Below are 72,089 nucleotides of genomic sequence, written 5' to 3'. Positions count from 1 at the left end.
TCCTTCATCCATATTATTTCCTTGCCGGCTTCAACAGCCGCCATGTACTCCGCCTCCGTGGTTGACAACGCAACCGTCTTCTGCAGCCTCGACTGCCATGAAACAGCTCCCCCTGCATACGTCATCACATACCCTGATGTGGACCGGCTGGTATCTTCATCAGCCGACATATCCGAATCGGTGAAGCCGTCGAGTTCGGGCTTACCGGAGCCGAATCGGAGGCACACGTTTGCCGTGCCCTTCAGGTATCGGAGTATCCACTTGGCCGCGTTCCAATGCTCTTTGCCGGGATTGCTCATGTACCGGCTCACCACTCCGACTGCATATCCGATGTCCGGTCGGGTACACACCATTGCGTACATCAAGCTCCCGACAGCAGAGGCATATGGTACTTTCATCATGTCCTCCTTCTCAGCCTTTGTCTTGGGGCTCTGCTTGCTGGACAGCTTGCAGTTTGCCGGGAGTGTTGACCCGACCGGTCTTGCTTCCGACATGTTGAACCGGTGAAGCACCTTTGTGACGTACTTCTCCTGTGACAGCCACAACTGCTTCTTCTTCCGGTCCCGGATGATGTGCATCCCTAGTATTTGCCTCGCCGGACCCAGGTCCTTCATTGAGAAGGTTCGGTGAAGAGCCTTCTTCAGCATCCGTATCTTGACCTGGTCTCGTCCGACGATCAACATGTCGTCCACGTACAGGAGGAGTATTAGAAAGTCTCCTCCTTCGAACTTCTTCACAAACACGCAGTGGTCGGACTGCGTTTTGAGGTACCCTTCGTCGGTCATGAAAGAGTCGAACTTCCGGTACCATTGCCGGGGAGCCTGCTTCAGTCCGTAAAGGCTCTTCTTCAACCGGCACACCAGGTGCTCCTTCCCTTTCTTCTCGAATCCTTCCGGTTGCTGCATGTAGATCTCTTCTTCGAGGTCACCGTGAAGGAATGCCGTCTTCACGTCCATCTGTTCTACCTCAAGGTCCATGCTTGCCGCTATGCTCAGCACCGTCCGGATGGAGGTCATCTTCACTACCGGGGCAAATATCTCGTCGAAGTCGACGCCCTTCTTCTGCTGAAACCCCTTCACCACGATCCTGGCTTTGTATCTCGGGGGGTTTCCGGCATCTCCCGGTTTCAGCTTGAACACCCACTTGTTTCGAAGTGCCCGCTTTCCTTTCGGCAACTCCACAAGTTCATATGTGTGGTTCTCATGCAGGGAATCCATCTCGTCCTGCATGGCACTCAACCACCTGCGGCTCTGGGTGTCATGCTTTGCTTCTTCAAAGCTCTCCGGCTCCCCCTCGTCGGTCAGCAACACGTGCTCTGGATCCGGAAATCTTCGGGGGGCCCTTCTCTCTCTTAGAGGATATCTCCGTTCCGGAGCTTCGGTAACCGGTTCTTCCGATTCTTCTTCATCCGAATCCATTTCGGGATCGGGGCCGGTTCCGGTATCATTTTCATCTTCTTCGGCCGGTTCTGTTTCTTCACCGTCTTCGGCCGGATCCTCGAGTGTTGACCGGTCCCTTGCCGGTCGGGACTGCTCCTCATAGAGTTGATCCTCACCGGTCGACTTGGAGCTCTTCATCTTCTTCTCCGACTCCCAGTCGGCGAGTGTCTTGTCCTCCATGAAGATGATATCACGACTCCTGAATATCTTCTTGTCGACCGGGTCCCATACTCGGTAGCCGAACTCGTCGTCGCCGTAACCGAGGAATATGCATGGCCGGGTCTTTGGATCTAGCTTTCCTCTCCGGTCCTTTGCCACATGCACATATGCGAGACACCCGAACACCTTCAGATGCCGGTAGGATACTTCCCTACCGGTCCACACTCTCTGCGGCGTGTCTCCGTCCAAAGGTACTGAGGGTGATCTGTTTATCACGTATGTCGACGTCGACATTGCCTCAGCCCAAAACCCCTTGGGTAATTTCGCATGCGCCAGCATACTCCGGACCCTCTCCATTATGGTCCGGTTCATCCTCTCGGCCAGCCCGTTCAGTTCCGGCGTCTTCGGCACAGTAAACTCGAGCCGGATTCCCTTCGAGCGACAGTACTCCGCGAACTGCCCCCGGTATTCCCCTCCGTTATCCGCTCGTATCGCTTTCAGCTTCTTGCCGGATTCCCTTTCCACTCTCGCGTGGAGTTCTTTGAAGACGCACAACACTTGGTCCTTTGTCTTCAACGGTGCCGTCCACAGCTTCCGGCTGTGATCATCAATGAATGTTACGAAGTACTGGGCTCCGCCATGTGACTTCGTTTCTACCTGACACACATCAGTGTGCACCAACTCCAATGGTGCGCTACGTCTCGTCGGTGGCCTTGAGTGGAAGGAGGTCTGGTTCTGCTTACCGGCCAGGCAATCGGTGCACTTCTCCAGATGCACATGCTTCACTGGAATAAGGTTGTCTTCTGCAAGCCTCTTCATCCCCTTCTCACTCATGTGGCACAGTCTTTTGTGCCACAGCTCACCGGCAGTGTCGGCTGCCACATTCAACTCTTCCGGACACAACCAGGCATTCATAAGGTACAGTGTGTTGACTTTCCGGGCCCGAGCCACTATCAGGCTCCCCTTGCTGAACTTCATTACGCCGTTCCAAATGCTACCTGTGTAGCCTTCATCGTCTAGCCTCCCGGCCGAAATCAGGTTCAATCGAACCTCCGGAACGTATCGGACATCCTTCAGCAGTATTTTGCATCCGGTCGGGGTTGTCAACCACACGTCTCCTATGCCGGCAATCCGGCACGTACCTTCATTTCCCATCCGAACACAGCCATGCTCACCGGTTGTGTAGGATGAGAAGTATCTTCTTTCCGGGGTCAAGTGGAACGATGCTCCGGAATCGACCACCCAGGTCGTCTCATCGCCGGCAATGTTTAGTTCACCTTCTTCGGTGATGAGCATGATCTCCTCCTCACTTGCCGCGAGTGCCGTCGTTCCTTTTCGGTCCTGCCCTCGCCGATCCGAACCATTCCGGTCCATGGCTCCCCGGTAAGCACCGTTCCGTTCCGAAGACTTCTTCGAATCGGTGTCGTCGGCTCCGTTGTCTTTTCGGTAATGCCGACAATTCTTTCGGAAGTGCCCCGGCTTCCCACAGTGGAAGCATGTGGGCCTTCCTCTTGACTGCGACCGGGTCCCCGACTTCTCCCGTCTTTGCGGACTCCGGTTCCATTGTCTTCCCCGATCCGATTCGGTAAGCAGCGCCTTCGAGTCGGAGGCCGGTTCTTTATCTCTCCGACGCGCTTCTTCGTTCAAAATACTTGTCTTTACCGTTTGTAGGGACAAGTTATCTTCGGTGCAGGAGGTGCTGAGAGTCACCACCAAGTTCTCCCAGCTTTCCGGCAATGTACACATCAGAATGATGGCTTGCATTGCATCCTTCAGCGGGAACTTGATCGCCGCAAGCTGGTTCACGAATCCCATGAACGTGCTTACGTGTTCCACCATACTCTCGCCGTCCCGGTACTTGAGGTTCACTATCTTCCTCATCAGGGAGGTCCGGTTCAACGCATTCTTCCTCTCATAGAGGCCCGACAGCTTCCGCCACATCTCATATGCGTTGGTGTCGTTCGCCACATGTTGTAGAACGCTCACGTCTACGTATTGCCGAATGGTTGCAACGGCTTTCCGGTTCAGAAGCCTCCATTCCGACTCAAGTACCCACTTCGGTATTTCCGACCTGTCAATCGGTTCGTACAGGTCCCGAACAATCAGAAGATCCTCCATCTTGATCTTCCAGTCGGCGTAATTCTGCGCATTCAGCACCATCATCCCTGGCTGCCCGCTGCCGCCGCCTTCCATTTTCTGCAGCAACTCGCTCTGATACCAGTTTGTTGAGAATCGGCGCTTCGATTCAACCTTCACCGCTCGGCCACAACCGAGGAAGCGCGAATCTATGCAGCAGAAAATCGGAAACACAGAGAAAGACACAAATACACAGGGATTAACGTGGAAAACCCTAGACGGGAAAAACCACGGGAGTACAAGACTCCAAACCAAAACTATGCACAGAGAAATATACAATGGCGAGCTGCAAGGCGACGACCTTGAGCTCGCTGTCCTCGCCACAGGCGGCGGAATTACACAGAGGCGTCGACCTCTTCCTCTCTCGCGCTCTATCTCTCTCACGGCTGCTCTCTCTCTCTCTCTCTCACGGCTGCTCTCTCTCTTCACTCCTCTTGAGTGGAAAAACAGAAAAATGAGTAGCAACAATAAAACTGTTTGCCCTAAGTCATATTTATACACATATGACTTTCGGGCTATTTACAACTATAGCCTCAAGGGCCCTTGGCAAACATATTCACAAATATGTCCCCGCATCCGGATCTCTCTCCGGGTACATTCGTCATCCGGCTCCGAAGCCGGGATCTTCATCATCCGGTTCCGAAACCGCAACCGGGCTTGTCGTCATTCATCTCCGACATCCGACCATCCCATCCGAAGGGACCGAAATCCCAAAATTTACTTGGATGATATCTTGATCTACTCAAAAACTCAAGAGGAGCATGAGATACATGTTCGCCAAGTTTTGCAACGGTTACGAGAGTATGGTCTCTATGCAAAATTGGAGAAGTGTAGTTTCGACCAGTGTCAAGTGGAATTTTTGGGGTACATAGTCTCTTCAAATGGCATCTCTATGGATCCATCAAAGGTTCAAACAATTTTGGATTGGCAAACACCACAGTCTATGCGAGATGTACAATGTTTTTTAGGGTTCGCAAACTTTTATCGCAAGTTCATCAAAGATTATTCAAAGATTGTATTGCCCCTCACTCAACTAACGCGCAAGAATCAACCATTTGTATGGGGTATAGATGCGAACTCTGCATTTGAGGGTTTAAAGCAAGCGTTTACATCTGCACCAATTTTAATGCATGTTGATCCAATGAAGCGCTTTATACTTGAAGCTGATGCATCTGATTTCACACTTGGAAGCGTACTATCCCAAATTGGTGAAGATGGTGAACTGCACCCTGTAGCTTTTCACTCACGGAAATTTGAAGCCGCAGAAATCAACTATGAGATTCACAACAAAGAGCTTCTTGCCATTGTGGATTCTTTTCAACAATGGCGTCATTTTTTGGAGGGTTCTTCTCAATAGATTATTGTCTTCAATGATCACAAAAATCTAACATACTTCCAAAGTGCTCAAGTCTTGAATCGTCGACAAGCTCGTTGGGCGCAGTTCTTAACTCGTTTTGATTTTGTAATTCTATATCACCCTGGGATGCAACAAGGAAAAGCATATGCTTTATCTCGACGTTCGTATATGGAACTTCAACCAGGAGAGGCCGCATTTGAAAGTCAAAAGCAAATCCTCTTAGGTCCTAATCGTCTACGAGTAATGGCAATACATACTATCAACACACCAGGAGATTCGAGGCTTCTTGATTCCATTCGGGAGTAGATTGTGACAGATGCATTCGCCCAAGAGGTTTTGAGTCATATTATCCCACTTCGTGCTTCCAGCTCTCAATCTAAAAATCCTCGTCTAGACTACACCCAGTTCAATTGGCATGATGGTTTGCTTTTTCGACAAACTCTCTTGTATGTGCCTGACGGTCCTTCTCGACTCAAAGTCATGCAACAATGTCATGACACGCCAATGGCTGGACATTTCGGCATCCACAAGACTTTTGAGTTGATTTCTCGCCGATATTGGTGGCCACGGCTTCGCCATTTTGTTACGGATTATGTTCGTAGTTGTGATACATGTTGCCGATCAAAAAAGCCTCGACATCATCCATATGGCCTATTACAGGCAATGCCTATTCCGGAGAGCCCATGGAAATCTATTTCCTTGGACTTTATTACGGATCTTCCAACTTCCAAGGGATTTGATTCTATTCTCATGGTAGTCGATCATTTTACGAAGATGGTACATTTCCTTCCATGCACGAAGACCATTACTAGTCAAGAGACAACCGATTTACTCATGCCGAAGGTGTTTCGCCATCATGGTCTTCCAGATGATATTATCAGTGATCGGGGTCCCCAATTCATCTCGAAATTTTGGCGGCACATGTTCAAACTCTTACATACTTCTTGTAAACTCTCTTCCGGCTACCATCCAGAGACTAATGGGCAAAGTGAGCGCACCAACCAAATAGTCGAACAATATCTACGTTGTTTTGTCAACTATCAACAAGATGATTGGGTGGATTTATTACATTTGGCAGAATTTTCTTACAACAACTCCGAACATTCTTCTACTGGCTATTCCCCATTTTTTGCTAACATTGGGTACCATCCTCGTTGGACGATGCTTGAACATCCCGAAATCCCGAAAAACCCGGCTGCTGAAGATCGGCTCACTCGACTCCAAGAAATTCAAGATATACTTTTGCATCATTTATGTGATGCCCAAAACACTCAAAAGAAGATTGTTGATCTTCATCGGCGTGATTCATCGACTATGTTTCAAGTAGGAGATCGTGTATGGCTCTTACAAGGTAGCATTAAAACCACTCGACCTTGCTACAAATTGGATTATCAACGTTTTGGCCCATATGTGATCTCTGGTAAGATCAATGATGTGACATTTCGTCTTGATCTCCCTCCTCATATGCGTCTTCACCCGGTTTTCCATGTTTCACTTTTGGAGCCCTACACAACAAGCTCTATTCCGGGTCATCTTACACCTCCCCCACCTCCAATCGAAGTTTCCAATGGCTCTGAATATGAGGTTGCTTCTATTCTCGACTCCAAGATCATCCGCAACAAACTATATTATTTGGTTGATTGGTTCGGTTATACACCTAATGATCGAACATGGGAGCCTGCCGAGCATCTTGCTAATGCCTCCGACATGGTTGTTGCATTTCACGACAAATATCCCTATAAACCAAGTCCGAACTCTTGTCTTCCGACTCGTGGAACTCGTCCTCGAAGTCCTCGAAAGGGGGGGATAATGTCATGAAGACAACATTTTGGTTATCAAGAATCGAACCCACGACTTCTTGGTCTATGTGTTGAACCCTTAACCATTGTAATTACATATATGTTGTGTGATTATAATAATTATGTTTCTAGTTATTACAAGATATTAGAATATTCTAGAACATTCTAGATTATTCTAGAACATCCTTTAATATTTCATGATTATATTTCTTATCATAAAATCTAAAATATTCTAGAACATTCTAGATTACTCCATAAGGACCTATAAATAACTGTCTATACATTTGTTTCAACTCATTCGGTTCAACACCAGTCTTTAGCCCTTAGCCTACTCATTGTAATCTTGTTTCATCATAATATAATCTCATTTCTATTTCAAGTCTTGTCTCTCTCACTCTCTCTCTCTCTCTCTCTCACGCACACACACACACACCCTCTCTCTTTCGCTCTCACTCTATCTTCTACCCACGAGTCTCGACAGCATGTATCTTGTCTTGTCTCTAAGCGCATTGTTCTTCAACTTTCGTTTTTTCTTTTTATGAGAGCTAAATATTCAAGTAGTCTCTGTTAGGAAACAGGTCCCTCCGGATGGGAAGTCAGAAGAACAGTACTGATGAGCAAACTCGGATGAGGAATACCCAGCTACGGCAGACCCGGTGAGAACCGGATGACGAGTACCCGGCTGCGGAGAGCCGGATAGCGTAGACCCGGTGAGAACCGGATGAGGAGTACCCGGCTACGGAGAGCCGGATGGTGCAGACCCGGTGAGAACCGGATGAGGCTACGGAGAGCCGGATGGTGCAGACCCAGTGAGAACTGGATGAGGAGTACCTGGCTACGGAGAGCCGGATGGTTCAGACCCGGTGAGGAGCGCTCTCCGGATGACGAGACATATTCGTAAATATGTTTCTGAGAGTCCATCGTGGCTATATTTGTAAATAGCCGAAAAGTCATATTAGTATAAATATGACTTAGGGCAAACTTTTGATATGTATGTTGTCATTCTTGTTGGCGCAAGATTAGAGCGCGCAACTGTGTACAGAGAGAGTGAGAGAGAGGAAGAGGTCGTTGCCTCTGATTGTAACCGCCGCTTGTGGCGAAGATAGCAAACCCGAGGTCGTGGCCTCGGTGCTTTCTTATTGTACATTCTGACATAGTGATAGTTTGCGGTCTGTGGGCTGCCGTGGTTTTTCCCGAGTTTTGGGTTTTCCACGTAAACATCCTGTGTACTCTTCTCTCCTTTGTGTCGTGCATTTCATTTCCTGTTTTTCTGTGTTTTATTCTAGGCTCGGTTGTGGCCGAGCATTGTTCAAAGGGAGCGTGTAGTTCTTGTCAGTCTCCACTTCATGGGCCCATTTTTCTACCAATAGCGTTGGTCACTGATAAATTATTTTGAAAGCTACACGCTCAAGCATGTATTTTTCTCTTGCCTTTTGAACATGTCAATCCCTCAAGTGTGTTGGTGTTAAAGTTCACATGATTTCATTTTGTTTTCTCGAGCACATATTCTTCACTTGAGATATCCTCTTCACGATGACTACATCTTCTTTACTCAAGACTTGCTTACTTATGCAGTAGTCACTTACATTGTTGATGATCATGTTGGTGCTCAAGTTAGTTGTTATGATGCTCTATGATTTCAACTTACCTTGTTGTAACCAAAAACATGTGTTCAAGTCAACACATGAAATTACTTTAACTTGTATTTACCTTTGGTTATTGGGGGTGTTTATCTGTTTTTCTCATTAAATTCGGTAGGGAACCCCATCTGGTATGTCTTTGTTAGCTTCTTGAAGATTTCTTGACAAAGAGTGAGAGTGGCAATGAGCACAACCTTGTCAATCATAAATGCATAGTGTATGGCAATAGTCACAATGTTGATTGTACCTACCCATCAACTTTTAGGTGCCCACACATGGGGTTGTTAGGTTTGTGGGTGTATCCTCATTTTCTTTTCCACTTTGGGAGTTTTTTGCAAACCAAATGAGAGCTTGTCCTTTGCACCATCCTTGAGCATTCATCTAGATCATTGGGACGCATTTCTTGTAAATGTTTCCCCATATGAGAACTATGAAGTCTATGTCTTGAGTTGGAATCCTCCCCTTTGTAGGTGTAAAGAATCGATGGTGATTCTTGTGCAGCAGAATAGATGTGTGTTATGTGCGTATATGTGTGAGAGAAGAAGAGAGGAGAGAAAAGAGAACTCAAGATAGATAAATGATAGGAAAATAGAATACTCAAGAAGAAGATGTATATTTCACAAGTAGAATGAGATTTACAAAGTGTAGCATAACAAGGAGTCACAACCGACTTAATATGAAGTATGAGGAGGGTGCTTTATATAGAGTCACCCTCTCTCTTCATTAACTTACAACAACCACTCTCTCTCTTGGGGAATGTGAAGACTCGTAGTCATGGGGAATATGTAACTCATTAGTTATGTGTCATAAAATATGATTCTATGACACATAGTTAATGTGTAGAGAGTAGTGGTGTGACTCTTGACCTTTGAGTAATCATGGATTCTCAAAAGGTGTGTTCACACGTTGCACTATGTTGAGCTTGATTCTCAACACGTCCCCTCAAGCTCAACTCGGGTTGGTTCCTTTTGATTGATGTCCGCTTCGGCTGGTATCCGGTTCAGACGATCTCCGATGTCCGCTTCGGCTCGTACCTGGTTCGGACGGTAACCGGTTCTTGCTTGTACTCCCCCTCAAGCTTGGCAAGTTAGGGATCGTCTATCCAAGGTCTGACATGAATTGCCGAAGCTTATCAGCTCCTAAGTTTTTGGTGAAGATGTCGGTCGTCTGAAGATTCATGTTGATGTGTTGAAGGTCGACATCTTCGGCCTGTACGCACTCTCAAATGAAGTGATAGTGCACTTTGATATGTTTTGTGCGTGAGTGGAACACCGGGTTCCGAGCCAGATATATATTAATCATGTAGTCGCAGTAAATGGGAGTCGGATCCTTGATGGGGACGCCCAGATCCTTCAAAATCCTCTTGAGCCATACGGCTTCACATGCAGCTACGATTGCGCCCCTGTATTCGGCCTCCGTACTCGAAAGTGCGATGGTAGGCTGCTTCTTACTACTCCAAGATATTGCTCCGCTACCGAGTGAGAAGAAAAATCCGGAGGTTGATCGTCGACCGGGTTTGTAGCTTGTCTAGTCCGCGTCTGTGTACCCTTCGAGTTGTATTGGTGTGGCCGATGCGTAGAGAACGTCATAATCCATTGTGCCGCTCACGTATCATAATACTCGCTTAGCGCAATCGAAATGGATATCTCGCGGAGTTTGCATGAATTGGCTAAGGAGTCTGACTGGATAGCTAAGGCCGGGTCGAGTGATCGTGAGATAGATGAGGCTCCCGATCAATTGATGATATTGGGCCGGCTCGCACTCGTCTGTACCGGAGTCAACATCTAGTTTGAGGTTTTGATCGAGAGGCATAGCGACCGTTTTGCACTCCGTCATCCCAAACTTGTATAATAAGTTGAGGATGTAGTGCCGTTGAGAGATCATAATGCCAGTTGGAATTTGAATTACTTCGATGCCAAGGAAGTAATGGAGCTCCTTCAAGTCCGTCATCTCAAATTTTCTGGAGAGGAGGGACTTGACATTATTGATGTCGACTAGACTTTCACCTCCAATGACCAGATCATCCACGTATAGGATGATGACAATTAAGCTTCTAGAGTCGTGTCATACGTAGAGGGAGTTGTTCGATTTCGACATTCGAAAGCCGATTTGATTAAGATATTGCGTAATCTTTGAATGCCAAGCACGCAGTGCTTGCTTGAGGCCGTGGAGAGGCTTCTTGAGTTGGCATATGGCTTTTGGATGAATGTGCGATTCGAAGTCGGATGGTTGTACCATGTACACCTCCTCGTCTAATTCGGCTTGAAGAAAGGCGTTCTTGACATCCATTTGGTGGAGGTGCCACCCTTTTGCCGTTGCAAGTGCGATCACGGTCCGCACCGTCATCATCTTTGCCACTGGGGCAAAGGTCTCTTCATAGTCGACTCCATGTGTTTGTGTGTATCCTTTCGCTACGAGTCGAGCTTAGTAGCGGTTGACGGAGCTCATGTCTCGTTCTTGCGTAATGCACGCATCTCCTCGTTCATTGCTTCGATCCATTGCGGGTCCTTCGCGGCTTCGGAAAAGGTTTCCGGCTCCCGTACTATTGCCACCTTCAACATAAATGCGTAATGGTACACGCCATGTACTCATCGTAGCTGAATCAGCTTACGGGGTTCTTTTCACGAGTGGATCGGTGGAGCTTCTTGTTTGCGGATTCTAAGGCTTTCTTCACTCCATTTGTCTGTATGTCAAGGCCTTCGAACTCACTATTGAGGGAGTGAGTCGATTCGATGCCGTCGAAATGATCGTCTTCATATTCCGGCATTTTGGCCTTCCACCATGTACTCATCGTAGCCGAATCAGCTTACGGGGTTCTTTTCACGAGTGGATCGGTGGAGCTTCTCGTTTGCGGATTCTAAGGCTTTCTTCACTCCATTTGTCTATATGTCAACGCCTTCAAACTCACTATTGAGGGAGTGAGTCGATTCGATGCCGTCGAAATGATCATCTTCATATTCCGGCATTTTGGCCTTCCCTTTGTCTAGCTTCGGACTCGGTCGAGATGTGCTTTGATTACTCAGAGGCTCTTGTGGACTACTCAGTCGGGTTGTGATTGGACTTTCTTCGAACATGCGCGTAAAGCAATCTTCATCCTCTATCTCTTGTTCGGTGGATTCCGGGTCAAGCAGAATCGGAGTCGAAGTTGTCTCTAGTGCGTACCAAGATGCGGAATCCGATGAGGTTATAGCACTTGTACCCCTTTTACTCCAGTGAGTATACGATGAGGTTATATTTCTCCGACTACAAGTTGAGCTTTTGTCGCTTTTCGTCGGGGATGTGCACATACGCAATGGAGCCGAATATCCGGACGTGTGATAGATCTGGCTTCTTTTCGAAAAACTTTTCGTGCGGCATGAGGTCATGCACGCCGGATGTCGTACACCGATTCATGAGGTATACGGTTGTGTTAGCCGCTTCTGCCCAGTACGACTTCGGCACGTGCTACTTCGAGGATGTGCCGAATCGTTCATTCGTCCACTCCGTTTTGTTGTGGCATATGTCGACACGAAAACTCTCGCTAAATTCCTTCTTTCCGTAGATACGTTGTGAACTCATCCAAGAAATATTCCTTGCCTCCATCTGATCGAAGTCACCGTACGTGTCGACTCGTAGCTTTTTCGACTCCACTCTTGAATTTTTGGAAGTGTCCGAACACTTCGCTCTTTTGCCGCATCGGGTAGATCCAAGTGTGCCTAGAGAAGTCGTCAATAAAGGTCATGTAGTATCGACATCCGCCGAATGTCGCCGTTTGAGCCGGTCCCCATCCATCGGAATGAATTACATCGAGTATGCCTTTGCTTACATTCCTCTCCTTCGGAAATGGATGCCGATGTCGCTTGCCGAATTGGCATGCCGCACATATGCCTTCAATCTCTCGCTCTTTGAAGGTCGGGAGTCCGATGAAGACTCCTTTCGATTGCTTTGCCTTGAGCTTTTGAAGGTTGATATGGCCAATCCGCTTGTGCCATAACTCTATGTCGGTGTCGGGTTTGAGGCCCTTTGCTTACATGGACGATTTCACCTCGTTTGACTCGAGGATAAACATTCAACCTTCCTTTCGACCCCGAGCAATGAGTCGTCCTTCCTTCTCGATGAAGCAACCACCTTGGTTGAATCGAACTTGCATCCCTTGCTCCACAATTTGGACAACCGAAACCACATTCTTCGTTATGGTGGGTACATGTAATACATTTTTGATGCAAGTTTGTTCACCATCTTTCCCAAATGGGACATTCCCAACATGCCGAATCGGATGAGTAGTATCGTCTCCGATCTCGACATAACCGGGTTGATCCGGCTCCTGCAAGTCTTAGAACCACTCTTTGTGGGACATCATATGGTTTGAAGCACCGGAGTCGACGAACCATACGTCTTCCAGACCGGAGGCACTAGTTGATGTAGAAGCCGGCATAGAGTTTGCTCTATGTCTCATCACGAATAGTCTGTCGTAATCGTCGTACTCGGAGTTGGTGGTGTAATTCGTGAGTTGTCGGCTTGTGGACGCCGACTCGCGCATCTTCTTGCGGCAGTCTTCTTCGCGATGGCCGATTTTTCCGCAATATCCCCATTCGATTGAGTTTTGTTGACTCGAACCGGAATGGTGGCTCCCCCTTCTTCCAAAGGTTCCTCGATGGCCTCCATCTTGTTAGCATAATTGAGAGTTGTTTTCGTAAATCGGGCCTTGTCCACCTCGTCCGCCACATCCTTGGCCGAATCGGCCTCTTCTTGCACGGTCGCGTCCTCTTCCTCCGTTCGAATGTATGTAGAGCATTTGGCCTTCCGAGGCGTTGTTCCTTGTTCGAACATAATTCTCTTCAACCAATAACATGGATTGAAGATCGAAGGAGGGTGGATTCTCCCGTGCTAGTACGGCAATCCTCATCGTGCCGAATCGTGGTGCAAGGCCGCCGAGGCATATTTCCACCATCTCATCATCCTCCATGTTTACGCTTATCAAGCTGAGCGAGTCGCAAAGCTCCTTGATCTTCAAAGTGTAGCTTGTGACGGACATATCCCTTTGTTGGATATTATTTAACTCTTGGTAGAGTTGAAGCTTCCTCACGGCCGTGTTGATAGCGAAAATCTTTCGTAGATTCTCCCACGCTTCCTTTGGCATCCCGGCTTCTCAAATGTAGCCAAGCATGTGGCCGTGTACACATGTCGCCAAGCAATACATTACTCGACTCGCCGCTTGCTCCCATGATGCGTAGTCGGCATCTTTCGGGTCGGGTCGGTTTTCTTGTGCTCCCTTGATGTAACTCCAATAGCCTTGGCCGACAAGGTATTGGTGCATCTTGTACTCCCAAGATGCAAAGTTGTTGTGATCCAACTTCTCGCTAGGGAGAGCGCTCCCCATTTGAGTATTCATTGTCGATTAAGCTTCCTTTCTTCTTTTCCTTCTCTCTTTGGGTACTATGATAGCGATGAGCCGGTTCTTCTTGAACGTCAGCGTAGAGCACAACAGACGATCACGATGAGGCGAGTGGGCTAGATCGAGCTACCAAATCGCTCTGATACCATGTAAAGAATCGATGGTGATTCTTGTGCAGCGGAATAGATGTGCGTTATGTGCGTATATGTGTGAGAGAATAAGAGAGGAGAAAAAAGAGAACTCAAGATAGATAAATGATAGGAAAATAAAATACTCAAGAAGAAGGTGTATATTTCACAAGTAGAATGAGATTTACAAAATGTAGCATAACAAAGAGTCACAACCGACTTAGTATGAAGTATGAGGAGGGTGCTTTATATAGAGATTAATGTGTAGAGAGTAGTGGTGTGACTCTTGACCTTTGAGTAATCATGGATTCTCAAAAGGTGTGTTCACACGTTGCACTATGTTCAGCTTGATTCTCAACAGTAGGATTCCATTTATTCCTAATCGAGGTTTCTCTTGTCACTTGGGTATGTGGCATATTCTATCTCATTTGAGTTGCAAAAATTAGGATTTTCTCTATTGTCATCCTTGGACTATTGTGACACCCTTCTTGATATGCCAAGTAGCTTCCATGTCCTTTCCTAGCCCCTCACTGATGAATCCATGGACATTTCCATAGTGACTTTTCTTTGTTTTGGGACTCTCTAATAGTTTGTGGGAGTTTGTAGGAGTTTGTAATCATGGGCTTCTCTATTTTTCAATTTGGGTACCCACTCAAGTCCCTTACCTTTTTGTCCCTTGGCTTTACATCCTCCAATGTAACGAGAAGTGGTGTACCCTAATATTTCCATTAGGCTCCATATTACAACTTCCTACCATTGATTCTTGTTGGATTCCACCCTGGGTTTTGAAATAAATTGTTTTGAATCTTGGGGAGGTTGTACATTTTCTCACTTGGTACAAATGCTTCTCGAAATACATGTTTCTAGAAGTACAAAAAGGAGTGTAACCCTTAAATGTACCTTGAGGCTTCCTTAAGTGGTTTATATCTCAGAAAAAAGTGTTCCTAGGTAGGATGCCTTTGCCCCCATGGATGTCGTTTAACACGTGAAAACACTAATGAATTGGGAAATCAAGGTCAACCAACCTAAAAGAGAGCAACTCCATGCTAGCTCTAATGTTGATCAAGGTGGTTTTTTGTACATCATTAAGTTGGCATAAGAGTTATGTAAGACTTGCCCATTTTATTTTATGCATCACATAGTTCGTCAAGCACATCGGATCAACCACCCTTACTATCACTTTTTTCTAGCTATATTCATGGTGCAAAGAATCAAATTGTAATCACAAAGTTTGGAACCATGGTGCACATTCCATCCATTGTTGCTACCCTATGAATCCAATTCAAGTCCAAAATAAGTGTGGTAGGAGGAAGGCCACTTTGTTTGAGAATTTGGTCATAGCTCTATATTGCAATCAAATGACAAACATTTCCAAGCTCTCAAACTATTAGAGACCCCTTTGGGGAACATGAAGATAGTTAATATGACAAATTTGGGATGACAAAGCTAAACTAGTAATATAAAAAAATGACTCACATAAACTTGAGGATATGTAAAAAAATAAAAGAAAAGAAAAAAGCAAGAATAACGCAACCAAAAACCTATAAATAGGAAGGTATTCTTAGCAATTAAGGGAAGAGGAAGAATAAGAAGGCTAGCAGAAGTGAAAGGAGTCTTAGTGGAAGAAAGAGAGAAGAAGAAAAGACTATTATCAATTAGGGTCATTAAGATTAACGTAGTTCATTGGTGGGGTTGTTCTTTTTAGAGTCCAAGAAAATTGTATTGTTTTCCTAATAATATATTGAAGTATCATTTTCTCTTCCTCTTCTATTCTTTATCATTTTTCTATCTCTCCTCATTAGCTACCACACTTTATACGGCTTAGCTAATTAGCTAAGATGTAACTAATTAGCTACTACACAATAGAGACAAGCAGCAAATTTACTTGATTGTTTTCTCCACTCATAAGGGAGAGTTGTATTGCAATTCCCCAAACAAACTGCTCTATTGCGACAGGCATATGCAAAACAAGTGATATGGTATGTGTGGTGGCATGGTCGTAAGTGTACAAGAAAAGTAGCAGTTTTGTCCTCTACGTCTAAGCCACAAGAGATGCAATGTGCTTGAATAGTCAATATATTGTTGCCTGTTTCTCCTACGTTTGGTAAGGGAGCAAGAATATTGAGGTCCAATTCTTTTCCACTCCTTACCATCCCCTCCACAAAATGTAGTTAGTTGCTTCTTAAGGCAGCTAGCTACCTGTTCTTGACGAGAGTATTGTTCCTACAATGCAACCCAGAAATTTACCGATTTATCAATCCTTAATGAGGAAGATAGAACAACAAGAAACAAGAATCATTAACATACTTGGAGGTTCTCCAAATTGTTATCAACGACAGTATTTACACCTAGAAGATCCAGGTTCATTGAAAGAACCCAAATCTCCGTCTGGAGTTGTATTTTCCATTTGGAATCCAGCGGCCCCTTAGTTTCGAGCTCATGTTGAGCAACTTGTTCTAGATAATGCCTCACTGAGAAGATTTTCATGTACAATTTATTTATAACATGTTACATACTAGCAAAATAGTAGCTACCTGAATCTTATTTCTGATTGTTGTGACTGCCAAAGTGATTTTGCTTTCCATCACAGTAGCCAATGTTGCTTTCTCTAAATCAGTCTTCGTTGCCTCCAATGTCTCACAGGCTTCATGGACAGTTTTCAACATATGGCTAATCAATGTCTCACCTGTATCGTCGGCATTGGCTTTCATTGTTTTTCGGTGTGGTGAGTCGGCAATTGCATCATCAATTGCCATGCTCCAGAATCTTGCCATCTTTTGTTGCAAGCTCCCTATCTTCCGGCATCGTTCTACTGACGTCCCACCTACATTGCAATACTCGTATGCAAAAGCTCTAACGAATGCAACGGACAACTCGTTGTCGACCTAGATCTCTTGACGTACTTTCTAGTGGAGCGTCATGTAGTCATCATACAGCTCCGGTCGCACATGCTTCAACTTCACCTTGCACTTCACTCTGTGCAATTTTTAAACTGACAACCAGTTTACATCACTAATCAATTTATCTGTTAGAACAGCAAGGTCAATACCCTCTAGTGACAGACCATATATGTTGTTAAAGTCCTCATTTGTCTTACAAAACTTTGCAAAGTTTAGCACTCTAGGATATGGAGGAATGAGCCACCTGAAATAAAAAATCAATACATGTTACCTCTGCTCTACTAGGACATGTGTATTTAGAATCATAATTGGTTGGGAAAAATAAAAAATAAAAAATTAGGTACATGCATCAAAATCCTAAATCAAGTTTCGGGGAAGTTTGCAGACACACAACCATTGAAATCAGAAATGTGAATTGGTGTAAAATTTCAACCCTAAATTTGAAATTTTCAAACGTAGTCAGAAATCCTAATCAAAAACCTTAATAAAAAACCCTAATTAGAAATCAACTACTTAAATAAATCAGAAGCCCTAATCTGAAATATGTATGAAATCAACCCTAATCAGAATTTTTGTCAATCAAAAACACATCTGCTGCTACATCACGATCTTCGAGACATCCTTGTTTGGGACTCCAACGACTTCGCCCTAATTGTTTTTTATAAAAGATGAACAGGCAAGATAGTTACAGTTATCAAAAAGGGGAAAAAAAAAATTAATGCATGTAATGTGTAACTGATACATACCTAGACGAGGATCGAAATGGTAATGTGTTGGTGCTCTGAAGGTGCAATGTCGATATCAGAGTTTTTGTGCTATTGTGTGAGCTTCGTTTGCGTTCGTGCTCAGAGTACTCCATTTGTTTCGATTTCGAACTCAAACTCAGGATTAGTAGGACTTTGCTGACATTCAAGTCGAGTTTAGATTAGGGCACTGTTCCCCAGGTTCCACTACGTTAGAAACCAAAGTTCAAATTTTTGAGTATTCTTGTAAATTACCTATTCACTATAATAAATGACATGCAATGAAGCAAAATTTTGAGTAATAAAGCAAAAAAAATTCATAAATGATCCAAGTATGATTTCCCCACGAAAAATTAGCTAAACAAATTGTTGAATAGCTACGGGCATTTTAGCAACTAATTAGCTATAATAGTGTTTCCATTCCCATGCTTTTACCCGTAGAGCTAGCCCTTTGGATTGTAGCTCCATATGAGACATGTGGATTTTTGTTTAAAGCTTGGACGTTTCCACCCTCAATGATAGATGTTTGTCAGAAGATCCCTTATCATACGTTTTGGCCTTCTCACAATAGTGGTGTATGTATTTTGCTTGACATATTTACTTCCATGTGGGAGCCTTTGTTAGAGGTTATTAGCCTTATTTAATTGTTTGTAACGTCATATTCTATCCATGAGCCTACACTTTGAAAGATAACTAGATTTTCGTATTATACTAATATTGGTTACATTCTTTTGAGCGATTAATCATACCCACATTCCATTTCCCATTCTATGATGCTTCTTTCACATGTTCTAGCCTTCATTGGTTGAGTCTAGACCCTCAATTATAGAGGCTAAAAATACCTAGCTAGTTTATGTTTGTAACCTAGTTCAAGTCTAGTCTTGTTCCGTTCCTGGGGACATATTGTTTACTTGGTTCAAGTAATATTTTGCCTATGTTAGTCATGCTCATAAAGTCGTGGTGTCGGGTGTTCTATATACTTGTCAACCATCTAGTATAACAATAATGAGGGTCCAAGGCCACTTGGTCAAACAATTATAGTAGGTTGGCCATATTGGCCCGAACATGAAAGCTAATTGTACTTGACCTCGATAAAGCAATGATACAACCTTGTCCACTATAAATGGTGTGTATGGTTCATACTATGGTGGTGACTAAGCAGACTAGCTAATGCCCCTAACTTTTAGTCTCACAACCCTCCTACAAATGTCATCAGTTCTCGAAAGTGACATCTATACCTATTTTGGTAAGGAATTTGGCAAATGTTCAATCTCTACCTCTATTGTCAATCAAATAATCCCTCTAAACTTGCAATGATAAAACATTGCCAACCCTGCCATACATGTAATCTTTGGCCTCCATGGCGATCTCTTTCCATCATCTCACTAGAAACATTGCTTGCCCCAGCATTTTCTCTCTAAATTCAAAGTTTCCTGTATTTCCACAAGCCAATTATGTGCAGATGTGTGCTGTTCACTTTTACAATCCCACTCTGAATAAATGTTCACAGAAATGTATCCAGTTTGCCTAGTTTACTTTTAGAGGGTTCAATCCGACTCTCAGCAAATGTTTACCACAAATGTATCCAGTTTTCATTGCACACTCGTAGTTGCTATTTTTCAGAGGGTCTTGGTGAACTTTTAATGAGCGGATAAAAATGAAATGCCCCTTTGTCCTAACGTCCCAAAATGAACTTGGCATCTCAAATCTCAATGCATCAGCTGATTTATTAAGCAAAATATGCTTTAGAAATTATTACAAGATGACCATCCACCTCATTACTTTATTAGCGCTTTAAAAAAGGAAATGAATTAATTGAATAATCAAGCACAGATTTATCATTCTTTCTGTTAAACTAAATTTAAATCTCTGAAAATTTGCCTTGAGCATTTTATCTCTAAATATAATATTTACTTTGAGAACCAATGCTTTTACTCTGTACAGCTTGAAAATGATTCAGTTTTTCAGACATTCCTTCTCTTGGAATATTAGGCTGGGGAGGCACTTCGGTTTGTCAATCAAGCAGGTAATGACCACACAATTATGTTACAAAAGTAGCATTATATATAGAATGGCTACAAATTACATCAGCTCTGAGCGTCCTTGTCATAAAATACTTATTGATATGCAGCTTCTGAGGGTGTTGTCAACCATTTTAATTGAACAGGAGTAAACACTGCCTTGAAAAAATACAAAGAAAAAATGATTGGTAAATACAGATATCTCGTTGTGCTAATGAAAAACTTGAGCCGAGGCATAATATTCGCTCTCCTTAAAGACTGGCCTTAGATCTTCTTCTTCTAGAAATCTCAGGGGGAAGAGTACAAGATGTCCTTTAATGTCATCCACAGATATTGTAGATGATCCATTGCATTTAACTGGAGACTCTTCAATAGCCATACCCAGATCGATTGTAGTGTGTCCAAGCTTTTCTTTCTCCTTGAAGAAAGCATGTCTCAAGGCTGCCCTGCAAATCCAAAGCCATCGTCATTTAGCGAAGAGGTTTTAATTACTTCTCAGAATGCAGACGGGAACATAATTTATTTACTTTTACCTTGTGCGAATGGTTTCATTTGGTATACATCCGAAAATCTTGTCATAGATCATTGTGTTATTCTGTTTAATATATAAACCACAATATATTATAAACCCAGACAGAAGGTAAATGTCATAAAGCTTACATACGCACACAGCACACACACATGAACGCATCATATTTATATGCTTAACAGAGCAAATTGTAACTCAACATCATGTTGACGACTATGCACCAACTTCCCTAAGATATCGAACACATTTCAAAATTCATTGATCAAATCCAAAGGTAGATGCTTTAATTCAGCAATCTTGAGCACTGTAGAAAGCTGACCAGAGAAGATAGGTAAATATGGAGTTCCCTATACTGCCTCTCTACGATGCTTACCCCTTCATCTTCAATGAGTCCATGTAGGTGATCTTTCAAAGGAAAAAGTTTCAGTGTATCTAAGTTCAAATTCCTAAATGCTTAGCTAAGTATACTCTTTGCTACCTTATATTTATTTTTTGGTTTTTCCTTTCCAAGTACAAAAAATTTAAAGACATAATCTTTCCTTCAGTCTTATAGGCCATTTTGGTTTAAAGCAGGCTAATTTATATTATTGATCTTGAAAGCGGGATGTTACTCTATTGCTCGACCTCCATGCACTCCACCTTAGGCCTGCGATGATTCACAGAACGTTACCTCAATGATTCACGAAACTTTACCTAAACAATTTTGTGTATAGGTATTCTCAACCTTATGAAGCTAAAATTAGACTAAAACGTGTCTTAGAAAAATTTCCAATATTGACTGCCAGGTGATAATGTCCTTTATTTGTCCATGACAAGGGTGACAAGGCTGTGATCCAGATGGTCATGGCCTACATGCACAATACATTGAGAAAAAGAAACCAAAATAAATATGGGAGTGCCACCTCTTGGATATCACATCTTCAAGAATGTACTACTTTGTCGACTACAGATGCAGAGTATGTTGCTTCCAGTGAGGCATGTAATGAAGCTGTATGGCTCTCTCGACTATCTTGAAGCTTGTACCTTGATTGCTTTGTGATAGTCAGAGTGGTATTGCCTTGGCTAAGAATCCAGTCTATCATGAGACAACCAAGCACATTGGAGTGTGATATCGTTTCATCTGGGAATGTGTAGCTATTGGTTGCTCAAGAAGTTTGTTTCTCGAGAAAATGCTGAGGTGCATTGACCAATACCTTTCCACATGATCTGTATGTGCATTGATGTCACTTCAGGGGGATTACTTAGTCCTTTTCGGTTCCACAATCTTTCATGTACAATGGGTAACACATCCATGAGGTGGAACGTATAGGTCTTCTACAATCTTCCTGTCATATTCGTCATTTTGGCGTTTAGTGGGAGATTGTCACATATGGTGTGAAAAAGAATGAGTAGTGGATATAAAGAAGTATATTGTAAGAGAAAATGGAAAAAATTTCTGTGTTTTTTCTTCCTTCGCCTTTCCTGTGTGCGTTCTTCATTCTTCTTCCTCTTTTGTATACAAGATCCTCGCAGACAAAACATATCTATCGGAAGAACAATATGTTTGCCACTGACATAAAAGGGAGATACTACTGCTTTTATAAGCAAGGCTTTGGCCCACTGAGAAAGATAATGAAATACAAAGACAAACAGTGCATGCACTTTTCCTTGCACCGATTCATACATAAATGCCTAATAAAGACCAGAATCAGCCTTTGTGACAAATCGTGATTACAAATATGGGTAACTTCCGGTTATCCATATTGAAACAAAAGAAAACACTCCTAATTTGCTAAGATTAATGACAATGATATTAACATTCTTTCAGGAACCCTGTTGTGAAAAAAGGGAGAGATAGAAAGCAAGAAACAAAGATATTTTGATGTCTTTTAAAATAACAAAAATGCCCTCAAGTCCAAACAAGAAAGCATGAAGAGTCCAAAATGCCCTATAATACTGAATAAGAGAGTACATCTTAAAATTGTTTTTCATCTTGAAAACATCAAAACAAAACAAATATAGCTAAATGTAGGGCACTAATAAACCAGAGAAAGAGTGAAAGAAAGAGAAACCTGTGCAGTAGCCCTCCATGTGTGTTTATATACTGTTTCGCAAACAGGATCAATTAACAAATTCATCTGCAGATAATGCAGCAAAAAAAGAACAATAAAAAAATTCAGGTGGGCATACAAAAGAGACAAAGAGATCATATGCAGAGGAGAGAAAGAAACAGAATGAGACCTCTGACTGCTGTAGGCCCAAGTGTTCCCTCCATAATGACATCCGCAATGAATGGGCAAATTTTCCAGCTTGCCATGGCTTTGAATCCATATAGGAGTCAACAAACTCATTATCCTCGATGACAGCAGAAACCTAGTCAGTATGCCTGAGTATTAGATTGACATTTTCAAAGATTTCAAAAACAATATAAAGCTATGTTGAAATTACACTCCATAAATGTATGGAGCATCAACGGCCTACTACTGCTACATCTCATGGAGCTGGTTTTGAGTCACAGAAAATGTCCATAAAAACCATCATGCTTCCAGACTAGATGTGTTGTAATTTATTACCTACAAAAGACCGTTCTCTTCGCCTTCCAGCAATGATACTGGCCTACTTTTGGGATTGATAACTGACTGTTATACTTACACATCTGTTCATGATGTTTAGCTAAATATTTAAACTGAAACAAGGCTTAATTTCATTAGGGTTCTCAAATCGTGTTTCCAGGCGTTTCGTTTTCTTTCATGCGCTACTTAGGAGTCCCGTAATCAAAGTTTCAGAAAGGTTTTAAAGACATACAGTCCAAAGTCTCATTCCATGTCCTAGTGCCCCAAAATTCTACTTTAATATCGCTGGCTTTGAAGGGTGTCGTGCCCCATAAATCTACCCATTGTGGTTCTGGAACCACTATATAAGGGAGCTTCAGGGTAGGTTCCCTGATCCCAGCCTGGATATCTCCGTGTACTCTTCAAAGTACATCATTTCCCTCGCTTCGGAGTCCTCTCCATTCTGGATTGACCTATGCTAGAGATCTTTCGTAGACAAAAGTTATAATATATCTAGCTTGACAATCTTACATGTGCTGAAAACCAGATTCTTTAGTCTCTTTTTATCTTATTTACTTTTATATTTACTTAGAAATATGTATTTTGTTTTGATTTGTTGTTCACAAAGACAAGACAACACTTATGATGTAATCTCTTGATTAAAAGAGAATACCCTAGTGATTAGAGCCATTCCTTGGGTTCAAAAGGTGTAGACTTCAAATCTCTATTTCACACTTTAAGATTAAAAGAGAATACCCTAGTGATTAGAGCCATTCCTTGGGTTCAAAGGTGTAGAGTTCAAATCTTTGTTCCACACTTTAATGGGGGCAGCACCTATAATCACCGAGGCATTGTCTAAACACCACAAAAAATTCCTTGGGTTAGGGGTGAAAAGTAGACGAGGATATGAAGCTTCACTGTTCCCTGGGATTGGCTTCGAGCTCTTCTTGCGCAGCTACTCATAAATTGAAAATTTTTCTGGTCCCTCGCATGTAGGGGCAAGAAATGTAGTTGGGGCTTCGGGCCATACTTCTATGTCCTAGCAGAAATGTTCGATGAGAAGTTGGTGTATCCCACGCGTACGCGACATGGGCATCCTGCTCGGATGTGTCGAAGTGAACTACTCAATCCCAACAGCTTTTTTACTGATTCTCTATATTCCGTTTACTTATTTCCAATATCCAAGAAAGGGGTTTTTCACACTTAATAGTTATTCGACACGTGGGTTTCCTTATAGGATAACCACGACCCCACTTGTATAACTTTCATCAATTGCTGCTCCGATGGACCCCCGAGGGAAGCAGAAAAGTGAACGGAATTTGCTTGCTGGGCGCAGCAAAGTAGTGAAAGACTGGCGGTGACTTGTTCAGGAGGCAGCTTTTCAAATTTCTGGAATTATTTGAATTCGACCAATTCCACGAAATTCATCAATTCCATCAAAAGGATCGATTTCCAAATAGCTTAGAAATTGTTCCTCTAATGGGATTATGCAATATTTCAACGAATCATGGGGAGGGGGACAACCAACCACGATCGGCCATGGCTGGAGTCGATCGCGCGACGCAAGCCCCCCCACGATTCGGGAGCTCCATCCACTATCCAACGGGAGCAGTCGATCCACCTACACGCTTGGATTTCGTTACTACATCGGGGGTTACACCACGCACTGCTTGCCGTAGAGGCGTAACGATCTGGGCACTGTCTCGGACTCGGTGAAATAGACATGTCTGTGAAGATGCGGACTACCCACACCGTACTGCGCTCTCCAAGTGTGCTTGTTCCTAAGGAGCCACCTACAGACGCTTTACGCCCAATCATTCCGGATAACGCTTTCAAGATGAAGAATTATCCTGGGATGACGGTGGAACCTTTTTTTTTATGGCTAACCCATCATTACGAGCCATGGTAATAGCTCCTACTAGAAGCCATTTTCCTCTCTGCAAACTCCAGGAGAGAGTGGACTTCAGGAAATCACAAAGTGGGTCCCCAAGGAGGAAAGGAGGAGGGAACTTGTGAGGAAGTTTCCACCGTGCAGTTCGGAGGGAGGTCTCCGACTAACCTGAGCATCAGCATGTAGATTCCAAATCCAAATCGAAATTTCCGTCAAAGCGGGAGACTAGCGTCAACCCGATTTATTTGTACTTGGATTGGTTTTTCGACGCATCATAGGCAACAAATCCCTGCTGAGTCAAGTAGGCTTTTTTTACGTGACTGCGACGTCACCCTTCCTTTAGGTTTGATTTTTCAGATACTATGACACATTCTAGAGATTTAGGGATTATCTGCTTCTTTGAACGTGCCAACAAATCAGCAACTTATTAGAAAAGCTAGACAACGACTGGGCGGTGGAACATTAGTTGCGAGGAGTTAAGCCATAGGTAATCCCTCAAAGTTTTTTTATATCATATTGGACCTATCTCTCTTCAACTCCCTAGGCGCGATGCAGCGGAGTTCTTTCCGAACATACGGATCTACGATTAGATCTTTCGTATCTTCGTGCGAAACCTTCTTCCCAGTCAATCCTATTAGAGATCTTGATGTTACATCGTTGCGTAGTGAGAATCTTAGGTTTTTCAATACCTACAATTATAGATACTTTACTCCAGTAGCCGGAAGTACGGCTGGCTCACGCTCCAACCTGAGTAGCATGGGGCACGCGAAATCCCGTGTGCCTGCCTATGGATTCAGCAGGCAGTTCGGAAGGTTAACCCATTCGGGAATCTCCGGTTGGATCGTGTTATTCGGCATCGTGATGCAATAATATCACACCTTAACTGGGTCAGAATATTTGTTATTTGACCCATATCCAGCCATTAGAAGTGGCATAAAAAGTATCAGTGATGTGAGGAAGATTCTCCAGACAGATGTTACACAAAACTGATCAGTGACATGTATCCAACGTCTTTGGGAGCTCCCTAAACGAAGGTACCCAAGGTTGGCACTTATGACATCAAGACAACTGGCTGAAATAGAGACATCCATTGTTGGTATGCTGAAATGCAGCAATGGTTCGATGGCAAAAGTATAAATGCACCACCCCCATTACATTATAGCTTGGACTCTTCCCATCTAAATATGACCAAGATAACATGGATCAGCCCCAAAATTTCACTTGGTACGAAGAAGGCCCACTACAAAACAATTTTTACACACATCGGAGGATTGATTCATCATCAAGCCACCTTATATGGACATACATCTATCCTATGTGTTGCGCAATGTGATAGGGCAGCTGTGAACTTCATCACATCAGTTAGAGATTGGGGTAGGCAGATATACATGAATACCTGTAGAAGAAAGAATTTGCCAATTGTGTCATCAAGGAGTGGAATCCGAAAAACACTATGTCACTATTGTGTCTTTTATGAAATCAGAGAGAGATACCATTGCCTCTTTAAACAAGGCTTTTGCCCACTACGCAAGATAATGGAATATGAGGACCAACGATGCCTTCTTGCTAGAACTCAAGAGACATAGGGAAAAGTTGTTGAAGGACAATAATATAGCCACACACTCATCCACAAGAACAATCACAACTTTCTTGAGCCCCATCACTCCTATTAATGCTACAAGTCGATCAAGGGATACACAAATGGGTTCCCAACCAGAACATAAGAAAGGGGTTACAATAGATCGGGCAAAAGCAATTTGTCGTGCATGTAGGGCCCGGCCCCATGGATCACAACCTCAGCACCCTTGTCATCAATAGATAAAGGCAATTATCTCCCACCCCATCACAGGTGCTTCCCTCGCTTTGGCGACCTCTCCATTCTAGATTGACCTATGCTAGAGTTCTTTGGATCACAAAAGTTATAATATATCTACCTTGAGAAACACATGTGCCAAAAACCAGATTGTCTCCTCTGTTTTTATCTTATTTATTGAGTAATATTTATTTTATTTTGATTTGATTTGTTGTTCTCAAAGACCAGACAACACTTAAGATGTAATCACTTGTTTGGTCTTATAGGTCATTTTGCCCTCTTAAAAGACATTAATATTTCTTTCTTTCTTTCATCTCAAAGGGTGGACTCCGTTTCACCCCATCAGCCAATGTATAGTGAGATACCTAGTCATCTATATGACTCTCCCACTGTTGGTAAACCCGGGAAAATCGTGAACCATATCGCTATAACATGCTGGATCAAAAAAGGTGCCATCGTGCTAAATTTGTTGTACTTGGATTTCAAAACCTGTTGCTTAACATTTGGTCGGTATATACATATCAGACTGTCATCTTTATACATGTGATATATAAAGTCCCTTTCCTGGTATCATATTAAGTAATACCAAAATGTTCACTCAGACACATAAATGTCTTCTATAGTGGAACTAAATGTGAGGCCATATAAAGATGTTAAAACAAGTCACCATTAATCCATACTGACATGACAATCTAACCTCAGAATCTCGTGATCCCAACAAGCTTCTATCATTCACATTTGCGGATCCCAAGAGAACTACCCTATCATCGATAATCATGATTTTGCTGTGGACATAAACCTGAAAAGGCAAGGAATACAAGTTTTATCGCACTCTCAAACTGTTCTCAAAGTCAAGTTAAATCTAGAATGATGAAATACCTGACTTGTAACCAGCGGACGACCATCTGACAGTTTACCATAGTTTCTAAGTCCATAAAATGATACATAATTCTCTGCTTCTGAACCAATAGCATCGTTCAGGCGCTGTAGCAAAGAATATTTACCTCTAGAAATCGCACGGTATTGCCAATGCATTATTGCTCTTACTGTCGCTGCACCAGCATCATCAACACCACCCTGGAAAAGAAGACTTCTTAAAATCTAATGAAAAAATTGTAGCAAAATGAAATCAAGTGCAATGTATGCTTCAGCAAACAAAGTCAAGTGTAAGATGACTGAAAAGTAATTTAAGGCCATCACAATCATTACACATTTCAAAAGGGCAGTCAAAAGTGAGGGAGAAAGAAAGGAAGAAAGATATATTAATGTCTTTTAAGAGGCCAAAATGGCCTACAAGACCAAACAAGAGATTACATCTTGTCTTGTATGTTTTATGAGACCAAACAAGAGATTTCGAGAACAACAAATCAAAATTAAATAAATATTACTCAGTAAATAAGATCAAACGAAGGAAGAAATCTCGTTTTCGGCATATGTCAAATTCTCGAGTTAGATATATTTCCGCACACGTGATTGTTCCTTGTGGATGAGCTTGTGTGGTTGTATTATTCTCCTTCAACAACTTTTCCCTATGTCTCTTGAGTTCTAGCAGAAGGCATCGTTGGTCCTCATATTCCATTACCTTGTGTAGCGGGCCAGAGCCTTATTTAAAGAGGCAATGGTATCTCCCTCTGATTTCATAAAAGACACTACAGTGAAAAACATAGTGTTCTTCGGAATCCACTCCTTGATGAAACAATTTACAAATCCTTTCTTCTACAGGTATTCGTGTATATCTGCCTACCTCGATCTCAAATTGATATGATAAAGTTCACAGCTGCCCTATTAAATAGCAACGCATAGGATAGATGTATGTCCATATAAGGTGGCCTGATGATGAAACCATCCTCCAATGTGTGTAAAAAGTGTCTTGTACTGGGCCATCTTTATACCAAGTGATATTTTAGGGCTGATCCATGTAATCTTGTTTTCCAAGTTAGTAATATCAGTCTGGATCACTCTATTCTTTTCCACTTTGTTCATATTTAGATGGGGGAGTGCAAGCTATATTGGAACGGGGGTTGTGCATTTATACCCATGCCATGTGACTCGAACCATTGCTGCATTTTAGCACAACAATGAATGTCTCCATTTTCAGTCAGTTGTTTAGATGACATAAGTGCCAACCTTGGGTACCTTTGTTCAGGGAGCTTCCAAAGACGTTGGATACATGTCACTAATCGGAACAATGCCTCGGTGATTATAGGTGCTGCTCCCATCTCTGCCCAGATTATATCGTGGGGCACTGATGCTCTACTCCAAAGGTCTCTCTAAAGGTCTCTCTAAATCTTTCAAATGATTTGCCTTGTTAAGAATCGGTCCCCACATTTCCACTCCATAGAGAAGAGTTGGTGTGAAAAGTGTATAAAATAAATACAGCTTAGTTCGTGGCTTTTGGAGCTGCAAATGTGCACATTGTCTTTTTGAGAGCACCAAGGGCTGTATATCCACGAGAAAGTCGGGCACAAGCAGCCTCCCGTAAGGAGAACCTAGGCCTTGTAAATTTTATTCCCACGTATGTGTATGAGTATGTGTATTCCACCTTTTCCTCTCCCAAGAAGAATTCCGGTTCTGATCCTGTTACCCATGCTTGAGTGGTGTTAAAACCCATCATTTTAATTTTATCTGTGTTTATTGACAAACCTTTGTTCACACAAAATAGCTTCAAGGAATTTAGAGGCCTTCGTAGTCCCTCCGGAGAGTCAGAAATCAGCATAATATCATCAGCATATAGTAATATTTGTATAGCTATACCTGATCTACATAGAGACCAAAGAAAGTGGGTGACAATGGGCATCCTTGCTTCAGTCCGATTGTGGTAGCCACCGCCTCTAACAAACCCTTGGAAGACCGCACTATTCCCGACACGGATTAATAGAGTGCATAGATTCCCCATAGCATCTCTATAGGAACACCAAGGGTTTCTAGCCATTCCATAAGCCGAGCACGTGGCATAGTGTCAAAGGCTTTTCAGAAATCCACAAAGCACCAATAAATCCTCTTATTATGGGCTCTACCCTCCTCGATAAGGGCTCGGAGGGTCAATATGTGATCCAAAGTTGTGAACACCTTCCGAAAGCCTGCCTGTCCAGTAACAATCGGCAACGGTTCCGTTCAGTTTGAGAGTGTCAAAACCAAACCAGTTTGAAACCGAACTGTTTAAAATTTTGAAACTTGAACCGAACCAAACCAAACCACAAAACCATTTGAACAGAAACCTTTTAAACCAAACCGTTAAACCATTAAAACCGCGGTCTCATGGTTCAGTTTCCGTTTTCAACATAGGTCAAAATTCAAATTTTAAAATTTTTCATCATTTTAAATTCTAATTTTTCAAAATTTTAAAGATTTTCCTAAAATGTGAGAATCGCTTAAAAATGAAAAAATTACTTTTTTTTAAAATTTTAAAAACCATTAAAACCTTGTAAAGAATCAAGAGATGGATTCTTGTGAAGCAGAAGAGATATGAGTTATGTGTGTGTATGAGAGAGAGAGAGAGAGAGTGAGTGAGAGACAAGGAATACGCAATGTAAAAGTATATTGACAAAGGAGAAAGACTCAACATATTACAAGGTGGGAGGAGGGTGCTTTATGTAGTCACCCTCTCTCTTCATTAACTACAAGCCTCATGGAGCATGGGGAATGTGAAAGCTCATAAGTTATGTGTCATAGAATATGATTCTATGACTCATACTAAATGCTAGAATACAAAGTGGTGACATAATGGTGACTCTTGACCGTTGGAGTGTCTCTTCACTCTCAAGGTGAGTTCACACACTAGACCAAGTTGAGCTTGATTCTCAACACGCCCCCTCAAGCTCAAGTCGGGTTGGTTTCAGACGGTATCCGAAATCCGCTTCAACTCGCGTTCTGGAGTCCGCGTCGACTCATGTCGACTCGCATGTATGCGGAGTTGCGGAATCCGTGCTCCAGCTTGCATTGTGCGTAGTTACGAAGTCAATGCTTCGGCTTGCGTGCGTAGTTGCGAAGTTTGTGCTTCGGCTTGCGTCTTTCTTCGTGGCTTTGTTGCGTGGTTGCGGAATCCACACGTTATTGCGTAGTGCACGGTTGCGGAATCTACGCGTTATTGTGTAGTGTCTTCAGTACTCCCCCTCAAGCTTGGCAGGTCAGGGATCGTCAATCCGAGATCGGTCATGAATTGCCATAGCTTGTCGGCTCCTAAGGCTTTAGTGAAGATGTCGGCCGTTTGAAGATTGGTGCTAATGTGTTGTAGGTCGACATCGCCAGCTAGAACGTGCTCTCGGATGAAGTGATAGTGCACTTCGATGTGCTTTGTCCGCGCGTGGAACACCGGGTTCCGAGCCAAATAGATACTACTCATGTTGTCGCAATAAAGGGAAGTCGGATCCTTGATGGGTACGCCCAGATCCTTCAAAATCCTCTTGAGCCATACGGCTTCACATGCAGCTACGGCTGCGCCCTTGTATTCCGCCTCCGTACTCGAAAGAGCGACGGTAGGCTCCTTCTTGCTACTCCAGGATATTGCTCCGCTACTGAGGGAGAAAACAAATCCGGAGGTTGATCTTCTATCGACTTTGTAGCCGGCCCAATTAGCGTCTGTGTACCCCTTGAGTCGTATTGCCATTGCGGTCTTGTAGAGGATGCCGCAATCCAAGTGAGTATCACGCGGTGTTTGCATGAATTGGCTAAGGAGACCGACCGGATAACTGAGATCGGGTCGTGTGATCGTGAGGTAGATGAGACTCCCGATGAGTTGCCGATACTGAGTCGGCTCACACACTTTGGTGCCGGAGTTCGCATCTAGTTTGAGATTACGATCGAGCGGGGTTGCCACGGATTTGCACTCAGCCATCCCGAACTTGTATAACAAGTTGAGGATGTAGTGCCGTTGAGAGATCATGATTCCGGCCGGAGTCCGAATTACCTCGATGCCAAGGAAGTAGTGGAGCTCCTTCATGTCCGTCATCTCGAACTTGTCGGAAAGGAGAGATTTGACTTTATTGATTTCGACGAGATGCCCACCTCCAATGACTAGGTCATCCACATATAAAATGATAACGATCGGACTTGCGGAATCGCTTCGTATGTAGAGGGAGTTGTCCGATTTTGACATACAGAAGCCGATTTGATAAAGATATTGCGTTATCTTCGAATGCCAAGCACGCGGTGCTTGCTTGAGGCTGTAGAGTGGCTTCTTGAGTCGGCATACGGCTTTTGGATGAGTGCTCGAGTTAAAGTCGGGTGGTTGGATCATGTACACCTCTTCTAATTCTCCTTGTAGAAAGGCGTTCTTGACGTCCATTTGATGGAGGTGCCACCCTTTCGTCGCGGCAATCGCAATTACGGTCCGTACCATCGTCATCTTTGCCACCGGGGCAAAGATCTCTTCGTAGTCGACGCCTTGCGTCTAAGCGTATCCTTTCGCTTTGAGTCGAGCTTTGTAGCAGTTTACAGAGCCATCGGCGTTATACTTCACCTTGTAGATCCATCTGCATCCGATCGCCTTTTTGTGTGGTGAGTTGGGAACGAGATCCCACGTCTCGTTCTTCCGTAGTGCCTGCATCTCCTCGTTCATTGCTTCGATCCATCGCGGGTCCTTCGCAACTTCCGAAAAGGTTTCCGGCTCCCGTACTGTCGCTACCTTCATCATAAAGGCATAATGGTACGCCATGTAATCGTTGTAGCCGAATCGGCTTACGGGGTTCTTTTCACGAGTGGATCGGCGGAGCTTTTCATTTGCAAAGATGAGGGCTTTCTTGGCTCCGATTGGTACCTAAACCCTAAACCCTAAACCTTCGTGAGGAGGAATTGGCAAAGATAAGAGAAGCTCTTCCTTAACCAAATATGGAGGATGCTTTCACATTATTCTTTGATGGAGCTTTTCGTAAAGCGACACATTCGGCGGTTGGAGGCTTCGTTATTAAAGACCCTAATGGAGAGATCGTGCACATGGAAGGTATTGTTTTATCCATCGCCAATCCCAACAATGAAGCAGAGTATGCCATTTTGTGCTATAGCCTTTGAATTTGTAAGGTACAAGATATTAAAAGATTGATCATAAAAGGTGATTCTCTTTTGGTTATCAAACAAATTCAAGGAGTGTGGAAATGTCAAAGTGATGGCTTATGTACGTTTTTTAAGGAGGCACTGACTTTAATTAAGTGTTTCCATAAAGTTCAACTAAAACATGTAAGTCGTTAGAACAATAAAGAGGTTGATGCACTTGCTCAAGATCAATTAAAGAAATTGCAACTTGAGACAATATGCGTTTTGGAAGAGTGTAAAGATGCAACATCTCTTATGGAGGTATATGAGTTTCTTAACAGTGGTGATTTTCCGAAAGGGTTAAATCCTACACAAAGAAAATGATTGGTAGTGAGAGCATCTAATATATGATGGTGGATAAGGACTTATATCATAAAGGCAAAGATGGTGTTTTTCGACGAGTGCCTATTAAGGAGGAAATTGTGGAGATCCTACAAAAGATGCATCAGGAGGCTCGTGGAGGGCATTTTTCTCATGATATCATGTTGAGAAAAAATTTATTTACAGGTTTTACATGGCCTTTTATCCATAAAGATATTCATGAATGGTGCAAGTCGTGTGATGCTTGTCACAAGGCAGGAAGGAGACATCTTCAAGCGGGCCCTTGGCATCCAATCGTGGTTTTTGCTCCCTTTGAAAAATGGGGAATTGATGCGGTGGGTCCCCTTCCAAGAACCCAAAGTGGTAAAGAGTTCATATTGGTAGCTACTGATTACATGACTAAGTGGGTAGAAGCAACGGCAACATCCTCGATTAAAGCAAGGGATGTGGCTCAATTCATCTACTATAATATTTGTACAAGATTTGGTGTACCGCTAGAGATTGTATCTGTTCACGGTCCAAGTTTTCGTGGTGAAGTGTTGGCTTGCTTATTAGAAAGGTTAAAGATCAAACATAGGTATTCTACTCCCAATTATCCTCAAGCTAATGGTGCAGTCGAGAAGGTAAATGGTATTTTGGTTAAAAATCTTCAAAAACTTGTAACAAATAGAATAAGAACATGGAATAAGTTCCTTGATGATGCTCTATGGGCATATCGTATATCATATAAGTCATCTACAAGTTTTACACCTTTCTTCTTAGTGTATGGACAAGAAGCTTTATTTCCGATTGAACTTCAAGTTAGAAGCAATCAACTCTTAGTAGCATCTCTACGTGATGAAGAATGCTTCGTGATGGATAGGTTGTCACAAAACCATATTCTACAATATTCAAGGGAGGAAGCAGTAGAACATTATATACAACAGGCTTGGAGGAGGAAGAAGTATTATGATAAAAGGTCAAGAAAAGATACTTTTTTCAAAAGGATTCTTGTCCTTCACGTGATAAGGATTCTCGTGATCATGCTTTCATCATGTTTAATATTAAATCGAGCATCACTCGTCAATTTCAAGATACAAATGAAGAGACAGCCCATGAACTATGGGCAGCCATCAAAAAGCGGTATCATCGAGCTAATCATGCCCAAATGATAGCTATTGAGACCCAACTAGCAAATCTCAAGATTCATGACACTCCCAACATCATGGATGAAATAACGCAAATTGTTACTCTCCAAAAGGAACTAGTTTCTTTGGGAAACAAGTCAACTGAAGCTGAGTTTGTGCATCGTCTAATGATAAAGTTGCCTGAGTCATTCTCAGCCTTTTGTGACACAATTTCTCTTCTTCCCAACACACCTGACATGAATACATTTCTTGGCATGCTACAAGACAGGGAAACAAGGAAGAAAAGTGCTCAAACTTCCAATGAGACATTTCTACATGCAAAAAGTAAAGGCAACTGGAAGCAAAATGGCAACTCCTACAACAAACCCAATCCAAGACCACCAAACAACCCAGCCTACAAGGAGCTCACCTGTCATTATTGTGGCTACAAAGGTCACATTCAGCCCGACTGTCGGAAAAAGAAAAGGGACAATGCCAAGAAATCTTCTTCTACCGAAAGTCAACCTACACCACAATCAAACTCAGTCCACTCAGCCAAAGAAACAGTTTTCCCGGGCATTGAGGAGCATTCTTCACATTTGGCTAGAACAACTACCTTAACCATTGATGAGTGGTTAGTAGACAGTGGTGCCACTGCACACATGACTTATGAAAAATCCATTTTGCATGATGTGAAGCCTAGCTCCTCCCAAATCTCCATAGGAGATGCCTCAAGCATTGATGCTTCATGTGTGGGTAATGTGTTTCTTAACACTTCTTCAAATGACAAACATGCCGTTTTTCAAGATGTGCTACATGTGCCTCGCATCTCTGCCAGCCTACTGAATCACTAAGCAAGGTTATCGAGTCTACTTTGATAGCTCCGTTTTGGAAGTTGTAATGAATCTAACTCTAGTAGAGTTGAGTATTCAGAAGCGTTGTGTGTGTGTGAGAGAGAGAGAGAGAAAGAAAGAAAGATATATTAACGTCTTTTAAGAGGCCAAAATGGCCTATAAGACCAAATAAGAGATTACATCTTAAGTGTTGTCTCGTCTTTGAGAACAAATCAAAATAAAATAAATATTACACAGTAAATATAAAAGTAAATAACATGAAAAGAAAAGAAATGAGGGAATCTGGTTTTTGGCACATGTGAGATCCTCAAGTTAGGTATATTGTAGCTTTTTTCTTCGAAAGATCTCTAGCATAGGTCGATCCAGAGAGAGAGAGTGGGAGTATAAGAAAGAGAAGAAATCAGAGAGAATAACAAGAAAAGAATAAGAAAATACACAGCAGGGGAATGATAGCTTATGCACCGAAGAGAGCTATATTAATTAACTAAAGATCATCAGCAAAACAGAATGGGCAAAGGAGTTTTATATACAAGTCGTCAAGGGATTGCCATATCAAATGTGTTGGTGGAATCTAACCAAGATATCCACTTGGGTACGATTTTGTCATAAGAATATCTAATATTCTTTGACCACATTAACACTTGACAACTACACATATTACAATAAAGTGTGTTGTCGAAGTGGTACTCCACGCTTATAGAAGATACTATAATCAAGCGTTCCATTACTATAATGTAACACTCGCTTAGCACAATCCATGGGAGTGTCGCGGGGGGTTTGCATGAACTGGCTAAGACGCCCAACCGGATAGCTGAGGTCTGGTCGGGTGATAGTTAACTAGATAAGACGCCCGATTATTTGGCAATATTGTGTCGGCTCGCAGAATTTGCCAAAATCTGCAGTTAGCTTCATATTTCGATCAAAGGCTGTGGAGATGGACTTATACTCGGTAATTCCGAACTTGTAGAGCAAGTTCAACACATAGTGTCGTTATGAGAGTAGAAACCCTTCTAGAGTTTGAATGACCTCGATGCCAAGAAAATAATGTAAGTCATTCAGATCCTTCATCTCAAACTTCTCTAAAAGCAGCTTTTTAATCTTTTATGTCTTAGTGAGGCTTTCTCCACCGATGACAAGGTTATCGACATACAAGATTAAGAAGACGGGGCTTTTGGGATTGTTCCAGATATACGACGAGTTATCAGATTTTGACGTCCGAAAGACAATGTCGTGAAGATATGATGTGATCTTTGAATGCCATGCTCTTGAGGTTTGCTTCAGTCCATAGAGCGGCTTCTTCAATCGGCAAACTACATGTGGATGTTTGCTCGATTCGAAGCCAAGTGGTTGCATCATGTAAACTTCCTCCTCGAGCTCACCTTGGATGAATGTGTTCCTCATATCCATTTGATGCAAGTGCCATTCTTTCGTTGTTGCGAGTGCAATTACCATCCTCACAGTGGTCATTTTTGCCACCAGGGCAAATGTTTCCTCATAGTCTATGTCATGGGTTTGAGCATACCCTTTGGCAACTAGCGGAGCCTTGAACCGATTGACCGTGCCATCCGTATTATGCTTTACTTTGAACACCCAACTGCAACCAATTGGCTTTTTCTTCATTCCACAGGATGGGACTAAATCCCAAGTATCGTTGTCAAACAAATCGCACATCTTCTCCCTCATTGTCTCGATCCAACAGGGATCCTAGGCAGTTTCTTTGTAAGTCTCGGGTTCTTGGCTTGCTGCGACCTTCATCATGAATGCATAGTGGTGCGCCATGTACTCATTGCACCCGAACCTAACTATCAGGTTCTTTTGTCGGTTCGATTGACAGAGTTTTCCTTTGGTCCCCTCTGGGGCCTTCTTCATTTCATACTTGTTGTAGACCGATCTAGGTGAATGATCTGAGTCTTCATCGGATGTCGTGTCCTTGGCCTCTTGCTCAGGCATCTTGCCTTTTTCATTCTTTCTGCAGATGTAGCACCATGGTGACACCACATCAGAGGTTTCTTCATGCCATGCAAGACTCTGATTGCTGGATGACATTTCAGGTCCAGTCAGCTGGATTGCGGGCAGACTCTCTGCTGGTTCTCCACCCATAATGGTCGTCGGCATCTCTTCTTCTTCACTCTCAGAATCTGCTCCAGATCTGCTTGTTTCAAACACGACGATGGTCACTGATGCCGGGCCATAACATGATATCACCTCATCAAATACCACATATCGGCTTTACTTGTGACTGTCCCCATCTACCCCCATTCCAATATAGCTTGGACTGTCCCCATCTAAATATGACCAAAGTGAAAAAGAATAGAGTGATCCGAACTGATATTATTAACTTGGAAAACAAGATAACATGGATCAGCCCCAAAATATCACTTGGTACAAAGATGGCCCACTATAAGACACACTTCTTACACACGTCGGAGGATGGATTCATCATCAAGCCACCTTATATGGACATACATCTATCCTATGCGCTGCGTACTGTGATAGGGCAGCTGCGAACTTCATCACATCAGTTACAGATTGAGGTAGGCAGATATACACGACTACCTCTAGAAGAGAGAATTTGCCTATTGTGTCATCAAGGAGTGGAATCGGAAGAACACTATGTTTCTTACGGTAGTGTCTTTTATGAAATCAGAGGGAGATACCATTGCCTCTTTACACAAGCCTTTGGCCCACTAGACAAGGTAATGGAATATGACCAACGATGCCTAGGACTTTTCTTGCTAGAGCTCAAGAGACATCGGGAAAAGTTGTCGAAGAATACAGCCACACAAGCTCATCCACAAAGAACAATCACAACTTTCTTTAGCCCCATCACTCCCAATGCTACAAGTCAATCACGGGATACACAAATGGGCTCCCGACCAAGACATAACAAAGGGGTTACAATTGATCGGGCAATAGCAATTTGCCGTGCACGTAGGCCCCGACCCCATGGACCACGACCTCGACACCCTTGTCATTGACTGATAAAAGCTAATATCTCCCGCCATCGTAGGTGGTTCCCTCGCTTCAGAGACATCTCCATTCTGGATCGACCTATGCTAGAGATCTTTCGAAGACAAAAGCTACAATATATCTAACTTGAGAATCTCACATGTGCTGAAAACCAGATTCCCTCATCTCTTTTTATCTTATATACTTTTATATTTTCAGAGTATTATTTACTTCCTTCTTCTTTTTCTTTTGTTCTCAAAGACGAGACAACACTTGAGATGTAATCTCTTGTTTGGTCTTATAGGCCATTTTGGCCTCTTAAAAGATGTTACTATATCTTTCTTTCTTTCTTTCTTTTGTAAAGACTTTTACTTTTGTTGCTACTTACAAACAAGCTCTACTCTTTGGCTGTGTCTCTACTCTTTGCAACCATTTTTCCTATTGCTGTCTAACAGCCTTCTCTCAGCTTGGCTGTGTCTATTTTGTTCTAGCAACTGTTCCGCTGCTGCTATTAACAGCTTTTCTCACACAAACCTTTCTCCGTACAAAATATTTTTAAGGCATTTAGATGTCTTTGTAGTCCCTCTAGAGAGTCGGAAATCATCACAATATCATCTGCATATAGTAATATTTGTATAGCTATACCTGCTAGGCGTGCTCCCGAACCCCCGAATCTCTCTATAGAGACCGCAAAGAGTGGGTGATAGTGGGCATCCTTGCTTCACTCCGATTGTGCTAGCCACCGCCTCTAACAAACCCTTGGAAGACCGCACTTTTCCTGACACGGATTCATAGAGTGCATAGATTCCCCATTGCATATCTGTAGGAACACCAAGGGCTTCTAGACGCTACATAAGCCGAGCACGTGGCACGGTGTCAAAAGGCTTTTCGGAAATCCACAAAGCAGCAATAAATCCTCTTATTATGGGCTCTACCCTCCTTAATAAGGGCCTAGAGGGTCAATATGTTGTGAACCCCTTCCGAAAGCCGGCCTATTCAACTGAACGGCAGCCATTCAGCTCTGCCCATATATTCAATTTTGATTCTAGAATCGAGCCATATAGTTTAGCCAAATAATGGCCAATCATGATTGTCCTGTAGTTGCTTGGCATCATGGGCTCTCCACTTTTGAGGATTGGCACAATGGTATGCTGAGTCCATCTAGTAGGGAAACCTTCACACATGGCTCTATTAAAGATGTGTGTTAGCAATGGGAGCAAGGTGTCATGGGCATAGATAAAGTGCTCACCCACCAATTCATCATGATCCTGGGCCTTCCCAAATTGTAGCCGATCAATGGCATTTCTTACATTTTGTGGAGTAAAAAAGGTTGATTCATGTGGGCGTGAATCATGTGAGTGGGGAAGAGGAGGTTGCCCCTGGATATCATATAGGAATCTAATCAAGGAACTGCCGCATAAAATGTGTTGGTGGAATCTAATCAAGATATCCACTCTAGTACAATTCTATCATAAAAATAACTGATATTCTTTGACCACATTCACACTTGACAACTACATGGATTACAATAAAGGATGCTCACACACTTTTTCACACATTGTGCTTTTCTTCATAAGCACATGTTCACACAAGTTGAGCTTGATTCTCAACACTCAAGTCCACCATACATCATTGGCCTTGCTAGTACTCACTTACATAAACTTTGCCTTCTGTTTTATTAGAAACCTGCCGCTGTAATCATCTTGGTCAGTGTTGGGATCATAATTAGGGAGTCCTCGACCATTGTTAGCATCATGAGAATTCTTGATATGGCCAGGAGTGCCTCAACACCAACATTCCAATTCGTGTTGACGGTTTCATCATTAAAACTCCATTCTTCCAAGGTTTCGTCTTTTGGCCCCACTCTAATGTCACAATTAGGAATTTTCATGCCATCATCCTTCATTGTACTACCTACCAACCATAGAATGAACCATATGTATCATATGTGCATTCACATTCGAGAATGATTCAATCAAACGTGTATGGTAAATCATCTCAAAGTTGGATCGGATTGACAAGTTGGATTGGATTGACTATGGTCTATATTATATACTGATTCACTCTCAATCCCAATAAGTGGACTCTAATCCATTGTGAACCACCAACATAAGTATGGTTGCAATATTTGCATTGTATCACATGCATACCTTTGGGATGCTTCTTAAGTATCAAGACATCTCTATCCTCCTCACTTCAGAACTTTACAAAAAAATGAGTATGAACTATAGAGATTGAATCAAAATATGTCATTATAAATTATAATCAAACGTTCAAAAACTCATAAAACGTATATTAGAGAATATGAAGAAAACATGACATAAGTAGTAGTAGCGTAACAACTTACCACTAGGGTGAGCTAATTTCTAATAAGAAAAAAAGATAAAAAAGATAAAAGGAACATGACACTAACATAAAATTTTGCCATGACACGACACTAACGAGAGGATAGGAGAAAATTGGGAATTGAACCCAAGACATAGGCAATAGTAGCATGACAACTTACCACTAGGTTGAGCTAATTTCTATTAACAAAGAAAGAAAAAGAAAGAAAAAAAGAAATAAGACACTAACATAAAATTTTGCTATGAGATGAGATGAGAAAATCGAGAATTGAACCCAAGACAGAGACAGCAAAAGCATGACAATTTACCACTAGGGTGAACTGATTTATAATGATAATAAATGAAAAAAAGGACCACACATTTTTCCCTTTTCAAACATGATCGTATTCAAACGTTTGAATGCTTGCACGAACACCTTTATTACGTTCTATGTTGCCAACCATTATTCTTCCTCTCTCCGACTGCGAGAGTTGTCCAAGTGTATATATAACATTTGGCCTTGAAGTTTATGTTCTGTGAGCCAACATGGTTTTTTTCTACCAATAACAAGGATTTGCGGTCAAAGAATGATGGTGGATTCTCTCTAGTGAGAATGGTGGTTATCAACAGATTGAACTGTTGTGAAAGTTCACCGTAGCATATTTCCACCATCTCTTCATTGTCAACCCTCACATTGATGGAGACACCAGCATCGCATAAGAAATTTGTTTTAAGTATGTGTTTACAAACGCACAAACCCTTTTGATGAATGGAGTTCAACTCTTGGTGGAGTGGAATCTATTGGTGCAGTCATATTGGCAATGATAATCTTTCTGAGGGTCTCCTACACTTCCATAACTATCTTTGCATCCCTCAAATAATTCAGCACTTTATCTTGTCTACAATTGCAAGGTAATACGTTATTGGGATTAAAGGCCCTTTAGGTTTCTCCAAACTAGAAACTCATTTTTATATAATTTAATATTTTCTAGTTTTTGTTAGATTGTACAGTCTTGTTTTCAGAACTATACTACAACTTCTAAAAGAATATTTGTACATTGAATGGGATCCTTGGACAAGATTCTCAATCAGCATTAAAAGAGGTATTTATGAGGTCATGACTTAGCTGTCCCATTAGCATTTAAAGCTCTTCTTCTAAGAGCATATTATAAATCCTGAATAGCACATATAATATGTGTGCGTGTGTGCGTGCATGCAGTACATTTTCTTCTTAAGTGGTGGGCTTTTGTTTTGAGCTGCTTCCACTTTCTTTAATCTCTCCTATGTGTCAAACCCCATAGTTGTTTTTCGTTTCTATATGTGTCTATCTTTAGCATTTCAGAAAACTGTCATTCTATCCTCTACTTCTTAACAGTCAGTTCCCATTAACCACTCAAGCATCAACCCACACTTTAAAAAGCAGAAAGTCACAAAACGTTTTCATTTCAGAAGTGTAGTTCTATTGTAATAATAGTGTCCCAACAAGTTGAATCTCATAACTCATCACTTTTTAGGCACGAGCCAAAGCAATGGGGTTATTCTCCGATAAGATTCGTGAGGTTCATGAGGTTCTTGCGGAATGAATTCTACCCCCAGCGGAATTTGCTAAAAAAAGGTAGTTACTTTTCTTGCAGGTATAAGATTCATCAACTTGACCAATGGCCCTCCATTAGGTAACCGTCTTTCGGCCCAGCTACGAATCTGTTCGGGGGGCACTAGCCCAATACAAAGCTTTTGATGATTAGTGTGATGAATCGTAAGATAAAAAGTTAAATTGGTTTTTCTTTTACATCTATGGAGTATTCATAATTGGATACATTTGATTCGGTCGACCCAACTAAACCAGCAATGAAACAGATAGTTCACAACAGAGTTCAAGAGTTTTATCCCAACGGGACAACTCATACTACTCTTTAATCGATTTGAACTACTAATACGGAAATGAACATTCTTGCGTTTGTAGCCACTGCACTTTTCATCCTAATCCCAACAGCTTTTCTACTGATTCTCTATATTCAAACAGCCACTCAAAACAACTGATGTTGGTTGGCATAAGGCGGCATTTGTAAATGAGCAAAGAATCGTTGAATAAGTATTCGTTGTGGGATATGGAAGAACAGGCCAGCTCTTGGGGCACGGTGGGATGAGCCCACAATGGCTTATGAGACAAATTAAACATCAACAATGAAGTGCACCACATAAGAGACAACAGTATTCACAGTGATGATGTGACCTACTTTTATATTTTATTGTATTATATTACAATACAATACCATCCACAAAAAAGAAAAAAAATAAGAGGAAGAAAGAGAGGAACCTGAAAACCTGGAAGAAGAGGTATAACTACAATAACCCGAAAACATTTCTGTTCCTTGTGAGCTTGAATTATTCGGTTGTACAAAGCTTGAAGCACACGGTTCCGAATTGCATCATCATCATCAAACCCAGATATGAAAAACTGGTTCTGCAAGAATAGGATAGCTGTTAGGAACACATCATAAAACAAAGAGAGATTCAATAATAGAAGAGTTCCGGTACAATGTTAAACTAAGACAAATGTCCAAACCAACCCCACTCAAAAACAAGGAAGAGAAATAAGGTGGACATTATTTCAAAAATTTGTATTACCTCTATGTACACAAAATATTCAGATTTATCAATGAGTGAGCAATAAGCAATATGGATACTCGTTTCTTCCGGCTGACTTGTGCCCGCTGACCAAAAACCAACACTCCTTAAAACCTGCAAAATTAAAGACAACACAAGATTCAAAATGGTACTGACAAAGAAGACAGCCAATCACAAAACACATAGAACACTGACCTGGCAAGCACATTTGACACGTGGACCAATCTGACATGGCTCATCCTCGCTACTGACTTGCCCCTGTCTCTCTTGGTCTTGCCACCATTCCTCATGGAATCCATTCCCTCCAGCAAGGTGCCCATTCTCGACCGGTTGATATGAGACCCTGGAAACTTGATCGTCTACAAAATCATGCATCTGTACGACTGATTTGGTGCTTCTGATCCTCGTAGTGGGTCCCATTGAATAAATACTATTGGATGTGCTTGAGATATCTGGTGAGATTGCTTCATCAGAATAATATTTGTTTCCTTCCATTTCAGGGTTCTCTTGGGGGAAAAGCAAGGGAATATCCTGGTAAGATGATGGGTCAGACGTATCTTGTTCAGCTTCTTTCACCACAGAAATATGAGTGCTATGATATCGTGGAAGAACCATATGATGGTGAGGAAGAAGTAAAGGGATTCCAGGTTCATTGGGTGCTTTACTTCGCTGTTGTCATAAAGCATGAGAGAATGGCTATTAACTAGCCAGATATAGCATTTTAACGTTAATTTCATTGAAAAGACTAAGATTTCCACCTTGGCATAGTTCCATCGTTGCACAAAATGCCTTGCTACATCACGGCAAGCTGGACCCCATATTGCACATTGCACATCATGCCAGGGCATTCTAGGATATTGCTGCCGATCTAGTTCATCCTTCATAGTCTCCTCCCATGAGTTGGGTTCTGATTCTCTACAAATGTTTCATTCTTAATGAGAATTTAAAGCATGCCACAAGTTACTAGATATTAAAACTTCATGCATTATTACCTGGGGTTATAATAATCCTTTCCTGGCCATATTCTGGATGATGTGTCATGAACTGTATGCTCTTGCGTATCAAACCTTCCAAAGCATAGATCCAGCCCACCAATAAAACAGACTTGATGATCTACAATGACAATCTTCTCATGATGAGACCTGTCACATTATTAAGTTAAATAATGAGAGAAACCAAAACTTCAAAAGAAAAAGCAAAGTAAAAACATAAGCATACCACAAGTAGACACCCGCAGAGAAGTGATTGGGAAACCTCAAAACCTTTACATTCTCATGAATAGTTAGAAGGCGTCGCTTGGAATACATGCTGTTAATCTTTAACGCCAAAGCCACTTCCTTGTACAGTAATATGTATATCTGCAACAATATTCAAATTCAAATGTAGTAAACGCTCAAAGTTAGATCAATATTAATAGGGAGTAAATAATATTTCATACGAGTTATACCTAAGCATGGAGTATGCAACACCACCAAAACAGTTGTCATAAATTGTTCATTATTTTAGAGATGCCCCACCTTAACACCCATTTGTGCCCTTTCCTGCAGCAAGGTATCAAGTCTAGACTCTTCATTCCCAGTAAATGGGCGCCGCATATACAACTCAGGACATAACCACCATCCAGCTATGAAGACCTGAAATAAGTAAAGATCATTGAAACGGATGTTGCATCCTTGTCTAAATGGAAAATCGAAAGAATGGTGGGGGGGAATGTTTGACATACTTCTGACTTCGCATGCTCTATGGCCGAAGCTATAGCATGGAATCCAGCTCTGCCATCAATAAACCACTGAGCTTCACTCCCATCATCATAGTCCCCTCTAGGAGGAGCAAATGAACCATACCGATGGGAATGACACCATCCTTCAGGTGGTCTTAGTCCAGCATCATTAATGGCTGCAACCCAATCACGAGCAATCCCTGCCCTCTTGGACCGTATCCTGATTGTCCTGTTTCCACATACCACCTGAAGCAAGCAAACAGATTATTCCTGCAGCCATTTAAACATAAAGCATTTTTCAAATGCAAAACAGGAAATTAAACTGACCATAAAACCGAAATACAAAGGATTCCTTTCCTTCGTCAGCTTTGCTAGGCACATCTGCCCATCTGCACTTCCATCAGAAAATGGAAGCACATCAAAAACAATAATGTCAAGAAGTTTCACATCATACGGATCTGCAACTAATGCCAGAAACCCTGGCTTGAGCACTGCCCACACCTGCAATTAATATACCTTTTAATAAGGACTAAGGAGGAGCATAAAGACAAATATGTCTTCATAATATTAGATTGAGATTCTAAGATTATTGATGAATTTCTTTTGTGAAAACTATTATTTTTTATGGATTAAGCCTAATTTATGGAGAGAAAAAATGGAATGCATTCTAGAAACATGTACTCTCTTTAATAATACAATCTGATTACCCTCTTACAAGTTGTTACAATAGTGTGATACCACTTTCAATGCTACACTGAGATGACCACCATTACTTTCGACTGATTTGAGTTTATTTGACTGCCATTACTTTGAAATGAAATGTACTCCAATGAAAACAGCATGTGCTCTCTCAAAAGATACAGTCTGTTTAACTTCTTACAAGTTGTAATCTAACACAAATATCATGATATGGTGAGATGATTGCCATTACTTTTGACTGATAGTAGTCTAATCTATGCGAACGTGGTAAGGGGAAAAATGAACTGAAATGCACTGTCATGGAAAAACCAGTTATTCTCTGCAAGAGTCCAATCTCTCTAACAAGTTTTAATGATGGTGTGATGCAGTTATCAGGTTACATTCAGATTAAAGATTTACAAGTTCCAAACTATCAACCTTTTGCCAACTGTTACTGCAACTGCAAATCATTCTACAGCAAAAACACTTCGAAGAGTCATCTTCAGTTGGATGAAAGTTTTGAAGGTGTTTCACCAGCACAAAGCCCTCTCTTAACTTTGGACCATATTCAGGTCGGAAGGAGAGTTTGGAGACTTCCAAAAACTTACAGACCTGCAAATTTCAAACATCATTGATACTAAGTGTTGAGGTGCAAAGAAGTGGGGCATATGGAGAGAGAAAACATTGCTGCTTTCAAACAATATCATTAAAGATTGACAGAAAATTTTGAGCAAATACAAAAATCAATTATACATTAAAGACACTAATCTGCCTATGAATCATGCTTCTGCCCTCTTTTAGCACAGTAAGCTCACAAAATAAGAAAAAATAACGTTAGAGCACAGTCAGTAAATCCCTTGGGCTATGGTATTTGGTTTAAGAAACATGAATAATCTGTGCTATAGGTCATGTCAACTATGAGATTTCTTAGATAGTTCCTGGAAAGATACATCTCCATTCATAAAAAGACAAAGCATGTTAATAACCTCTCTAGTGTTGACTATGTCCAAACTCCCAAGAAAATGGTTAAGATAATCCTGCATTGCTGAAATTGCCTTCATTGAGATACTCGATAAACGTCCCAAAGCTGGTCTAATCACTGGAAAGGCAGCACTTGAGGGAACATCTCTGTTCAAATTGAATGCGAAGAAGTTCCAGTAAACCTATATGATTAGAGGTAAAATAGTATATATTAATATAAAGAGTACATACCTTCGGGATGATGATGAAGGATGGGTATCCTCAAAGTATTCCTCATCCTCATGGCCATGAAAGGATGCAGACCCACCACTATGATCACCCAAGCCAAGGTGTTGAAGCCATTCTTTAACCTTTAAATGACTCACAAAATCATGAGATATTGTTGCACTAATAAGCAGGGTATCATATTGAGACATGTTTATACCTGTTCCTGCTTCTCCTGTAGATCTTCAATTAAAACCCTCTTCTTCAAGTCAAAATGCAGCATAAGGACCTGTGATGCCTTCTTAACAAGCCTCCAATGGAACTGTACAAAAAATGGATGTAACACACAAGATGTCAGAGCTTTAAAGCAATATGTCAGAAAAATAACGAAGCTAAAGTCTGGCATGTGCCCAATGCCAATAGATCGAACGGGTAAACGAAATGCATAATAGATTCTAGGGAAAAAATGTGTTTTTAGTGCTCCTCTTCACATATATCCAACAAAAGTTGGAAAGATTCATCAATCGGAATGATCAGCATCAACATTCTCCCCATAGAATTTTCATTGTCATCAATATCTCATCATCGCCATCATTCATTCAATAGGTGTCCTCTCTTGGCTTTTACTTTACATAATATGACACTGAAAATGAGTTTGAAAACGGTTCCCTCACACAGTGGTTCCTTGTGCCAAGACTTTACCCAAGACTATAGTCACTATACCACCTCCACACAGTACTGGTGACCCATCCCCACAGAGTTGTATTTTGAAAGAGTTGAAGACTGGAGTCTGAATCGCTCCACTAACCATGCACTCCGCATCATTCTTCTTGTCGAAATCTTTCTTCCTGCCTCCGCTTTTATGATTGTCAGTCTGACATGACAAGAGCACAATCAAGGGTGCAAGTGCTTCTAGCTGGAGATTCTAAAAGAAATCAATGACAGTTTGTGGAAATGTCATCCCGTGAGATTTTAAGAAGGCTGTCCACATGATCCAATGGAAAAGTTATGGGAAAGAACAAAAAAAAATGGAATACCAAGATCATAAACGCAAGAGCAGCCCACTTATACCAAGGGGTAAGATGCATATGGAAGAGAGACAATGGCTTTTCTGCTCATGGACAGCATGAGTGAAATAAGGATGTCCATATACTCTATTTGCTCATGATTGACCAACTAGGACTGTTCAACGTGAGGAAAACACCACAAATTCAGCATGATATTGCTTCTGATTATGGATTGGAGACCGTCGTACTTTTGGCATCTTCCAAACTGAGCGCGATTCATCTGAAATCCAGCAGCCAGCAATGTGCAATTGGCATTCCTAGTCAGCACAAGTGGAATAGGTGTCTAAAGAATAGAACCATGAGAGGTTCAAAACTATCAATTGGGAAACATGTGCTACTTAAGCATAACCCAAAGATGGGATTTTCAAGAAATAATTTCTGATATATGCATGGTGCAAACTATGCTACATGAAGCTGAATTTTTACAGCAGGATCTCTGCCAGCTCATAGATGAAATAGAGAATATCATTTCTTTGCCAGCATTTGGCAATTAAGAGCACAACCAAGTATGCATTAGTGGTTCTAGAAATCGGAAGAAGGCTAATATATTTTTCTGCCTCTCAGAGAGTTCTATGCTTTTGTGAGATTTCAAGTCACTTGGATTAGGGAATTTTAAAAACAATCATGGTCATCCTCTCAAACCCAAGCTTTCCACATGTTGCTACCAGGTTGTCTGAGGGTTATCACATCTTCCCTGACAAACCAGAAACAGTGTTGAATTGGGGGCCACTGTAGTTCTTGGGGTTCATACTCCAATTTCAAGGCATGGAACATGGATTTATAATCGAAGAGAACAGTTATGCATTTATGAAGGGCATGTGCATGCTCAGATATATTCATAAAGACATAAGTAGCTCCTAATCTTTCTGCTTCCAGCTTAGTAGATTATCTTCATCAGTAGGTTAAATTGCATTATTTCTGTCATGAGCTAGCCTCAAACAGCATGCTTGGTGCATGTTGTGACATTAGATTTCCACACTCCATAGTAGTATCCAATCAACTTGGAGGCATCCGGAAATGTGGTGGATGAACACATAACTTTCGAGTACCTTGCATATGAGGACAGGTGTATGATTTTAAGGAATTTCTACAGGGTCACACTAGCTTTTCAAGAACCCTTAACTAGGACAGGACTGCCAATGATACTAGGCAGGTTGGATAAATGATAACCCCCTTGGGAATTATTGATCATCTACTCTACAGAACCAAACTCATGGAAGATGAAAAACACTGAAATTGAGAACAGGCTAACTCGTTTCATTTCTTAATTTATTTTTCCATCATCACTCGCTCGCCACTCATTCACACATATTATTGCATGTGACGTTTTTGCCAATCAAAAAGTTCTATCGCATTGAACCTAAGAGACACAAATAGAAAATATATCATGCATGATAAGGGATCCAAGTAGGGAAATGTAATGTCTTCAATGATGGAACGTAGAATGTCAATTAAGAAAAAACCTGACCTGTTTATAGTGAACTTCAATGGTGTAGACAAGCTGGAATTGGCTGATTTCATGGCCTTCAAATCGTGATGCATCAATTACAATAGCTGAGGGTAGCTCGTCGAAGATGTGCTCGTCCTCATGCCTGAGCAATGGGGTGTCAGTGGGAGATCCTGTGTCCATCCGGACATAATGTGACCCATTCTGATCCTTGCTGCTGGTCTTCATACAAAGAAACAATTACTGCTAATTGGAAAGGACGAAACAAAATCCCTAGAGGAAGATGAAAAATAAGACGGCTTCCTGTCTCACAGGAAGGCAACTTAGAAGGCCGAATTTCTTTCTCAAACTTTCAGAGAAAGAAGAAGACGAAAGTCTCAAGGAAAAAGGAACAGGAAGCGCGATGTCCAGAGGAGCCACAATAACGCCTCCTGACCAAGAGAAAGAGAAAAGGGAGAAGAATTTATCAGGATGGGAGAAGAAGAAGAAGAGTTTCAGGATGGAGAAGAAGAAGAATTAATATGAGGAAGAAGATGAAGTTAAAGTATAATACATCCGAGGAAGAAAAAGAAGAAGATTAAGATTAAACATTGATCTGAGGAAGAAGGAGGACTTTTGCAAAGCAGGGAATCCTTAACAGCAAATTATGAAATATTTTCAAGCCACAGAAGAGTAGATTGGAAGAAGCGGGAAGGAAGGAAGATATGGAAGAATCTTTTGTATATGTATGTATTTGGAAATGGCTGTTGCGCTGTCAAAAGAGGGGAAATACACATATGTATACTATATATATGTACATCAAAGCTTTGGTTCCATTCCCATGTGCAATCTATCCTTTTTTAAGATGGCTGAAATGAAAACCTGCAGAAATAATATCAAAAGCTTTGCTTTCCTTTCTCTGTGGAATCCATCGTGGCGATGGCGTTTATTGTGTAGAAAAGTATATGACAGGAGGCGTTCTCTTTCCTTCTCCTGTACGATCTATCCTTTTCAACAGAGAAGAAATCTGGAGAGGGAGACGGAGACGGAGAAATCAGACCGACCAAAAGTTTCGCTGTTCCTTTCTGTCCTGTGAAGATCGATGCAGCAGGTCAGGCCTACAGAGACGGGACGACACCCAGCAGACAGACAGACAGAGGAACAGAAAGAATCTGAAGCAGAGGAAGAGAAGAAGATTTATTTGTTCATTCAACCCCACTCACTTACTACTCCCTGGCTATTACATATATATATGCCTATGGCTATGGCCTGTGGCGCCTTTCTCTCCTTTTCTTTCCTTTCCTTCTTTCTTTCTTTTCTTCCCCCTTTTAACTTAAACTTCTGCAATGACTCTTCCCCTTCCCTTTCTCTGCTTCTTACTTAGTTTTCAACGAAACGAAAAGAGAAACGGGAATGAAACTTGAAAGAACGTTTCTTGTTGTCTTTTGCTTACATACATACATACTCATACCATATACATAGTAATATACCATATACATACATATACTTCTGTTTATTCGTTCTGCTGCACTCACTCGCTATCGGATGAAAGGGTGGGACCCTCTTGTCGACATGGCATGTCTTCAATATCTCCACGTCCCCTGGTTACGCTCATGAAGCCCGCCTCCCCTCCCCCACGTCCCATCCGATCCCGTGGTTCATCTAAAGTCTCTTACCGTCACGTACTGCCTGCCTGTCTGTCCATATGTATGTATGTCGCCCGCCTCCCTTCTCGGGTACCCTCCTCCATACGTGTGTCAATCCACACCGCATTCTTTCATAAACCCAAAACCTTGTACCAAAAGTCAAGATGCAGGTAGTGAAGCATAGCATGAATGAACTAAAACTTTTCTTTCATAAAAACCTCCTTTTTGGTTGCCTTGGGCATTACGTTCGTTCACCACCGAACTTTAATGTTTTGGACTTGGATCAGCCCTCTTGCATCATCAATTTTCCTTCCTAAAACTTTATTGTATTCCCCATTTAATAAATGTGTGGACTGGTTGATTCCTTGGGTATGGCAATTGGATACATATGAGTCTATGACATATTGTGCCAATGGCTCTCCACCTATTTACACATAGCCACATAGCATGGATTGAACCCCTAACACATTGACATACTATAGATCGGTCCTCCAATAGTGTATGACGAAATCCTTTTGGATGTGATCTTTAATGCAAGGACACTTCTAAAATGATTCTCCTAACTTCTAGAGTATTCATGAAGAGAACAATGCTTTTTGAATGCGTAACTCCTCCCATTCATCATTTTGTGCATGTTCGTCAATATATGATCGGGAAAGGAAATGCATTCCCTATGTTTTATAGTGATCTTCACTGTGATAACTTGTAATGCGAGTGATTTCTGCCTTTTCCTTGATTATTAGTATTCCATTTGTGGTTTTGCCTTCTCGTGTTCACAAATAATGTGTTCCTTTTTGCCCTCATAATTGTTAAAAAAACATGTATTCTACATTTAGAATACTCTAAAGTATTCTACGTTTTAGAAGAACTGCCATTTTTCAAATTTTCACGTATTCTAGGTATTTAACAAGTATTTATCATTTCAAAAAAGTTCTAAAAGTCTTAAAATATTTACAATTTTATTTTTTGAAAAAAAAACTTTAAATTTGAAGAAGTATTTCAAATATATTTACAAGTGATCTACGTATTTAAAGTCTTCTACACATATTCTAAGTATTTAAAAAAATAAATAGAATACTTAGCATATGTATTCTACATGTGTTCTACACTAAGAATTTTACAACAATGATTGCCTTGTAATGGATATTGCTTACCATGTGAACATTGCTCAACAGTGGGAATAGAGAGAAGGATGGAAATATATGCAGCAGGATTAAAGATTAATATGCATAAATCAATTCTTATTTCATGTACTGAGCAAAATATATTGGAGCTTGGATGGTCAGGAAAGATTGTTAATCATGGGGAAATTTTTCGACACTTGGGTTACCCTATTGGAGTAGAAGTTTCCCATGTTAAACTAGTTGATTGGGTGTCGAGAAAGATTGAAATAAGTTCATCTATTGGAGATCTTAGTCATGGCCATTTCATATAAGGGTTAAAGTTGTGCAATCCATTATGATACCCATGATTTCTTATTAGCTTCCATTGTTGCCATGGTCTAAGAAGGTTGTTCAAAAGGTTACCCTATCAATGGGTTCCTTATTATGGAAGAAAAAAGGGAAAGATGACATTTCTTTGTTGGCATGGGATCATATTTGTACACCAAAACGGCTTGGTGGAGCAACATTATTGAATGCAAACACACAACCATGGATAGAAATGGTGATTTTCTTTATTGAGAGAATTGGCATCAAGTTTGGAAATGTAAGAGTATAAACACATTGGTGGAATGTAGTCAATTCCAAAAGACAAGTGAAGTGTTCAATGTCTTGGGTTGTTAATAAATTATTATCATTTCTGGCAGAATGTGTTAGAATTTGTCAAGTGGGATCCTCCATCACAGAGAGAGCATGCAAATTCTATACAACTAGAGATTTTGGCAACATCAAGGTTGTTGGATTGGGAAAGTAAACAATATTTGCAACATCAATTTAATCGAATGGCTCGATTAGGATTGGTGTCTCTAAAAGATGCAATTTTGACTTCTCAAAGAAGGTTGGTGGCTTTTCATACTGCTAGGTCAACAACATTTGGAATTCCACGCAATTATCGGCACATTTGGGATACATTACAAGGATTATTAATGTTGCAAGGGCATGTGTCACATTTGAATGAAGATTCTCTATATCTTGATTGGACATTTGTGGGGGGAACAACTTAAGTATGATTTCAACGAATGAGGTTTATCATACAATTATTGGGAAACATATGTGGTTAGAAAAAAGGGTAATTAAGGTATGATCTTTTCATAGGCCAACAATTTGGTTGTAAAATAGTACTCCAAAAGGGTTGGTGTTCACATTTGTCATTTAGAGCCAAGGTGTTTACTTGGAGGATTATGGTTGGTGGATTACCATTGGGAGATGCTTTATGCAAAAGAAAAATTGCTAGTAGCTTCTGTTTCTTTTGTACAGTGGACGTAGAGCACAGTCGACATCGATTTATTTCATGTCCTATTACAAAGATGGTTTAGAAATTTATTAATGCAATATGGATGTCCTTGACAAGAGTGATAAAATCTCCTTTCAAATGGGTTTTTGCACAAGTGGAATTAGGAGGTCGTTCACCTTCTTTTCAGATTATTTTGGATTATTTGAGATATTATGGGCTTTGGTTTATTTGACATATGCGAAATGCTTTTATATTTTATGAACAAAGTGGAGTACATCGTTACATGCTGAGATTGAAAGGGTTCCTTTTATGGGAATTTTCATTGTTAGAGATGTCAAGCATATTCAATCACGAAGAGAGACAAGTGTAAGTTAGTTGGGCATCACATTCGTCATTTGGTCTGATAAGAAAGGTATGGGATGTTGAGAGACATATTCATGGTTTGTAATGATATGAATACGTATCTCTCTATGTAGATATGTAAAGATGACTTACAAGTTGTAATAGTGGTTTTATTTTTTTGTTCAAAGATTTTCCTCATTAGTATTAAGAAAAACATGTGAATGCTACAACTTAAGCTTATGTCCCCAAAAGCTTACAATTTTCATGTACAATGATATACGATAATCCTAAGACCAAAGCTAGAACTTTGTAAAAGGTAATTTTTTATTTTATTTTTTTGCATTTTGCCATGCTTCATTGTTAATCAAGAAAGGGTCCAAGGAAGTTGATAGTTCCATTGAGTTGACTCAAAGAATAGGGGTAACTTTTCCCATAAGTGAAGGAGCTTCTTCTTTCTCTTGTTCACAATGTCTGGTGAACCCTGCATGTTGTCATACTAGCTGCGGACTATTGCCACCAAGTTCTCCCATATCTCACGCAAGACATCTGAGAGACACTGATATGTCGCATCATAACATCGGTTGCATCGACATTTCCATAATGCCCATAACGTTATTGTAGTCATTGTTTTCCATATTTGGGCAAATCGCACTTGCTTTCGAGGTTGTTGAAAGGGGCTGACCAATATCACGCTTCTATTATGTACCATCATCGCCTCTTGAACATCGCTTGCCTCATACAACATCAAACTGGGATGTAACACTCCCCCCCCACATTGCTGACCCCCATGGAAATAAGCAACCAACATTGATTGTTAAAAATAACGAAAGAACTTTATTCCATACTTGTTGAGCCAAGGAACATGACCAAAGGGCATGCTTGGTAGTCTCTTGCGCTTCGTGGCAAAAGTCACATTGTCGAAGATTAGGTGTTACATTCCCTTTCAATGAGTGACCAATTAATATAATTGTGCAATTTTACCAAAAAAAAGAAAGAAAGAAATAAAGAAAGAGAGAAGGATGGAAATTTTAGCAAATTGCATATACTTATGCATTGATATGTTCAATGTTGTTGTAAATAGAAGTATGCAAAATAACTATGATGTGTACATATATAAATTTGAGAGGGCTTTGGAACATTTTCTTAATCCCTTATTTTAATAAACATTTTGGAACCCATTAATGCTATACTCATTAATTGAAAATATTTTCGACATTCAATCGAGAGCAATTGATTCAAAAGTGTATGCAAGCTTGTGAGATATTACAATTTTGAAAAATGTAGCGAATCTCTTTTACGTACATCATATCATTTTTTTTTATAAATTCCAGGGGTTCCTACACTTGTGAGATCCCATTATCCACGAAAAATCAAATCTAACTTTACGAAATCTCAACTTTAGTAGACTTCCATTTTATGCATAATTTTAAAGCACAATATGGTATCTTGTACGTTAATGAAAAGAATGAGAAACTCTACATGCAAAGCATGATCGAATGCAACAATAACAAAATGTCAAGGAATATATTATGGTTTTCGAATTATTTACAGGAAAGAGAAACCCCACATGTCAAGGATTGACGATAAAGTAAGAACTGATGCACCAAAAGCAAAGTGTCTCTATCAATGAATTTTAAAACACAACTAACAAGTGGTATAAATGTTATCTCAGTGTTTGACTTGAGATTTGCATCTTGCTATGCTTACATAACTTAATTGTTAGCATTGGTGTTTATTTGTTTCAACCTTTCGAGTTGAGCTTTCTCATTGAGGTTTACATATTTATATTACTCCATAGCCATACTTGTCAACATTTCCATTTATGTTATTTTTATAAATAACTAGAGAACTAAATGTGTATAATTCTTTCATAACTTGATTGCTAGCATTGGTGTTTATTTGTTTCAACCTTTCGAGTTGAGCTTTCTCTTTGAGCTTTACATATTTATATGACGCCATAGCCATACTTGTCAACATTTCCATTTATGTTATTTTTATAAATAGCTAGAGAACTAAATGTGTATAATTCTTTCTTCTTCTTTTTTTCTTTTTTTTACCAAATAAGAATATACTCCATTAGTTAAAATGTCATTCAGTACACAACTTTAGTCCCTTTATCGGGTAGTCATTACCTACTTCCATATGGGTGACATCACTTATTTATCTTACACTCAATAGCCCGCATGTTTGTTCTCTATGTGTCTCATGTCATTCATGCCCCTCTTTCATCTAATGGGAGGGGGGAACAACCATATGGGTACTACGTACTGCCAATGTATATCCATTCCAGTTTTTGCAGTCATCGGTGTAGTACACCATCATTTTCTGAAATTCACCCTCATTAGTTTTGAAGCATCATATGTTCCATCAATCCACTCATATTGGGCCCTCAATGTAGTTATTAATGTGTTCCATATTAGCTTAATATATTCTGCTAGAGGCTGTTTGTTTGCTAAAAATATGCTCCATATGATAATGGGTGCAAGCAACATCCATAGATTTCCAAATTTCTGCTTCTCGGCACTAATTGTAGGTGCCCTATTATCAGTGATCAATCGAATAATTTCATTCTGCCCTCTGTACATTGTTTTGCATGTGCTATCACATTCCTCCACATCATCATCAAGACAGTTCCAACAAGCATGTCCCCATTTGAGGGTAAATGAGTTAGAGGCATGGCATAGCAATCGTAATGCCCTTCCCCATATAGCCGTTGCCTCATGACATTCCCATAGAAAATGGGAAATGCTTTCTAGCTGTCCACATGCACTACATCTAGGGTCTACATTGGGGCCTTTAGCCCACACCGACAATAAGCACAATCATTATCTTGTGGTCACCACTGTCATGCTGTATCGTTTTCTAGAATTTATCTAATCTCCTTTCACTAATGCCCTCTTGTATCCAATATTTATGTGTTGCAATATCTTTGTGTTCTTATTCTAGAATAATTTGCCTCTCGATTTTCGTGTTGTACCTGAAAAATTGAACCAACTTGGCACCATCAATTCGTCCTTGAGTTCTCTAGAAATACATCGTTGGGTCCCATGATAGCTTATTTGAATGCCCTGTTATCGGCCAACACACTATCGTCGGTTTGATCTCACTTGGCTTGGGGTCAACCATCATATCCTTTCCATTTTTTGCAAGCAACCTAATCGGCCTTTCAGTTTGATAGGTTGGTTGCTCACATATGGCCATTTCCATGCTCTATTTTGTAGTAGCATGCCTCATTAGATCTTGCTTTCATTCCCTTAATTCCAATTAGATAATTTCCACCATCTATAAGTCTTATCCATTCAATTTCAGAGGGACTTATAACTTCATCTTCCAAGGTTTTCCTGTTGCATGCAATGGCATATGTAATTCTCATTAGCATGCTTTTACCCCTGTTTATCCTCCATATTCTAGCCTTTTGAGTGCCCACATCATTAGATAGAAATCTCTTCCAATAAGCCAACACATTCCCTTGGGCATTGATTAAGTTGGCCCATTTGAAGCTTGTTTTTTGTCCTATCATTAGCCCATCCACAACTCTGATAAGTGGGTTCCAACCAATAGGCATCTACATTCGGGCATATGCATCATTTCTCCACCTACAAACGATCCCCTTTCTAATTCTCATGCCGCATATATGTATAATGTGTAATGTGTATTTTGGATTGTATAAATTGCATTATGCATTATGCATTATGCATTATGTATCATGTATCATGTATGTTGAGAGGCAAGCTCAACATGGGCTAGATCAGCTGAAGAAGTCGACTGACGAGTCAGCCGAGAGAGGCCAACAAAGCCGTTAGGACCAAACATAATATTAGGAATATTATGTTTAGTTAGTGTCAGATGCTCCTTTATGAGGGTGGTGCTCTTCGGACAAAGAAGTTGGACAAAAGTACCTACACATCTTGGGAATACAAGATGCACCAATACCTGCTCAAGCACGACTACTAGAATTACATCCACAGAGAAAACAAAGTAGTGCCATAATCGACACACAAGGATTTTCCGGTCTAGGGGCAGGCAATAAGTAGAGTATTGTACTGTCTTGCATCCTGTGTGCACAAATAGATGGTGGGCTATATTTGAAATGCAAAGACACCGAAGGAGGCCAGGGAAAATCTAAAGAAGATTTTTGCCACAAGTACTGTAGAAAGTAGTGTGCGGAAGCAAGTATGAAGACCGAATAGAAGGAAGAACACTCAGGTTTAATGGAGAGCTTGAGCTTACGCAGTATACTCGGGAGAGATAGAGTCAGTGAGAGAGAGAGAACACAAGAACTATATTCAACAAAAAACAATCTCTATTCACCACACTCTATACATATGTGTGTTCAATGAACACTTTTATACAAGTCCTAGAAGGACTGACAGAAGTACTGACAGTACTTCAATGCTCATTGAGAGCTCCTACACTAACTCCCAAATATATTCCTCACGGAATATCTTTCTTAACGGCCTCCCGGTTTCCGCACCGATCCGGCCCTACCTACGCACCGGTCTGCGTACCGGTTTACGCACTCGGCCTAACCGATCGGTCCCAACCGATCCGGTCCTCGGCTTCTTCAGCCGATCCGGCCGATGTTGAGCTTGTCTCTCAACACTCCCCCTCAAGCTCAACTTGAGGCTCTTCGGGATCTTCGGGCTCACATCTCTGGTTCCTCCTGGCTTCACGCTTCACTCGCGCTCCTCGACCTGTTCGACTCCGCGCGCTTCGACCCTTCCGGTCGGCTTGTCTGCTCATGTGGCCCTTATTAGCTCTTCTGCTGTTGCGGTGTTGACGCTTCTCTTGCTGCCTTTTCTTCCGCTTGGGCCTCGGTTGATTCAGCGTATCTAAGTCAAACATCTGAACCGACTCGGCTACCTCCGATCGGTTTTCGCTCTCGTCCGAGTTTGGTGTCTCCAACTCGTCTTCGGTCTTCTCGCCCTCGATGGCGTCATCTTCCCCATGCGTGGTTGGCTTCGGCTCTTTCCTTCGGCTGCTCCCCTTCTGTCCGCTTCCGAACTTTTCCGTGGGTCTGCCCTCAGCTTCTTCAGCCGATCCGAAGTCGAACTCGACAACCGAGTCAACAAACTCGGTGTCGCGGTCTCCGCTCCTTTCCTGCTGCCTTGCTTGGTCATTCGAGACTGTTCTCCCCCTCAAGTTTGGCACGTCAAGGTGACGCAACCCGAGCGCACCGGAGAATTGCCGCAACTTGTCCAAACCAAGAGGCTTAGTGAAGATGTCGGCAGTCTGCCAATCCGTCGGCAGGTACTGAAGTTTGACTTCACCGGAAAGGACACGCTCACGGACGAAATGGTAATGCACCTCAATGTGCTTGGTCCGTGCGTGGAAAACGGGGTTTTTTGTGAGCTGGATGCTGTTGAGGTTGTTGCAGTAGATCGTCATCGGATCTGACACCTCCTCTTGCAGGTCCGTAAGTAGCCGCTTCAACCATATGGCTTTGCATGTCGCGACAACCGCTCCTCGGTACTCAGCTTCGGTGCTCGACAGTGCAACTGTCGGCTGCTTCTTACTGCTCCACGCGATCGCGGCACTCCCGAGGGAGAACGCGTATCCAAACGTGGATCGGCGATCGGCGGCGTTGCCAGCCCAATAGCATCGGTGTAGCCGACTAACTGCGTGACTGCACCGGTCCGATATAGCAGTCCGCGGTCCTTAGTGCTGCTTACGTACCGCAGTACGCGTTGCGCACACTGAAGGTGCTCCTCGGTAGGGCGCGCCATGAACTGACTGATCACCCCGACCGGATAACTGAGGTCGGGTCGGGTGATGGTCAAGTATATGAGGCTTCCAACAATTTGTCGGAACCTCGTCGAGTCGCATACCTTTCCCGTATCGGGACGAAGCTTGACGGTTCTGTTTAGAGGAGTCAAGACGAACTTACAGTCGGCCATCCCAAATTTGAAGAGCATACCCAGCACGTAATGACGTTGGCTGATCAATATGCCTTCGGGGGTACGGATCACTTCGATCCCGAGGAAGTAGTGAAGGTCCCCCAGATCCTTCATGTCGAACGATGCTGCAAGCTGAAGCTTCACGCGGTCGATTTCACCTAGGTCGGCGCCGGTGATGACCAAGTCATCAACATACAGTAAAATACTAACCGGTCCGAGTCGACCTTTCCGGATGAACAGGGAAGAGTCCGATTTTGTTGTGACGAAGCCCATCCGACGCAGTTGTTGCGTGATCTTCGCGTTCCAGGCACGCGGGGCTTGCTTCAGTCTGTAAAGGAACTTCTTCAGTCGGCATACTGCCGAGGAGTTCGTTCCGGAGTGAAATCTGGGGGGCTGTACCATGTACACCTGTTCCTCAAGGTCACCTTGCAGGAACGCATTCTTTACATCCATCTGATGTAAGTGCCACCACCCCTTCGCCACAGCTATTGTGAGCAAGACACGGACGATTGTCATTTTCGCGACCGGCGCAAACGTCTCATCGTAGTTGATGCCGTGTTTCTGCGCGTAGCCCTTTACCACTAGCCGAGCCTTGTACCGGTTAACGGAGCCATCGGTGTTGTACTTGACCTTGTACACCCACCTACACCCGATCGGTTTTACCCCTGTTGGTGCGTCAACCAGGTCCCAGGTCTCGTTCTCCGCCAATGCGTGCATCTCTTCCTCCATCGCGGCACGCCAATTCGCGTCTTTAGCCACTTCTGCTTAGCTCTCCGGCTCACGCACTTCCGCTACACGGGTCATGTACGCATAATGATGCGCCATGTACTCGTTGTATCCGAACTGCAAAACAGGATTCTTCTGGCGGGTAGATCGGCATAATCTCACATTAGCCGATGTCGAGGCCTTCTCGGTCGACGCGGTCTTCACCTTTAAAGACCCGTCACCGGTTCCCTCGTAGTCGGACTCGCGTCGGTCTGACTCGTTCCTATCCGTGCTGGAATCCGACACCTTCTTCTTCCCTTTCTCTTTGCGCGTAAGACGTCTCCTCGGCTTCCTGCGCGGGGAATGCATGACCGAGTCTCCACTACTCGCCGGCTCTTCATCGGATTGGTCATACCGACTCAGTCGTCCAATCGGTCCACTTAAATGGAGCGAAATCGGACTCTCTTCGCGGGTCTTGATTTCGGGCTCATCCGGAGGCAGCTCGGCCTCGCTGACCTCATCGTTAGAACTCGGATTGGAGTCGGGGTTCGGAGTCGGGGGCTGGTACCAGGACGTGGACTCATCAAACACAACGTCGCGACTAACACGCGCGTGTTTGGTGCGAGGGTTATAGCACTTATAACCCTTCTGCTCGTTCGAGTAACCGACCAAGATGCATTTCTCGGCCTTTGCGTCCAACTTCCTCCTTTTCTCCTTTGGTACATGTACATACGCAATGCTACCGAACACCCTCAAGTGTCGCAAGTTCGGCTTCGTTCCGAAATATAGCTCGTGTGCCGACACTTTGTCTCCAATCCGGTTCTGGATGTATACCGCGGTCCTTACCGCCTCGGCCCAGTAGAACTTGGGCAAGCTCTTCTCCTCCAGCATTGCCCGTGCCACTTCCACAACTGACCGATTCTTCCTCTCGACCACGCCGTTCTGCTCCGGCGTGTATCTACAACTGAATTCGCGCCGAATTCCCATTTGTTGTAGATAACCGTTGAATTGACCGGAAAAGTACTCTTTTCCGCCATCTGACCGTAGGCACTTGATCTTTCGTCCCGTTTCCGTTTCCACGAACCCTTTGAGGTCACGGAAACAGTCGAAGACTTCGCTCTTCCTCTCAATGAGGTAGATCCACGTGTGCCGCGTGTGGTCATCGATGAAGGAGATGAAATATCGGCTCCCGCCAAGACTAACGTTTTGTGCCGGCCCCCACACATCGGAGTGTATAAGCTCGAGCTTGTTCCGGCTCCGGTTTCGCTCGTTGGGGAAAGGAAGTCGGTGTTGCTTCCTGAGCTGGCAGGCTTCACAAATTTGTGCCTTTCGGCCACTAAACTTGGGCAATCCGAACACTACCTGTTTCGATTGCAGATCTTGAAGCCGCTGGTAGTTGACGTGGCCTATCCGCTTGTGCCACAAGTCGATGTCCGACTCGGCTTTTTGTCCCTTTGCGAACATTGCGGTGCCGCCGGCAGTGGAGTCGAGGATGAACATCCTCCCGTCTCTGCGCCCTTGCGCAATCACGCCGCCTTCTTCCTCAATGAAGCACCCAAGGTGTGTAAACCGAACCTCCATCCCTTGGTCGACGATCTGTCCGACCGAGAGCAAGTTCTTCGTGATTGTCGGAACGTGCAGCACGTTCATGAGTTTCCCTTTTTGCCCGACATGGCTAAGGGGAACTTCTCCGACATTCGCGATCGGATGCGGAGTGTCGTCTCCAGTTGCGACTACTCCAGGTTGTATTGGTTTTTCAAGGTACGAGAACCACTCCTTATGGCTCGTCATGTGGTTTGACGCGCCGGAGTCTACGTACCACACCTCGTCCGATCTCGGGGTGGTTCGTTTCATTGAGTTTGCTTTGTGTCTCGTCACGAAGGCAGACCCTTCTCCGGCTCTCTCGGAGTCTTCGGCGTAGTGCGATCGCTGCCGATTTCCCTTGTCGGTATGTAAGTCGAAAAAGGACGGCGAAAAAGGACGGCGTATTCTCCCGGGTACACACAGCCGTTTGGAACGCTCCGAACTTCGACGCCAAACCTCCGAGACAGATTTGGACCATCTCACTCTCCTCGATGTTCACCTCTATGGAGGCGAGGGAGTCGTAGATATCCTTGATCTTCAAGGTATAGTCCACCACCGACAAGTCGCGTTGTCGTAGGTTGCTCAACTCCTGTCGGAGCTGAAGCTTCCTGACTGTGGTGCTCCCGGCGAAAATCTTCTTCAGATTTTCCCACGCACCCTTCGGCGTCTTTGCATCCCGAACATAGCTCAACAGCTGTTCGCCCACACACGACGCGAAGCAGTATAATACCCTGCTCGCCGATTGCTCCCACGACGGGAAGTCTCTGTGTGTCGATTCAGGTGCCGCGTCATTAGCTCCTTCGACATAACTCCAGTAGCCGTGCCCGAGTAGGTACTGCTGCATCTTGTAGGACCAAGACGCATTGTTGGTTCTGTCGAGCTTCTCTGTTGGAAGCGAGCTCGCCATGCCTCTATCCATCGTTCTTCTTGTTCTTCTTCGTCAAGCTGTGTCGGCTGCAGAGAGGTTCTCAACCCTCGCGCTCTGATACCATATAGAAAGTAGCGTGCGGAAGCAAGTATGAAGACCGAACAGAAGGAAGAACACTCAGGTTTAATGGAGAGCTTGAGCTTACGCAATATACTCGGGAGAGATAGAGTCAGTGAGAGAGAGAGAACACAAGAACTATATTCAACAAAAAACAATCTCTATTCACCACACTCTATACATATGTGTGTTCAATGAACACTTTTATACAAGTCCTAGAAGGACTAACAGAAGTACTGACAGTACTTCAATGCTCATTGAGAGCTCCTACACTAACTCCCAAATATATTCCTCACGGAATATCTTTCTTAACGGCCTCCCAGTTTCCGCACCGATCCGGCCCTACCTACGCACCGGTCTGCGTACCGGTTTACGCACTCGGCCTAACCGATCGGTCCCAACCGATCCGGTCCTCGGCTTCTTCAGCCGATCCGGCCGATGTTGAGCTTGTCTCTCAACAAGTACCATAACCCACAAGTTGCAGGTTTGTCAGGAGCTCAACAATATCCGACAAAGGGATATGATGGTGATTGAATACACCACGAAGATCAAGGAGATCTATGATGCATTGGGGTCCATCAATGTGACGATGGAGGAGGATGAGGGCTAGATGGTATAGATCTGCCTTGGTGGTCTAACGCAAAGGTATGGGCCGATAATTTGCACAAGGGAGAAGCCCCTGACCTTCTTCAACTTGCAATCTGCACATGGTGCGTAAAGGAGTACACACTCTAACGACTGGATGTTGTGCACGAAGGCAAATCAGCCTCATGGGCGTGGGCAGAGAGGTGGCTCGGCACACATGAATGGTGGCCAAAATGAGTAGAGGCAAAACAGAAGAGAAGAAAGCAGTCAATGATCCTCTACAAGCAGGGGGAGTCAAGGTGGTGTTAGAAGCCAACAAACCAAGTCGATGGACTGCTAGTATTGTAGTAAAAAGGGCCATAGGGAAAGCGGATGTTGGAAGAAGAAGGCCGATTCGGATAAAGTCGAATTAGGTAGAGTGGAACAGGGAAATTGGCAGAGGTAGCACTACATAGAGAATTCAGGGTGTGCCGGAAAGGATGCTGCATTCGTGATGAAGCACAAAGCCAATTCGATGGAGGCGAGTACTTCGAAACCCAAGGAGGAGTGGTATATTGACTCCGGAGCTTCCAACCATATGACGAACCACGAGGAATGGTTCTCGAGTCTAGAGAAGCCGGAGCAGTCGGGATATGTCGAAACTAGCGACGACACAACTCACCCCATCAAACATATTGGCGATGCTCCTTTGAGCCATGTCAACCAGAAAAGTTTGATGAGAAACATCTTGCATGTGCCGATAATCACCAAGAACTTGGTGTCGGTCAAACAAATTGTCGACCATGGCATGCAAATCTGATTCACTCATCACGATTGCTTCAACGAAGATGAAGGCGGCATAATTGTACATGGGCGCAGAGAAGGGAGGATGTTCATCCTTATTGAGTGGACAAGCTCAACCGGATCCGAATTGGCTGAATAAGCCAAAGCCGGATCGGAGTCCGGAACGAATAACCGGATCGGTGTTAGAATTGGTATTCGGAACCAAGAGCCAGAACGGATTGTAACCAATAGGCTGTTAGAGGCCTACAAATCTAGCCTAGTATGTAGGCAGATTCCTTGGAGTTAGTGTTAGTTGCTCGTATGAGCATTGAAGTACTTGTCAATACTTCTGTCAATTCGTATAAGGACTTGTATAAAAGTGCTCACTGAGCACATTGTATGAACAAAGTGTTATTATTTTGAATGGAGTTTATGCTTTCTGCTCTCTATGTCTCTCTTGTATATTCTCTGTTCCTAAGCTTCCATTAAACCTTTATTCTCTGTTTTTTGTTGATATCTGGATAAACTGGTTTGTCAAAGCTTCTGCATATTAACTTTGACATGGTATCCGAGCGCAAGGGTTGAGAACCTTTGCTGCCGACAAGTGTTCTTTTTCTCTGAAGACAAACCCTAACCACCGGTAAATGAACAAACCGGAAAAAAAAGGAAGGTATGGACAAAAGCATGGCGAGCTCGCTTCCAACAGAAAAGCTTGACTGGAGCAATTACGCGTCCTAGTCGTATAAAATGCACTAGTACCTGTTGGGGCATGGATACTAGAGCTACATGGTGTTAATGGATTTTAGGGTTATGGTAGAGGATGAGGATGAATGGTAATGGTGTAATCGTGAAAATGATGGAGAGTATAATGGTGAGAGTATAATGTCGGCTCACAAACTTTGGTAACATCATTCAGGTCGTCAAAAAGACGTTGTGTGTATGTGTGTTCTTCTTTGTATCTTGTGAGTTGTGTGTGGATCGTGTCCATTTCTTTTAGGTTCATGTGTTTTCGAAATTCTATAGGCGCCCTTTGATTTTTAAAATTGTATTATGTACCCTCATGTTTTTATAATTATGTTCGATACCCTCAAATTTTCTCCATTTTTTCCTCTTTTTTTTTTTTTCTTCTTCTCATTGTTCTTCTTGCTTCTTCTCGTTGGTGTGAAACTTTCTTCTGTTTCCTCCTTTTTCTACCTTTGTTTTTCCGATTCTTCTTCCCTTCTTTCTTTCTCTCATTTTCTCCATTTTCTGTTTCTTCTTCCCTTCTCTCTTTCTTTTCTTCATCTTCTTTTCTCCTAAGGCTTCTATCTTCCTTCAGTTCCTCTTCTTCCTCTTCCTATCTGTTCGATCTTGTCTATTTGTGTCAGTTTTAGCTTCTTGTTTCTTTGTCTATTCATGTCTTTCTCCTCTTGTTTCTTGTTCTATATTTCTCACGGTTTTCTTGTTTCTTCTGCTTTTCTACCGCGTCTTTCTCTTTTGCGTGCTTCTTCTTCGTCCTTTCCTTGTACGACATCGTTTTCTGTTCTTCCTCTGCCCCTTGGTGGCATGTCCAACGTTGTCATCATCAGTTGTCTATCGTTGTCGTCCATCACTGTCGGCCGTCGCCATTGCCATCTCTATTTGCCCCGACCGGGCACTGCCACTTCATCCGGCTGCTTATGTGTTGTCAGGCCTCTGTGCCGCCGCTTCAACGTCGTTTTTCATCCCGTTCATTCCGGCCGGCTGTCCGGCAACCGCTTCCCATTGTCGCTGTCTATCATTGTCCTTCCATCGTGGTCGTCTTGCGTCTCGTCCGCTGTCCGCTGTTTGACCCTCGGTTTGGCCGTGGCTTTCCGAGGTCTCCGGCCCTTTCGTCTTTGTCTTGGCCGTTGTCTAGCCTCGTTGCTGCTTTTTGGCTGCTCGTCTGTCATTGTGGCGCCGTCTCGATCTCCGATCGTTGTTGTTGTTTGGACTCCACTCCGTTCGTTTGTCAGGTTGCATGTTCTGCCCATTTGACCCATCCTACCATGTCTTGTGTCTTTTTTGTTGCCTTTGTCTGGTGCGTCTGACCGTGTCTTTCTGGCACTATTGGTTGATGTCTGGTCTGCGTTTGCGTCTGCATCTCCGTCTTCTTCGACCCTTCGGTGTTAACCGACTCGGGTTTTGGTTCCGATTCCGGTTCTGACTCTAGACTCCGTGTTTCTTCTTCTGGAACCATATCTTGTGCATTCTCAGCACATCCTGCTAGCATCCACTCCACACAATGCTTCTTCCTCCGCAGTCTCCTGGTGGGCTTCTCTTTCCAGTCGTGCTAGCATCGATTCCCTTTGCGTCGATGTTTGTCCAGCCGTGCATCTTGCACCATGTTTTTGAAAACACGCACATTGTGACTAACTACTTTCGGAAACACGCTTGAACAACATACGTATGTTGTGTATCCTTTTGCGACGTCCTCTCACACAACATCACCGTTTCCTGCACATCGTCCATTTGATTTCTTGCACATTTCGTCGTTGCCATGTCTTTGCCGTGTAGTAGTCTTCGACTTCGTCTCTAAAGGGGGGTTGCCTTAGTGGTCGCCAAAAAGTGTTAATGGATTTTAGGGTTAGGGTAGAGGATGAGGATGAATGGTAATGGTGTAATCGTGAAAATGATGGAGAGTATAATGGTGAGAGAAATCATGAAGAACAAGACAAGCATTGAGGGGTGGTGCCTAGATTGGCTCCACCCCCCCCCCCCTTGGCGGGGGTTCAACGTTAAGGGGGAGAGAGAGAGAGAGAAAGATGTCAAAGAGAGAGAGAGAGAGAGAGAGAAATGTTCATTCTATCCATTCATTCCCCATAAAGGGTTAAATAGGTACAAAAGGGTAGATACACAAGGGTGCAAACCCCCTTGGCATGATCGCTTCTAATCCGCCATCTCCCGCTCTAGGGCCTCTTGTGCTTGTCGCAGTTCCCAGATCGCGTCCCTATCCGACTCCTCATCGGCATCCTCCGGTTGCCCCATATATGGGGAGACCACCTCTGCTACGTCCCCTTCGAATAGAGGGACTATCCTTGGGTTTTCATCAAGGTAGTGATCTACCTCCTCATTGGCAAGCCCTTCTAGCATATTCATGCTTTCGACATATAACGATGTTACTTCCTTGCCTGGGCCCGCTTGAGGGTGCGTGGGTACTCTTACCTAAGTTTCCCCCCTTCGGAACGTAATGTTGTTCTTCTGCCAGTTCTGGTGGGTGGTCCGTAACCATGGTCGCCCCATCAACAGTGGGTATGCTACCCGCGCATTCAACACGAGGATGACGGCAGAAATCCGGAAGGCATGGCCTCCGATTGTTACCTCCAAATCCTGGATCAATCGGGCCGGTCGTACTGGGCTGTTGTCCACCATCCAGAGCCAGAACGGACATGGTTCCCATTCTTGGATTCCGAGAGTGTTATGTTTGGATGCTTATTACGTTTACTCCATATCCGCCATCGACGATCGTCCCCAGTACTTCCCGTCCTTTGATAATGGTGGTGATTGCGGGACTGCTGGTATCAACCATTGTCGGCCCTTCCTCCGGATTTGAAAAGAACGCCGGAGCCGGTGTGGGGTTTGGTGGGGCCCATGCTGATTTTAAACCATCGGTGAATCGGGGCACCAATTGCAGTAACCGACCCAGTGGTAGCATGATCTGGCATTCCTATAATGCCTGCCATGTGGGGTTCTCCTGTTGTGTTGTCTCTGTAGGTTCCTCCAATGTGTTCCTTTGCTCCTTCAGTTCGGTGACATTCCATTCATTTGCCTTTTCGATCCATTCCGTTGCTTGTTTGCGGATCGTTTCTTGGGCCTCCCATTTGGCCATCTTTCCCTTTGATCTAGTGGTGACTTGTTGGATGTTCGCCACTTCCACGACCATCATGTTGACTGCCGGTCGTTTTTCGTTACTCTTTACCGGACATTGGTTGCTGTAGTGTCCCTCATGGCGGCAATAATAGCAATATGCCTTCCGTGTATTGCTAGACTCTGCTTTTTGCATGTTACCCGGTTGAAATCTGGATACTACCCGGTTAGGCTCCTCTGCTCTTCTTTGTTCTGTTTGAGCGCTAGTTATGCTTCTATCTGGCTCTCGTTTGTAATCCATTGCCGCTTCCCGACGATCCTCTTTTCGAGCGTTTCGTTTTTTATTATAGCGTCGGTTGTTCCAGTATCCTTGCCGGTGCCGGTCTTCATAGTATTCCCGTTGATCCTCTCTTCTCCAATTATAGCCGGGGGAGTAATCTCGATTATAACGATCGCCGTTATAGTCGCGGCTTCTCTCGCTCCGGTCCTAGTTATAATCGTCCCATCGGTCACTGTATCAGACGTCTTGTACCGGTCGGTAGCGATCATCTCGCCGAAATCGTTCTTCTTTGTCTTCCCGGTTGTTTCGGGTCTCGATGTGTCGGACTGGTGCAACTTGCCGATTCAGCAAGTTGTACTCACAGCGGTCCATTGTGTGTGACTCAGAATGTCATAGCATACACTGCGATCTCATCGTGCACTCTATTGTTGAGTGCCCAGGGTTAAGGCACGTCGTGCATTGGACTGTCCGGCGAAAGCGTAGGTCCTCTTCGGTAGGGAGTGTTCTTTGGAGTGCTCCCATTGTCAACCATGAACTCGTTTTGTACATTTCCATGACCCGATCAATGACCTGGTCTATTGTGTTGGTCTGAAAATCTATGACCACACACACACACGGTTCAGAGAGGTTCTCGGAGCGTTGCCAAAAATACCACTTTCGTTTTTGCTTCTGGCGGTGCCCTGGTGAGTTGACTATGCATCGTCTGGAACCGGATAACGAACTTCTGAATGGTTTTAGACGGGTCCTGCTGTGTCGTATAAAATTGGCCGGCAATCTCTCTTTGATCCACCTATTTGTGGAAGAAGCGTAGAAATCTAGTCTTTAAATCCTCAAACGTGGCGATACTGTTGGAGAGGTGCTTGGAGTGCCAACGAGTCGCGGGTCCCTCTAAAGTCATGCCGAATTCTACAATTTTTTATTGTTCTACCACGGCTTTGTTCAGTCGTTGGGAGACATGATTTGCCTCCCAAGTTTGGAGAAACGCGTTGTCGTGAAGAATTTCGGCCAGAGGCGGAAACCGGGAACATTGGCTACATCGGCGGGGTGCAGCGTGTGTACGCACCCATGTACATTTAGTGTGAATATCGAGGGCGCCTTTATGGCGCCGAAGAGTAGTCAAGTCGGGGCAGATGATCCCATGTAAGGCGGGATTTGTCCCACATTGTAACGCATCCCTGTCCTTGTTCTATAAAAGGAAGGGAACGCCCTTTGAGAAAGGGTTGCCCATTTTGCATTAGAGGGTATACCGTTAGGTTTAGGGTTAGGTTTATTCTGCTTCTTCTTCTTCCCTTCGTGTTCGCTTAGGGTTTGCTTCAGCTCATCTCCTGCGCAAGACCCCGCTCGGCGCGACGAGCCCGTGAGCTCCCCGATGGCGGCTTGGCAGCTGACGACTACTGTAACCTACCTCAGCCCGGCTCGAAGCCGGGAATGTATTCTTCTTATATATATATATATATACGTTTGTTTGTGTATATTGGCGTCTTTGATGGTGTCGAGTGCTTCCCCTTTTTTGCGTTTCCTGTACATGAGGGCGTGAGCTGTGTGTGTGTGTGTGCGTGCGTGTGTGTGCGCGCGCGAGTCGGTGTCAAGCGCGCGCTCCCTGTCTTTCTCTCTCTCCCTTCGGTTGCTTCCAGCGTGCTTCGGGGATGCCCCGGAAACGGTGAAGTGCGACTTCCTACGCTCCGTCGCTCCCTAGTCCAAGACCCCCGTGGTCCTGCCTTTCTCCACGCACGCGCGTAACAACGCGACAACGTATACATGGGCTTCCGCGTCCGGGTCATCCCGATACTTCGGATATTGGTATGGCATTGTCATTGTCTTCTTGTGCTGCCTTGGCTGGTATCGGAACTCGCTCCTCCTCTGAGTGTTCTGTGCCGGTCGTTTTGTCTAGAGCTTCCGGGTCTGGTTTTGTTGTCGCCGGGTTCAGTGTCGGTATGTGGTTCGACTCGTCGTCTTCTGGGTCGTCCTGGGTATCGTGGCTACTACGATAATTCGATTGGATGCTGTGTTCGCCGTTCGAATCCGATTCAATGGCGGAGAACGCTTCCGAACCGCCGTCTCTTGCGGCAAGTGTCTGCATAATGGATTTCACTTCTTGCAAACAGCTTAAACTACTTCCTTCGTTTGGGTGGTGGTTCTGTTGCAATCGGAGTGACTCCTCGGCGACCCGCTGAATTACTCTGGAAAAAGACTGATCCTACTGGATCTCCTCTACTGCCTGCTAGTAAGCCTCCCGCTTCCGCAGTCTCTCGGCGAGTCTTCTCGCTCGCTCGGCCACTAGGTCGTTCGTTGGTCTATTTATCCATTCCCTCGCTGTTCACTACACTTTTTGCAGGAATTGTGGTCGCCAAAACTGTGTTGTCACCGGGTTGGACAAGTCACTAACACAAGGTGTCCCTTTGGAACACTTCACCAAAGGGGTGGTACGGTAAGGAATGTGCAGACTGTGATACAGAACCGATCCTTCCCGCTTACTATCCAGAATGATTAACTTGATACACACATATGATAATCACATTAAGCATAGAACGGTATTAACAAGATAAACATTATGTAAAGACACAATACTTCTCTATTAATTATCCGTCGTTACTTACATCGTCTCCGGATCCTTTTATAGGTATTCGGTTGGGTTACAAACTGGTGCCACCAGGCAACCGGCTACGAACCAGTTAAGATCCTGATCGACATCAACATACCAATTTCGGGTCCATCCGTCCACTCTTATAATTATCATAATTTAACTAATTACAACTCTCAAAATCGGCTCCTCCTTTCATACTTTGGCCTAACCGGCCAACACGTGGAAGGGGCAAATGAAGTAGCGCCGGATTCGGCACACAAGGATTTCCAGGTTTGGGAGCAAGGAGTGAGCAGGGTGTTGTGCTGCCTCGCATCTTGTGTGCACGACCAGATGCGTGCCTATATCAGGGATGCAAAAATGCCGAAAGAGGCATGGGAAAATCTCCGGAAGATTTTCGCCGCAAGTACCACAACTTAGAAGTTGCAGCTCCGGCAAGAGCTCAACAACATTCAGCAAAGGGACATGTTGGTCACCGACTACACCACCAAGATCAAGGAGATCTATGACACGCTCGGTTCCATCAACGTGACGGTGGACAAGGAGGAGATGGTCCAGATCTGCCTCGGTGGTCTAGCATAACGGTACGTGCCAATCTGGACGACAATTTCCACCCGGGAGAAGCCACCGTCCTTCTTCGACCTGCAATCGATGCTTATGGTCGAAGAAAACCATGCAATTGGGTCGAGGACCACTCAATTGGACATCTGGATGCTGTACATGGAGGTGGATCGGCCCCGTGGGCATGGAGGACGAGGTGGGTCAGCATGCAGTGGAAGCGGTCGACAAGAGCAGAACCGGAGGCACAATGATGGTGCTGATAGCAGTTCAGGACCCTCCACAAGCAGGGGGAGTCAAAGTGGCATTGGAAACCGACAATGAGGACCACTCAATTGGACATCTGGATGCTGTACATGGAGGTGGATCGGCCCCGTGGGCATGGAGGACGAGGTGGGTCAGCATGCAGTGGAAGCGGTCGACAAGAGCAGAACCGGAGGCACAATGATGGTGCTGATAGCAGTTCAGGACCCTCCACAAGCAGGGGGAGTCAAAGTGGCATTGGAAACCGACAATTAAAGGCCGACACGAAAGGTTGGTTTTGTGGCAATAAAGGCCACCGAGAAAGCGAGTGCTGGAAGAAGCGCGCCGATTTAGATATATCCAGATTCGGCAAGGTCGGACAAGGGAACCAACAAAGCTCGCACTACGGAGAAGGATCCGAAACCGGGAAGACCGGAAAGGGGCCAACCTTTGTGATGAAGCACAAGGCTAACTCGATAAAGAAGACCACTTCCAAATCAGAGGAAGTGTGGTATGTTAATTCTGGAGCATCCAACCATAGGACCAGCCACGAAGAGTGGTTCTGGTTTCTGGAAAAGCCGGAGCAATAGGAAGTTGTCGAAATCGGAGACTACGCGCCTCACCCAATTGTGCATGTTAGAGAAGTTCCTTTAAGCCATGTCGGAGAAAAGGGAAAGCTGACGAACGTACTACATGTTCCTACAATCACAAAGAAACTGGTGTCGGTTGGGTAGATCCTCGACCAGGGAATGCAGGTGCGGTTTACGCACCTTGGGTGCTTCATCGAGGAAGAAGGTTGGATAATTGTACAAGTGCGCCGGGTCAGGAGGATGTTCATCCTCGACACCAATGACGTCGACACCACTATGTTTGCAAAAGGACAAAAGATCAAACCGGACATCGATCTTTGGCACAAGTGGATCAACCACGTCAACTACCGGAGGCTTTAGGACTTGCAATCGAAACAAGTTGTTTTCG

At 43.2% G+C, this 72,089-nt stretch overlaps 1 protein-coding gene across 1 annotated transcript; it reads right to left on the bottom strand.

Annotated features, from left to right (window-relative positions):
• Positions 1-19,561: 19,561 nt before the first annotated feature.
• Positions 19,562-49,441, bottom strand: LOC147860167 (phospholipase D zeta 1-like). The gene is made up of 20 exons (XM_087324214.1): positions 48,788-49,441; positions 46,473-46,574; positions 46,280-46,398; positions 46,054-46,195; positions 45,506-45,679; positions 44,717-44,890; positions 44,393-44,635; positions 44,187-44,303; positions 43,888-44,027; positions 43,662-43,811; positions 43,428-43,584; positions 42,865-43,338; positions 42,670-42,783; positions 42,359-42,505; positions 27,340-27,537; positions 27,158-27,259; positions 22,446-22,577; positions 22,277-22,342; positions 20,230-20,291; positions 19,562-20,142 (listed from the first exon to the last, which is right to left on the bottom strand). The coding sequence occupies exons 1-20, from the start codon at positions 48,992-48,994 to the stop codon at positions 19,908-19,910; spliced, it is 3,255 nt and encodes a 1,084-aa protein (XP_087180340.1). The 5' UTR covers positions 48,995-49,441; the 3' UTR covers positions 19,562-19,907.
• Between the last annotated feature and the right edge of the window lie 22,648 nt (positions 49,442-72,089).

The sequence above is a fragment of the Azolla caroliniana genome, unplaced genomic scaffold (genome assembly GCF_043228905.1).
Source record: "Azolla caroliniana isolate FFs.n. ecotype wild unplaced genomic scaffold, voAzoCaro1.0.p SCAF_9, whole genome shotgun sequence".
Classification (NCBI taxonomy): Eukaryota; Viridiplantae; Streptophyta; class Polypodiopsida; order Salviniales; family Salviniaceae; genus Azolla; species Azolla caroliniana.
This window is presented reverse-complemented; position numbering and strand designations above follow the sequence as displayed.

Bases quoted from the DNA above. Each gene is read 5' to 3' on its own strand.
- LOC147860167 (XM_087324214.1), bottom strand. From the start codon at position 48,994: ATGAAGACCAGCAGCAAGGATCAGAATGGGTCACATTATGTCCGGATG. The intron at 46,575-48,787 runs GTCAGGTTTTTT...TTTTTTGTACAG, and splicing joins TTGAAGTTCACTATAAACAG to TTCCATTGGAGGCTTGTTAA. The intron at 46,196-46,279 runs GTATGTACTCTT...CAATTTGAACAG, and splicing joins CCTTCATCATCATCCCGAAG to AGATGTTCCCTCAAGTGCTG.